The 51766-nt window shown below is 42.7% G+C and overlaps 2 protein-coding genes across 5 annotated transcripts; both read left to right on the forward strand.

The window, feature by feature from the left end:
• The first annotated feature begins 2646 nt into the window (after positions 1 to 2646).
• Positions 2647 to 40457, forward strand: depdc5 (DEP domain containing 5, GATOR1 subcomplex subunit). 4 transcript variants are annotated; one of them, XM_038970300.1, is made up of 42 exons: positions 2647 to 3095; positions 3206 to 3293; positions 3380 to 3426; positions 3584 to 3669; positions 3773 to 3856; positions 3964 to 4013; positions 4136 to 4205; positions 4333 to 4411; positions 4584 to 4645; positions 4991 to 5060; positions 5158 to 5230; positions 5394 to 5497; positions 5607 to 5681; positions 5789 to 5923; positions 7626 to 7687; positions 16115 to 16188; positions 16386 to 16455; positions 16549 to 16585; positions 16684 to 16801; positions 16896 to 17128; positions 17467 to 17667; positions 19015 to 19150; positions 19253 to 19356; positions 19498 to 19557; positions 20942 to 21125; positions 21578 to 21738; positions 21967 to 22087; positions 22197 to 22364; positions 23541 to 23778; positions 23980 to 24113; positions 24240 to 24339; positions 25048 to 25110; positions 31871 to 32001; positions 32127 to 32207; positions 32606 to 32738; positions 32862 to 32970; positions 33345 to 33584; positions 36365 to 36534; positions 37263 to 37434; positions 39187 to 39247; positions 39608 to 39690; positions 39855 to 40457. In XM_038970300.1, exons 1-42 carry the CDS (start codon positions 3041 to 3043, stop codon positions 40151 to 40153), a joined length of 4821 nt encoding a protein of 1606 aa, XP_038826228.1. In that variant the 5' UTR covers positions 2647 to 3040; the 3' UTR covers positions 40154 to 40457. The 4 variants fall into 4 exon arrangements, with proteins under 4 accessions (XP_038826228.1, XP_038826230.1, XP_038826229.1 ...); XM_038970302.1 differs by having other exon boundaries at positions 33345 to 33524; XM_038970301.1 differs by having other exon boundaries at positions 20969 to 21125.
• A 3908-nt stretch (positions 40458 to 44365) lies between these two features.
• On the forward strand, positions 44366 to 47910 carry ywhah (tyrosine 3-monooxygenase/tryptophan 5-monooxygenase activation protein, eta polypeptide). Its single transcript, XM_038970730.1, has 2 exons — positions 44366 to 44821; positions 45842 to 47910. Exons 1-2 carry the CDS (start codon positions 44735 to 44737, stop codon positions 46493 to 46495), a joined length of 741 nt encoding a protein of 246 aa, XP_038826658.1. The 5' UTR covers positions 44366 to 44734; the 3' UTR covers positions 46496 to 47910.
• Positions 47911 to 51766: the final 3856 nt, after the last annotated feature.

The raw sequence follows: 51766 nt of genomic DNA on the forward strand, positions 1-51766 counted from the left end.
ACTACCTGTTCCTGCAAAGATGTTGTGAAGGACTAGATAGTTTTAAATAGTGGAGTAGGGTGGTGGGTGTTCAGTAAGTGTAGGGTAGATGGTAGGGTATTTGTTGATTTCTTTCTTTTTCCCCCATGTTTTTTTCAAGCAATGTATAAGGGAGTTATACTCCAGTCTAGTAGATGGCAGTAATGCAACATTTATTAGATGCCAACCACTCTTAAACGTCATCAAAGAAGAAAGAAGTCTGACAGCTAAATTGGCTAGGGAACTTATCACTCTGTGCAAAAAGTGGATTTAATATCATTCTGAATTTTCTCTGGTTTTTGGAGGACCACCTGCAACTGGACACAGACAGTTATAAAATATTGATAAGTTACACATTTCTTCTAAATTGAGAATGAAGAAAGTATCGCCAAGCACAGGTTACTTCTGTGCAAAGCTGTAATAGCGATATGCAGTGCTCGACTTAGACTAAAATAGGTGCTGGAACTAATTTTGGATGCCGGTAATGTTTACATTTAGGTGCAGGAGCTCCACAATAATCGATTAATCGCGCCCGGGCGCCCATGTAGGCGTGTTTGCACTGGCTGAAAGTTGATTGCATTCGATTTGAAACCGGGCTGCCACCCGAACATGAGCCAGGTGCCGGCGAAGAGAGCCCCCATTGATTTGTTAGTCAGTTTCACTCTCTCCACCCTATGGCATAATATGTAGAATAGCAGGAAATTTCCTGTAAAACTGCTTATTTCCTCTCTGCCCCATGGCAAATGAGTATAATTGCACGAAATTAAACATACAACTTCAAAATGTGCATGAAATTACTTATAAAATTGCTAAATCTTCTCTCCGCCCCATGGCAAAATGTGTGGAATTGCAGCAAAATAGCTTTAAAACAGCAACATCTTCTCCACACCCCATGGCAAAAGTGTAGAATTTACACAACATTTTTTAATCTATCTGGGGGACAACTACGGCCCCTCGTGATGACTTCAGATTATTTGTGGCCTCCACCAACATCAAAGTTGTCCATCCCTGCCCTATGCGGACGTGTTTCCTCCAATGGTTGCTTCCTACAACACTGGGCGGATACGATTATGCCCAACCGCGGGACACCGGTCTATGGCCCATTACGTCAGCGGGCGAAAGCAGGGAGGGAGGAGCGCCCTTCTCAAATCGAACAGTAATATGTGCCTGTCGGCCATTTTGTCAACAAGGCAGCATGGTTTCATCGTCCAGAAAGATACATCTCTTTTCCATAAAATAAATGTTAGAATTGTCTTGACTATTTTTCATTGGGAAGGCAGGTAAAGTGTTTTATCAAAATAAATCCCTTTTGCATGGGAAAACACAGAACCCTAGTAATTACTACACATGCTTAATTACGTAATTTCATGCACATTTTGAAGTTGTATGTTTAATTTCGTGCAATTATACTCATTTGCCATGGGGCAGAGAGGAAATAAGCAGTTTTACAGGAAATTTCCTGCTATTCTACATATTATGCCATAGGGTGGAGAGAGTGAAACTGACTAACAAATCAATGGGGGCTCTAATTCGACCTTGATTACTACAAGTTTAGATAGCTGGCTAATTTACCAATCTATAAATGTTTAGCTGACATGGGCTAATTGAGTGACTATCAGTGACTGACATAAGATAAAATAGAAAAACTGTTGACGCACAACCAAATGTCAAAATAGCATATTGTGTATTCTACTATTCTACCTTGCAACAGTAAATTGGGACCCGACTGAGTCCCATCCCTGGCCAAGGGAGACTAGAGTCACAGAGGAAGTGATAGCGATAACTGGGTCCAAAATCGGTCTTCTCCAGAAAGTGGCGTAACTAGTGGAAACAGTTTTGCACACGAGTATCTGTCCTCACATTGTCTAGAATGGTCTTGCCTCCTCCCTACTGCCTTCCATTGTTGAAGAAACGTATTTTCATTGTTAGAGCGGCCACTATAGTATGTGGTTAATATAAATAATCTGTGCTAAAGTGCACGGGAATGAAAATTAAGCACACCCACAGTGTGTTCGTAAATTCATTCTGGAGTGCCAGAGGGCGCTCAAAGTGCGCTCTGGGCGTTCGTAAATCCAGAGCGTTGTCAGATTGTCCGTTGGTAATTCGGAGCGTTTCGCTCTAGGGGCGTTCAGAGCGCACACTGGACGCTCTGGTCGAGGAGTAGGGTTGATCCGAGCGTTCTGACCCCACAACAGCAGTCAAGCAACCAAGCTAACATTGACTAGCTTGCTAGCTACTTCAAGACACAAATGAGAGAATAATTCACTCTGACCATTTTACTCTCCCGTGCAGAAGTGGTTTAGGCTGTTTCATATTATCCAGAGCGTTGGTGACTGTAACTGTGCTGCTGACAACAATTTAATAACGTTTTTTTGCCGACGTTTACCGACACCGGTCGTATTCAACGGGTGTTGAGCGTTCGTAAATTCATCATTTATTCTAGACTGACACACTCAGACGAGAGTGCTCTGAAACATGGTAGATGGCCAGAGTGAATTTACGAACGCACCCCCAGTAGCCAGTACCACTTGGTACGCGGTCTTGCGAACACCCAATCAGCTAGCGTCAACAACTGACAAGAAACCAATCGTTGAATGACTTTATAATCTGTGGGCGGTTATACTCCATGTTTTGCAGGAAATTGAACCCTCGCTGTGCAGTAAAAACAACAATATACGAAACGTCTAATTTCAATAACGTTTAACCTATTTTTCATATTAATGCGTTGTAAAGGCAAGTCTGAACTTCATCCAACTTTTGTGTGCATTGTCTCACGTTGTGTTTCCAGGTAGATGTAACTTGCTAAAAGCTCACAAGTTAGCTGTAGCAGCTAATGTTAGCCACCATCACGAGACCGTCAAGTCAGTGGTGTCCCATGCGTGGAGCTCTGTTACTAATAGGGTGTTATTTGTGTCTACAAAACTTCTCGTTTCTTCGGGTTGATAGAGTTGGGTGTAACCGAAAGGTTATATAACATGCGTTCTTGGTAACATGCATTCGGTGTGCCTTTAGCTTGTCCATCATGAAGAATAAAACATACAAACTTGTGGTGCACAAGAAAGGCTTTGGAGGCAGTGGTGAGTGAATTCCTTTCAGTGACGGTGTAAAACGGTTCACAGTGTTTTATCATGTGTTGGGTGAAATGAATGCTGTTCTGTCGTTGAGAATAACCCTTCCTTATACACAGATGATGAGCTGGTGGTGAACCCCAAGGTGTTCCCTCAAGTTTCCCTTGGGGACATAATTGAGATTGCACACCCCACAGATGAATACAGGTGAGGATGCATGCCAGGAAGTTATCTTTTGCCTGGGTCTATATATTGGTCCAAAGTTATGATAGATTCTCCTCATTTTCCAACAGCCCTCTCTTGCTGCAAGTGAAGAGTCTCAAAGAAGACCTCCAGAAAGGTAAAGCATGACTCATTTCCTCCAGTTTTAGGGGAAGCCCCTATAGAACCTAGCTAGTGAACTGATCAATATTCCATTTGATTGTAAATTACATGCACAAGGAACGCTCATCAGTAAATCTGTAGCCTAAATACAATGCATTCATCGTCTCCTCCAGAGACAATCAGTGTGGACCAGACGGTGGCGCAAGCCTTCAAACTCCGGGCATACCAGGATGTCATTGTAAACATTGTGGATCCAAAGGTGTTTTTTCTATGAATCATATTTCCAATAGTATTTGATTGAATTACAGTATTCAAGCTGATTTTTAAAGCGAGCTCATGCTGTATATGGATTTCTGTGTTAGGATGTAACTCTGGACCTCGTAGAGCTCACGTTCAAAGACCAATACATTGGAAGGGGAGACATGTGGCGACTGAAAAAGAGTCTGGTGAGAGGGAGTCTGTTTGAATACCTCTGTATATCCTATTGGTGTTTTGTTAAGGTAGTCTACTTCTTGAATCTGTGCCTATTAGAACTTCATTATATTTATCTTAGGTGAGCACCTGTGCTTATGTGACCCAGAAAGTGGAATTTGCAGGGATCAGGTATGCAATACCATTCTTAACACATTAATAATAATAAATATGTTATTTCATGTGTAAATATGTTTTATGTTATTATGTGAGCTTCTGTCCCTTACGTTGTAACCTGTCTCTGTTACCCTCAGAGCCCAGGCCAGTGAGTTATGGGTGAAAGGAGAGAAGGTCACCTGTGGCTACATCAGTGAAGACACCAGGGTAAGCAATGTCACCTTCAAAAGTAACTGTCTATTAAGATATTGCAGGACACTGTATGTAGTTACTAAATATGTTCTCCAGTCTCCCTACGATAGAGTTCCTTTCATATTTGTGGTGTTTAATGCAGGTGGTGTTCAGGTCGACCTCTGCCATGGTGTACATCTTCATCCAGATGAGCTGCGAAATGTGGGACTTTGATATCTACGGTTAGTTTCTCTTCTATCCCAGGTTATCAGGTGTTGGTATTGTTGAGTGTGTGAGATTGAGGCTGTGTTTCTTCTGTCTTGAGGGAGTGGGTGGTTTACTGAGATTGACAAACTACAGGGCTCATTGCTCAATGCCAATGAGGAGGAAAATAAAGTTTTCATTTGTTTTCAGGGGATCTCTACTTTGAGAAAGCAGTCAGTGGTTTTTTGTCTGATCTTTTTGCCAAATGGAAGGTTTGTGACTTACGTTCTCTGTTATACTTGCAATGCATAAACCCATTAATTAAACTTAATGAACACATTTCTAGGCATTAAACCAGGGGTGTGCAACTCCAGTCCTCAAGGGCCTGATTGGTGTCACACTTTTTCTCCATCCCTAGCAAACACGGCTGATTAATCAAATTGCATTTTAAACTGAAGATCATGATTAGGTGACTTTTGGAGTCAGGTGTGTTAGCTGGGGCTGGGGCAAAACTGTGACACCAATCAGGCCCTCGAGGACTGGAATTGCCCACCCCTGCATTAAACAATGCAGTTCTAAAGGTATTTATCCTAGTGAGATTTTTTTGACTTTTTCAGGAGAGGTATTGCAGCCATGAAGTGACAGTGGTGCTTTTCTCACGTACTTTCTACAACGCTAAAACCTTGGGTGAGACTTCTTATTTCTGTTTTCATGAGACATCAGGAATATCACATGCTAGCTATTATTAGATTAAATGTTCTGTTTTTCTTCCCATCTTCTGTAGAGGAGTTTCCTGAGATATTGAGAGGTTCCATCAGACAGGACCACGAGGGCCGTTTCTATGAAGATTTCTACAGGTTTACTGTCTTTCAGCCTCATTGTCTCTTTCAATTCTATTTTCACAATGTCCGTTTTTGTATGTCTACTGATTTCTAGTTGTAGTTACCAGTTGAACTCTTTCCCTCATCTGTCAACTGTCTGACTGACTCAGGGTGTTTCTCTTGTGTTGTGTCTTTGTAGGGTAGTGGCTCAGACTGAGAGACGTGATGAGTGGACCTCTCTACTGGTCACCATCAAGAAGCTCTTCATTCAGTATCCTGTCTTGGTGCGACTAAAAGAAGCGGGTAATGAATCAGACACAACTTTGTACATTTAAAGTTATGAGCAGGGCACTTATGAATGTTACCATATTATTTATGTTTACTTGTGTACATGTGGTTATTTTTGTGATAGTTGGTTTCCCCTCCGGCCATAACTCTACTGCTGCTCAGGGGAATTACCTTGAGGCCATTAACCTGTCTTTCAACGGTGAGTGTGTCATCTGCTCATTATTTTGTGTGATGCTCAGTGTTCATATTGAGCCACATATCATCTTGTCTCCTTATGATTTAAATACGGTCCTGTGCCTTTCACAGTCTTTGACAAGCACTACATAAACCGCAACTTTGACCGCACCGGTCAGATGTCTGTGGTCATCACCCCGGGGGTGGGCGTGTTTGAAGTGGACCGACTGCTCATGATCCTAACCAAGCAGCGCATGATTGACAATGGTAGGTAGTTATAACAACAGTAATGGGATGGACAGTCATATACAGTGCCTTCGGAAAGTATTCAGATCCCTTAACCTTTTCCACACTTTGCTACGTTACAGCCTTATTTTAATCCTCAGCAATCTACACACAATACCCCATAATGACAAAGTGAAAACAGGTTTTGAAATGTTTTGCTAATTTATACAAAGAAGAAAAAAAACACACAAATGTTTTTACATAAGTATTCAGACCCTTTGCTATGCTACTCGAAATTGAGCTCAGGTGCATCCTGTTTCCATTGATCGTCCTCGAGATGTTTCTACAACTTGATTGGAGTCCACCTGTGGTAAATTCAATTGATTGGAAATGTTTTGGGATGGCACACACCTGTCTATATAAGGTTCCACAGTTGACAGTGCATGTCAGAGCAAAAACTAAGCCATGAGGTCGATGGAATTGTCCGTAGAGCTCCTAGACAGTATTGTGTCTAGGCTCAGATTTGGGGAAGGGTACCAAAATATTTCTGCAGCATTGAAGGTCCCCAAGAACACAGTGGCCTCCATCATTCTTAAACCACCAAGACTCTTCCAATAGCTGGCCGCCCGGCTAAACTGCAATCGGAGGAGAAGGGCCTTGGTCAGGGAGGAGACCAAGAACCTGATGGTCATTCTGACAGAGCTCCAGAGTTCTTCTGTGGAGATGGGAGAACCTTCCAGAAGGACAACCATCTCTGCAGCACTCCACCAATCAGGCCTTTATGGTAGAGTGGCCAGACGGAAGCAACTTATCAGTAAAAGGCACATGACAGCCCGCTTGGTGTTTGCCAAAAGGCACCTAAAGACTCTCAGACCATGAGAAACAAGATTCTCTGGTCTGATGAAACCAAGATTCAACTCTTTGGCCTGAATGCCAAGTGTCACGTCTGGAGAAAACCTGGCACCATCCCTACAGTGAAGCATAGTGGCGGCAGCATCAGGCTGTGGGGGTGTTTTTCAGAGGCAGGGACTGGGAGACTAGTCAGGATCGAGGCAAAGATGAATGGAGCAAAGTACAGAGAGATCCTTGATGAAAACCTGCTCCAGAGTGCTCAGGACCTCAGAATGGGCTGAAGGTTCACCTTCCAGCAGGACAATGACCCTAAGCACACAGCCAAGACAATGCAGGAGTGGCTTTGGGACAAGTCTCTGAATGTCATTGAGTGGCCTAGTCAGTGGCTGAACTTGAACCCGATCGAACATCGCTGGAGAGACCTGAAAATATCTGTGCAGTGATGCTCCCCATCCAACCTGACAGAGCTTGAGAGGGTCTGCAGAGAAGAATGGGAGAAACTCCCCAAATACAGGTGTGCCAAGCTTGTAGAGTCATACCCAAGAAGACTCGTTGCTGTAATTGCTGCCAAAGGTGCTTCCATAAAGTACTGAGTAAAGGGTCTGAATACCTATGTAAATGTGATATTTGCGTTTTGGGATTTTTTTATAAATTGCAAAAATGTATAAAAACCTGCTTTTGCTTTGTCAGTATGGAATATTGGGTGTAGATTAATGAGAAAAAAAATGTAACCAATTTTAGAACAAGGCTGTAACCTAACAAAATGTGGAAGCGGTCAAGGGGTCTGAATACTTTCCGAAAGCACTGTACATTGTTGATGCTCATAAATTATTTGCTATTAGAAGGTGATAGGACTAAAGTGATTATTCTGACATTTGTTTTCCTTTGCCAGGTATCGGTGTGGACTTGGTGTGTATGGGAGAGCAGCCACTTCATGCAGTGCCTCTATTTAAGGTAAGACGGACTGAACCCAAATATAAACTCAGAGGTTAGAGTTCTCCATCACTGCGACGATTTCTGTAATATGGATGATGCATGAGGGTTTTAGTAAATAATTGTATTTAAAAAAATGTTAAAATAAAAGCTCCAGCCACACTTGAACATCTAAAACTAGAAAGTTTGGAGAAATGATAATGGACCTATATATTTTCAAATAATTGCCCTTTTTCTGGCCCGCAAATCAATTCTGACAAAGAAATATGTCTTTAAAAAATCTGTGCAACCCTCCCAATGTGGCTCTTGAGCCAAAAAGTTTGCCTGAGATGGACTTAAGTTTCAGTCACGGATACATTTTTTTTTTAAACCCTGGAAATGCCTCAATCGTCATTATGACCAAATTATTTGGACTCAAGTTGATGTGCAGCAGACCTGTTTTAACTGCTTTGTGGAAGGGGAACAAATAGTTACTTTGGCGGTGACTACATCTGTTTGAAAACAGATCATCAAAAATGACTACTTTTTAAAACAATTTAAATACACATCTCAGAAAGTGACTACTTTCAAAAAAAGTAGAAGGCAGTTTTGGGATATTTAGTTTCCTTTCAAAACATAATAGCCATATTTTGTTACTTTTATCATTCTCATTAACACTTAATATTAAACTGTTCTTGTAAAAATCTCATTACTTTTTGAGCAACATTTTATTTGCATACATAATACTTTGGTCAATGCATTTGAATTGCATTGCAATGAGCTGAGTTTTGTAACTACTGTACACAAGGCATGTATAGAGAGATACATGTATATAGAGAAAGGAAGGGATGTTTTTCTAATAACACACATGGTTTGGATGGCTCATAGATATTAATTATTAATATCTATGAGCCATCCAAACCATGTGTGTTATTATATTCAGACGAATTCAACTAACTGTTGTACTTTTCAAATACCTTAAAATATTATTTTGTTTTCTGAGACCTGTATTTGAATATCAAAGAAAATAGCTGCCTTTTAGTTGAAACTGTATATAAATTATATTTGACTACATTTACATTTTTTACATTTTAGTCATTTAGCAGACGCTCTTATCCAGAGCGACTTACAGTAGAGTGCATACATTTCAATACATTTTTTTATATTTTTTTTTTACATATTACATATTACATTTTACATACTGAGACAAGGATATCCCTACCGGCCAAACCCTCCCTAACCCGGACGACGCTATGCCAATTGTGCGTCGCCCCACGGACCTCCCGGTTGCGGCCGGCTGCGACAGAGCCTGGGCGCGAACCCAGCCCAGCCTGGGCGCGAACCCAGAGACTCTGGTGGCGCAGCTAGCACTGCGATGCAGTGCCCTAGACCACTGCGCCACCCGGGAGGCCTACCTTGAGTATTTGAAGAGTTGGTATTTTCAAATAAACTACAAAATTAAACTATTTTGTCTGATGTGCAGATACAGAATGTCTGTTATTGCTACCGTTTCTTTTTTTTTTTTTTTTTTATTTTTTTTTTTTAGGGGTGGATCAGCTTAATATTGCGGAAAGAATGTTGCTTCCAATGTAATTGTCTGCATCATTTCCAATCCCCCATATTTTTTTGGGTAAATATATATATCCATACACGCATGCATACATATATACATACACATACCTATATAGACATACATACTTTTTTAAAGAATATACCTTTATTATTATTCCCCGCAACCCTACCACCGCTCCCCCAATTGGAGTAAACTAATAAACACTTCTGCTTTTACCTTCAATTTATACATCTTATACCTATTTTACAGACACAGACTACTTTATAATAGTTCTCTCTTGTTTGTTCTTAGTCCTTCCTCTATTTCTGTTGTCCATCCAATTTTATTTCCACTTGTAACTGTGCTATTTCACAAAAGCTCCGCACCTATACACATTTCACAGATCCCGTATGCCTTACATTGTTTATCTTGTTATTAGTCCCACCCTTCAGTTCCACTCAACCCTTCCCATCTATCTTCCAACATCATCCATTTCGGATTTTTATTTGCCATATATTTTTCAACTGTGCTGTGATGCTTCACAAAAGATTTGAACCTTCCTATTCTCATAGCTTCTACAGATTGTAAATTAAAAATAAACATTTTTGCTAAAATAATTATTATATTATTGATTGATTGACTATGGCTTTTCAAATCCCCCAGTATTGCTATCTGTAGCGTTAGTTCTAGGCAAATGTTGCAATTCTTCAGCCATTCCTGGACCTGTGACCAAAAACGAGCTACATATGGACAATACCAAAATAAATCATCTAATGACTCTGCCTCCTCACAACAGAATCTGCAGAGCTGGGAAGATTGTATACCCCATATATATAACATTCTATTAGTTGCAAGAATTTTGTACAGTAATTTAAATTGAAAAATTCGAAGTTTTGAATCCGGCGTTGTTTTGCGTATCAATTCATAAACCATGTGCCATGGAATGGGTACATCGAAAATCTCTTCCCAACTATTTTGCAATTTATATGGCACAGCTGTCAGTTTTTTGGTCCTTAAATGAAATTGGTATATGTTTTTATTTATCACACTTTTCTTTAACCATTTATGTTCTTTAATACAGGGCCGACATACAAGTTCCTTACTTTTTTCCCCTTCTACTTGCCTCTTCCATTTTTGTGGTAATGCTGCAATTAATTGGTTGTAATTTTGGGTAGAGCAGACATTTCCATATGTCTGTGTTAGCTGCATGTGTGACAACTCCACCAGTCCTATTTATGATATCATTCACAAAAATTATACCTTTTTTAAACATTTCTTCGATAAATACAGTTTTTTTATCAATTACTATATTTGAATTTAACCACAATATTTGTTGTACTATTTGTTCCGTCCTTTCAGGTGGATTAAACTGAAATTGCAACCAACTTTCTAAGGCTTGTTTAAAAAATAAGGATATTTTGGAGATTATTTCCTTTTCAAACAACCGAAAGTGAGCAGGTGTAATCTGAATAAAGGGAAAAAGGCCCTTCTTGAACATAGGATGAGACATTCGTACCAATTTACTAGAGAACCAGTTTGGATTTAAGTATAACTTTTGTATGACTGATGCCTTTAGTGAGAGGTCTAATGCTTTAATATTTAATAATTTCTGCCCTCCGAATTCATATTCGTTATATAAATAGGCCCTTTTAATTTTATCTGGCTTGCCGTTCCAAATAAAATGGAATATTTTTTGTTCATATAATTTAAAAAGCAGGTCACTAGGTGTAGGCAAAACCATAAGCAAATAGGTAAACTGTGATATGACTAAAGAGTTAATCAGGGTGATTTTTCCACAAATAGACAAGTATTTTCCTTTCCATGGTAGCAAGATCTTATCTATTTTTGCTAACTTTCTATAAAAATTTATTGGAGTGAGATCATTTCTTTCTTTTGGGATTTTTATACCGAGTATGTCCACATCTCCGTCAGACCATTTAATTGGTAAACTACATGGCAATATAAAATGTGTATTTTTTTAGTGATCCAATACGTAATATGGTACATTTATCATAATTTGGTTTTAATCCAGAGAGGATAGCAAAGGTATCTAGATCCTCTATGAGGCCGTGGAGAGACTCTAGTTGTGGTTTTAAAAGAAAACATGAATCATCAGCGTACAATGACACCTTAGTTTTTAAGCCACGGATTTCTAATCCATTAATATTAATGTTTGATCTAATTTTAACAGCTAACATTTCGATGGCAATAATAAATAGATATGCCGATAGTGGACAACCTTGTTTTACTCCTCTAGATAGTTTAAAACTTTCTGAGATGTAGCCATTATTTACTATTTTACACCTAGGGTTACTATACATAATTTTAACCCATTTTATAAGAGATTCCCCAAAATTGAAATATTCTAGGCATTTATATATAAACTCCAGTCGTACTTTATCAAAAGCCTTTTCAAAATCAGCTATGAAAACCAGACCTGGTGTCCCCGATATTTCATAGTGTTCTATTGTTTCCAGTACTTGCCTTATATTATCTCCAATGTATCGTCCATGTAAAAAACCTGTCTGATTAGGATGAATAATATCTGACAAAACTTTTTTTATTCTATGCGCCAAGCATTTTGCTAGGATTTTTGCATCACAACACTGAAGTGTAAGAGGTCTCCAATTTTTTAATTGGACTGGATCTTTATATATACCACTTGGGTCCTGTTTCAGTAATAACGATATCAGACCTTCTTGTTGCGTGTCTGATAATCTACCATTTATATAGGAGTGGTTAAAACAAGCTAATAATGGTCCTTTGAGTATATCAAAAAAAGTTTTGTATACTTCCACTGGTATGCCATCCAGCCCTGGAGTTTTCCCATCCTTAAAGGCCCCAATTGCATCAAGCAGTTCCTCCTCTGTAATTTGGCCTTCACATGAGTCTTTCTGTACAGATGTTAATTTTACATTATTAATAGGAAAAAAATCCATACAATTAGTTTCAGTTAGTGGAGATGGAGGAGCCTGAAACGAAAACATATTCTTAAAGTACTTTACTTCCTCTTTCAAAATATCATTTGGTGAATCATGCGTGACTCCATCATTTGTAACAAGTTTTAATACATTTTTTTTGGTAGCATTTCTATATTGAAGATTGAAAAAGAATTTGGTGCATTTTTCCCCATATTCCATCCAGTTCGCTTTATTTTTATAATATATTACACTGGATCTTTCTTGAATAAGTTCCTCCATTTCTTTTTGTTTTTCCTCTAACTTATTCTGTGCCTCTATGGTACCGTTTTTATTGCTATCTAACTGTACTGTTAGTCCTTCAATTTCCTTTGTTAATATGGACTCTTTTGATCTAAATTCCCTTTGTTTTATAGATGAGTACTGAATTGCATGGCCTCTAAAGGCACACTTAAAAGTGTCCCATACAATAAGGGGATCTGCTGTACCTATGTTATGTCTGAAAAAGTCAGTTATAAAATCTTCTGTCCTAGTTCTAAACAATTTATCATCTAGTAGACTTTGATTAAATTTCCAATATCCTCGCCCACGTGGAAATTCTGTAAGAGAAATATATATGCCAATTATGTGATGATCCGACCGCATTCTGTCCCCTATCAACACTTTTTTAACTTTTGGTGCCAGAGAGAATGGTATAAGAAAGTAGTCAAGACGACTAGCTTGATTCAGCCTCCGCCATGTATATCTCACTAAATCAGGGTATTTAAGTCTCCATATATCCACTAATTCCAATATATCCATGACATTCATGATTTCCTTAAGTGCCTGAGGGTGATAGTTTGTAGTGTGATTTCCTTTCCGGTCTATAGAGGTATTTAAGACCGTATTAAAATCTCCCACTATAATAATAGAGTCTAGTGTTGCTTGTAGAGTTGATAAATTCTTATATATATTTTCAAAGAAGCTTGGATCATCATTATTCGGACCGTATAGGTTAACAAGCCATATTTGTTTATTGTCCAATAACATATTTAAAATAATCCATCTACCTTGAGGATCTGTTTGGACAATTTGCACATTTGGATCAAAATTATTGTTAATTAAAACCATCACCCCTTTTGAATTTCTTTGCCCATGGGAGAAATATATTTTGCCCCCCCAGTTCTTTTTCCACAAAACTTCATCTAAAACTGTTGAATGGGTTTCCTGTAAACAATAGATATTATAATCCTTCTCTTTTAGCCAGGTAAATACTGATCGTCTTTTCTTATTATCTGCTAAGCCATTACAATTGTAACTGGCTATACTTATTTCACCACTTACCATAATGAGACACACCTTTCATTCTTTTAATCAGAATATATTTTTGTAAACGTACTATTAAAAAGTAACATAATGATTGAGTGTCTATATAGTTGTACCATGATATTTGCATTTCTACTAAGTAAACCTCCAATTGGTCCCTACTATTCCACCCGCTAAAAGGCCTCATCTCGAGATGGCTTGTCATCCCAATGCCCGGCAGACCACCCTCGACCCCCTGTATCCCATAGCCCTGAACCGACTGGGATCCATTCTTTGAAAAGAGCATACAGTGCCATTTACCGAATTGAAGAAGATCAATTGCCATATGCATTTCCATTGCCCTCACCTCGATTTGTATTATATATATCTGTGGATCATCCTCTATTGTCCCTAACATCTTTTACTTCTTCCTTCGCAACAGTTGTGGGATACACACATACACCCACACACACTCAGCCCTTACCCCCACACAACCATAAGCTCACTTTCTCAACAATTGCACCATCCCAGAGCCCAACTCAAGATGGGTCATGATTTACAAATGCACTTGCAGTTGCAGCTGCATGAGAAGGCCTGCAAGACCGCACAAAAAATTAGCAAAAATTGAGAGATTTATTTACCATTGTCATATCCTAGATAATGGAGGTCAAATGTACACCTTATTCCTGAAACACCCACAATACGGCCACCCGTCATGACCATGTCCCCACGCATCTCCATGCAGTCCGACTTTGATTTTGTGCCGCCAGGGCCACAATAATATACCCCCTCTCTGAATGTCCGAGTGTGACCCCCTCCCCATGGGTTACTGCAGCTAGTGTTGCCAGCACTGCCACTGCCTGGGTGGGGGCACCCCACCGGAATCCCCACCGGCTAGGTACAAGGTCGTCAAGGTTCTCATTAGCAGCTTTGAGAATTTCCTTGTATATTATGCTCTCCCTTTATGGGGCTTTGGCTTTGCAGGACCAACCCTGCCAAGCAGGCTCAGAATCTTGAGGGGGCAGTGCTGCTCTTGGTCTCTGACCTCATTTTAGCTGCATACAGACCGCTTACAGCGGGCACATAAAACAGTTAGGGACTTCTCCTTAGTATCTGGGTCATTCAGGTGGGTGTCTAGGGTATAGTGCCATGGACCGTACCATTAAAATAGGATAATAAATAATTAGATATAATTTATAAAAAAATAAATAAAAAAATGTAGTTCTCCATGATAGGACAATAAATAAATAAGACGTATAATTCATTATAAAAGTATATCCATCATCTGAACAACATTGAAAGCCCTCTCATACCCGGCTCACAGCAATACATTGGCTCTGGGATATGCAACCATTTCATTACTCACTCACTCAACTTTCCAAACATAACAAATAAAATAAAAAATAAACACAAACCATACCATCCACACATACTGTGCCTTCTGTTTACTTAGTTTTTATCTTCACTATGTTGAATTAGTGCTTGTGTGTTCAATTAGTTATATGTGAAGATTTATAGAAAAGCTATATTTTTTATTGTATTGTTACAATCAGTAACCGGGCTTGAATTGTGTTTATTTCCCTCGTCTATGAGAACTTTGTAATTTTTAAAATAACCATGGAGTAGTCTTTGTGTCTCTGAACAACTGGTTATCAATATATAGTTTATCAACGACGAGAGCTACTCGTTTCGCTTTTAATCTATTTTCTTTGAAAATTGGATACAGAACTTTGCACCGTTCTGCAATTTCCTTCGGAAACTGATCATTCATGCCAATTTTGGTCCCAGCAAGTCTTTTACCCAGGCTTTTAACCATTATTTTATCTTTAAATGAAGCAAATTTGGCAACGATTGGGCGTTCGTACCTCTGCCCTCTCTGTCCGAAGCGGTGAACGCGTTCAAGTTGGATTTTGTCGATAACTTCGCGTGGAATCTGAAGCGCTGTAAGGAGGAACTCTCTAACTATAGATTCAGGAACTTCTCCTTCTTTTTCTTGGATACCTGTAAGTAGCAAATTCTCTCTCATGGATCTAGTTTGTATGTCCAGTAAGGTTTCCTTCAGAACGGTGTTCTCCTTTTTAATTCCATTCATTTCGGTTTCAATCTTATTGACTGTCCCTTTTAGCGCGTGTGTTTGCTTCTCCAATGTCGCAGCTTTTTCATCACTCATCTCTAGGCTTGCCTTCAACTCTTTTATATCCTTACTAACTAATTCAAGTATACCCAGTTTGTCATTTATTGATTTTAACAGATCGGTTTCGACCTTTACCATTCCCGGTGGTGAGAATATTAAATCATCAGTGTCTGTAGAAGAGTCACGTTTTCGTTTTGTAATCGGTTCCCCTGTCTTACTCTCCGTCATGTTTGGTTGTTGCCTGTTTTCGTAATATTTGTCGATAAATGTCTCTAGTTTTAGGATTTGTTTTGTGTTATTGTCCAGATTGAAGGTTATCACTCACCAGATTAAGTAGTGCTAATATTTTAGTCTAATTTAGCAGATATTTCGAATATTATGTTTTATCTTGAGGTGCTCTACATAAATCCCTTCAGTCCGCCATTACCCTTACGTTACCTTTACGTCATACGTCAGCAACATGAACACTTAGTTTTTGGATTGATGTTATTGCTACCGTTTTCTGAGTTATGATTTTCTACAATATGTCACCGTCTTTGTATTGGATGGTTACTGTATGTTTTCCCTGTGATGTTGACAAGCTGCACAACAGGACAGTGCCTGGAGACTCACGACTGGGGGATGACTACAACCTGCCCCACTGGATTAACCACAGGTAAGACCAGACAGACACAGCTTCCGGATAAAGATGGATAGATGGAGGAGAACAGAGGAAGGGTAATATGGGTAAGCGAGGTTCATATATTTCAGGATGGGAGACTGTTGAATATTCCTGGTGAAGAGATGAATGTGTTTTAGAGAAAGGAAGGGATGTTTTTCTAATGTTATCTCTTTCTGTTACCATGACCACAGCTTTTACACATCCAAAAGCCAGAACTCCTGCAGCTGCTTCACTCCTCGCATCAAGCTGGCAGGACGCAAGGTACATATATAGACCTAATCCAGATGCAGCCACTATTTTGAATTTGGCTTACAGCTCACCTGTCATTTATTTTCTCCATCTGTTTGTGTCTAGCTCCATGCAGAAAAATTCAAGAACAACAAAGAGCACAGTAAGAGAGAATGTGTTTATTGATTAAACCCCCCTGCAATGAACTATCATTCTCTTTTCTTCTCTAACAAACTGTGCCTCTTCTTCATTGCCTCTCAGCTCTTGGGGCTCCGAAGGACGAGAACAGCCTTCCCATCCAGGTGGACTACGATGCCCATGATGCACAGGTGTTCAGACTCCCCGGGCCGTCCCGAGCCCAGAGGAGCACCAACTTCAGGTGCCGCTCAAACACAACCACGCATTTATTGCATACTTCCAATAAATAGAGTTAAGAGTAAGGATAGGAGTAACTCGGTGTGACGGTCTTCTAGGGTGGGCCGAGAGAGGGAAGTGAGTGGAAGGAGAAGCTGGGGGTCTGCGGATGTGAGTGGGGTTCTAGGGGGCGGTGTGTCCCCCCCTGTCCGCTCTTGTGGGCCTGACGAGCAGCGGAGCCTGGCCTCTGATGACAGCCTGGGCAGGGTGTCCAACATCCTGCTGATCCCCCGTCTGCCCCCAGCCCAGTACGGAGAGGTCAGCAGCTCCCTGGGCTACACCAGCACCAGAGGTACCAGGAATAAACCCCTTGTATGAGTGATTAGTGTGATGTTTAATTGTGAGGGTGTGGTATCCATTCATGTGCTGAGTAGCCATAAGTGTTTATTTCAACTGTGCTAATGTCTCTGTGTCTGTCTCTGTGTCTGTCTCTGTCTATCTCTCTCTATGTGTCTGTCTGTGTCTCTGTCTCTCTGTGTCTGTCTCTTTCTCTCTGTGTCTGTCTCTGTGTCTGTCTCTTTCTCTCTGTGTCTGTCTCTTTCTCTCTGTGTGTCTGTCTGTCTCTGTCTATCTCTCTCTCTGTGTCTGTCTCTCTGTGTCTGTCTGTGTCTCTGTCTCTCTCTCTCTCAGAGTTGTTGGAGAAGATGATGGAATCTCAGCGGGACTCCAGTGCTCCGGGGAGGTTCACTGTGGGGAGTGCTGAGTCCACCCTCCATGTGCGCCCAGGGGGCTACACCCCTCAGAGGGCCCTCATTAACCCCTTCGCCCCCTCACGCATGCCCATGAAGCTCACCTCCAACCGCAGGCGCTGGATGCACACCTTCCCTGTGGGTGAGGACACAAACACACACACACACCTTCATCCACTTAGAATTAGACACAGACTGAAACCCGCTAGTTTAAACTTTTTCTCTGTCTCAGAATCCGCATCAGCCAATTCAAATCTTTCACGTGGTTCTCGTGATAGAACGCTGAATGTTAGCTTTTCCCTTAAAATAACATGGCACACTTAGCTCTGTTCTGACAACACCAGCTGGGAATGATTGTTTTCTGTAATTCTGCATCGACCAATTACAAATGTTGACATGATATAATTATTTATGTTTTCATAAGAGTGTCGTTAACAGAGGTCAAACGGCAACATCTGCTAATCAAACACGCAAAATTTCAACTGGACGATTAGCTCACAGTGTAGCGAGCCTGGCTCCTGGTAATTTTAGCTGTTTGCGGCAAGTTCGAATCCCGGGTGAGATACAGTATTTTTTTCCTTTGAAATGTAGAATTACATTTATTGTGTGTTGCGAAGGGAAGTGCATCCAACACATTGAAGATTAAGAATACATTTATAAGGAGTTGTATCTTTCTTCAGCCTTGTAGACAAGCTCTGCTAATAATCAAGTGCGTTATTTGAATTGAGCATCGAGGACCAGCAGTGAAATGTTTTGTCCTTAGCAAAAAAGCTTGGATGTGAGGGAGCCTCGAACCCGCGGTTACTGTACCGTGCAAATTCACGGTTTAGCGGCGTATGTCACCTGGCAGTGATTGTAGTGGAGGTACATGACAGCTATTTGACAAGACCATGAGGCTCTTTGACTTTTTTTTTGATGGACGATAAACTCAAATGTTGATCTTTTTCCCGTGAAAGCACATAAATGTTTGTAAAACGGATAAGGAAAAACGTGGGATTTTGTCATTTTAAATGGTTTTTTTTTTTTAAATTCTAACGTTAGTATCTTAGTCAAGGATGTATCATGCAATATTGACACACTACTCTTATGACCGACCAAGTGAAACAAAAGTAATATTTGGAGGTTTAAAATATCTCTGGTGGCCAAGTTAACCTATTTTAAGAAATGCCGTTGAGTTGGTGGATATATATAGTCTAAGATCTTTGATAGGCTGATGTGGAATTTGTTACAGGAAATAATCACTACCACCTGGTCAGGTTAGCATAGGGCTAAATGTGCGAGGTTATGTCATGGGAACAGCTAACATGTAGCATTTTAGCACGTGCAACTACATTGACGATTCTAATTGGCTGATGCACATTTTGAGACAAAAATACAAAATAGAAGTATCAGTGTACCACAAGCACATGGCAGTCATGATGCTACAGGTACAATGCGTACATTCCAGTACAGGACATCTTTCACGTGGAACGTAATTAATGTGTTCCAGGTCCGTCAGGAGAGGCCATCCAGATCCACCACCAGACCAGACAGAACATGGCTGAACTGCAGGGCAGCGAGCAGAGAGACCCCGCCCACACCTCCGCCGAGCTCCTGGAACTGGCCTATCACGAGGCCACTGGCAGGTTAGACACGCCCCAGGGGGAAGGCCATGCCTCTTTTTAATTTATTTTTAATGTAATTATAGTTGTCTATTGATTATTTCCCCCCCTGTGGACTGTGTTCAGACGGACAGCCTCAGAGAGACGACAGGCAGGAGAAAATGGGCTGTACTCCAGCGGAGGGATGGAGGAGTATACTCATGGCAGCCCAGCCAGCAGCAACAGCACTGGTACACACACACGCCAGTGCATCTGACTCACTATATAAGCATTGTATTCATCACACACAAACCCTGCCAACTATCTTTTCTCTTAATGTTATATGGTTGATGGTCACGCGGTTGGTTTTAATGCTGATAATGTCTGTACAGGAACACCGGTAAACCGTGGCTCCTCGTTGGAGGACTTTTCCTCTGGCAGTCCGGATCCAAGTGAGTCTGTGCTGCCCTAAGAAAGAAAACACACTCACTACACAGATACACTTTGACACAGTCACACACATGTCATGTACACAATATCCTATCAGTTTGGTTGTGAACATTGCCTGACAGCCGAACTGATAATTGGAATAAGCCCTCACATGATGAACTGAGAGCTTATTCAGCTGAACCCCTGATTGGCTGAATCCTCCGTTCGGTGTCTGTCTGTGAGGGAGAGACTAGGGTTCATAAAGGGTCACACGTTATTGGGTCACGCACCCCCCCCCCCCCCCCCCCTCTCTAACGTCCTTCTCTCTACCTCTGAGTATCTCTCACTTCCATTCTCTATCTTCCAGCTTCTCTAACTCTTTCTCGGCTTCCTCCATTTTCTCCCTCAGGCTTCACATCTCTCTCCTCAATGTATCTGCTATCTTTTACTCTATCATACATAATACACTTGAGAGCAGAGACTCTAATATTATGTGCTTAATTAGCCTCTTCCAGGTATGTGTGTGTGTGTGTGTGTGACTCCTGACTGTCTGCATGGATGGCCGGTGGCCTAGCGGTTAAGAGCGTTGGACCAGTAACCGAAAGGTTCGAATCCCTGAGCTGACTAGGTGACAAATCTGTCTGTGCCCTTGAGCAAGGCACGTAACCCTAATTGCTCTGGATAAGAGCATCTGCTAAATTACTAAAATGTAAACGCATGAGTTTCTGTCCATTTCTCTGTGGCATGTGTAGTGTGTTTGTTTTGCATGTACTGTGTGTGTGTATATATAACATATATATGTGTGTGTTTGTATGAGCCATATATGCGTGCATGTGTGTGTTGTAATCACACTGCTGATGAGATCACTGCTTATCACATGCTTATCACATCATCACAGATTGCCAGGTCGATTGTCACAGAGCCTCAATCTCCTGCATGTGTTGATCAGAGCTCCACTTCTGTCAGTGACACTGGAATCATCATCAGGTGTAATGAAGGCAATGAGAATAACCCTCTGCTCTTTTTTTCCTTCCCCCTCTTCTCTCTCTCCCTCTCTCTTTCTCTACTTTTTATTTTTGTTTGTTTCTGTCTCGTTGGCTGTTGTTTTTCCCGCGCCACTCTTTTTATCATTCCAACCTGTATCTTTGTTCCACACTTTCCCCTCCTACTTTATCAACCACCTCTGCACACCTTCCTTTCATTCCAAATGTATTTCTCTCTTTTGCTTGTCCTTCTTTTCCTATTTCCTTACCTCTCCTCGTCCACAAAATGCACCCTGTTGGGTGGTATGTGTGTTTGCCACGGGGCACTTGTTTGTGTCTGTCTCTGTGTTGTATGTATGTATGTATGTATGTATGGTATTTTTGTCTGGTTGGCTCCGTGTGTGTGGCGGGGGTTCCCCTGAAGCCCTGCTGCTGTCTGCCCCCCCGACAGTGCCCAGCTTCTGTTGCACGGTGGGGGTAGACTGGAAATCTCTGACCACACCCGCCTGTCTGCCTCTCACCACCGACTACTTCCCTGAATGGCAGACCCTGCAGAACGACTACACTGAGGGCTGCTACGACCTGCTGCCACACACTGATCTGGAGAGGTACAGAACACATGTTTGTTTTACTATCCTTGTGGGAGCCAAACAATTGATTCCCATTCAAAATCCTATTTTCCCTAACCCTAAACCTATCCCCTAACTGTAAGCCTAATTGGAACCCTAAGCCTAAAATAGCCTTTTCCTTGTGGGGACTGGGGAAATGTCCCCACTTGTCCAAATTTTCTACTGGTCAAAACAAGGATAGTAAAACCAAAAATACACACACACACTGTAGAACGACTACACTGAGGGCTGGTACAACATGCTGCCACACACTGACCTGGAGGGGTAGAAAATGTAACACGCAGAGTACACACACACCTCACGTAGTATACAAAATGACTACTGCAACACTGACTGACTGCATGGTCTACTGAGAAATATATAGCAACTAATAAACCAACAGGTACATGCAGCTGTTTCAGATGCTCTCACCCTGTCTCTCTCTGTCTCAGGCGGGATGATGAGGCCCCGGTGATGAGTGCCCCTCAGGTGTTTGAGGAGTTTATCTGTCAGCGGCTGATGCAGGGCTACCAGATCATCGTCCAACCTAACAAAAGGAAACCCCAGCCTGCTGTGGCCCCGCCCCTCAGCAGTAGTCCACTCTACACCAGAGGTGTTCTATACTGTCTCTGTCCGGGCCTGTGGCTCAGCTCTGACACAGTTACCTAATAACACCACAGTCGCAGTTAGCTACTGACTGACACTCTTCACTTAGAGAGGCTAATGAGTCTGTTATACGGCATATTCACTTGCATAATTTAATCATTTGGTAAATTGCAGTAATCTCAGTTTGGACCAAGTGCAGTCATTTACCCTCTGTCTCTCTCTTCCTCCTTCTCAGGGCTGGTCTCTCGGCGCAGGCCAGAAGAGGAGGAGAGTCTGTACTGGCTCAGTATGGGCCGTACCTTCCATAAAGTCTGCCTGAAGGATAAAATCATCACTGTTACCCGCTACCTTCCGAAGTAAGTCTCCAGCCTTACATTACATCCATACTCCCAGCTAAATCATCAGACTGTACTGTTTGCATGTCACTCACCTGTAGAGTGTGTGTGTGGTGTGTGTGTGTGTCAGGTACCCGTATGAGTCGGCCCAGATCCAATACACCTACAGTCTGTGTCCCCCTCACTCTGACGCCCACTTCCTGTCCTGCTGGGTGGAGTTTGGTCACGAGAGACTGGAGGAGTACAAGTGGAACTACCTGGACCAGTACATCTGCTCTGCTGGCTCTGAGGACTTCAGGTACCTATGCTCAGCAAACACACAGTCACATACGGAGCCATGTTCAGCCCCAGGGAAGGCTTTAACACATTAATTTGGACCCCTTTCTGTTGTAAAAGAGTTTGCCATAGCCAACACTGAGTGTACAGAGTCAACTATACTGAACAAAAATATAAATGCAACAATAAGGTAATCAGTCAATTGAAATAAATGTATTAGGCCCTAATCTATGGATTTCACATGACTGGGCAGGGGTGCAGCCATGTGTGGGCCTGGGAGGGCATAGGTCCACCCACTTAGGAGCCAGGCTCACCCACTGGGTTACAGACAGAAATACTCCTCAGTTTTATCAGCTGTCCGGGTGGCTGGTCTCAGACGATACCGCAGGTTATGAAACTGGATGTGGAGGTCCTGGGGTGGTGTGGTTACACGTGGTCTGCGGTTGTGAGGCTGGTTTGACGTACTGCCAAATTCTCAAACGACGTTGGAGGCAGCTTATGGTAGAGAAATTAACATTAAATTCTCTGACAACAGCTCTGGTGGACATTCCTGCAGTCAGCATGCCAATTGCACTCTCCCTCAACTTAAGTCATCTGTGGAATTGTGTGTGACAAAACTGCACATTTTAGAGTGGCGTTTTAATGTCCCCAGCACAAGGTGCACCTGTGTAATGATCATGCTGTTTAATCATATTCTTGATATGCCATGCCTGTCAGGTGGATGGATTATCTTGGCAAAGGACAAATGCTCATTAACAGGAATGTAAACTAATTTGTGCATAACATTTGAGAGAGCTAAGATTTTAGTGTGTATGGAACATTTCTGGGATGTTTTATTTCACCTCGTGAAACATGCAACCAACACGAGTGGCGCAGCAGTCAAAGGCACTGCATCTTAGTCCTTGAGGTGTCACTACAGACACCCTGGTTCGATTCCAGGCTGTATCACATCCGGCCGTGATTGGGAGTCCCATAGGGCGGTGCACAATTGGCCCAGCGTCGTCCGGGTTTGCCCGGAGTAGGCCGTCATTGTAAATAAGAATTTGTTCTTAACTGACTTGCCTAGTTACCTAAAGGTTAAATGTAAAAATAAATAAAAAAAATAAAAAAGTGTACGTGTTGCATTTATATTTTTGTTCAGTATGTATGTATGTCACACTTCCAAATAACTCTTATTTCTACCGGTCGTGTGCCATAGTTTGATAGACTCTCTGAAGTTCTGGCGGACCCGCTTCCTGCTGCTGCCGGCCGGAGGGGCTAGACGTGTGGCGGACGGGGAGGGGCACTGGGACGTTTACGGGGAGGGAGTGGGCACAGTGGCGGGCAGAGAGGGCATGACGGGCACCGGGGACTGGGCCCTGCTAGATGGCTTCATCCGCTTCCTGGAGGGACTCAACCGCATCCGCAGACGCCACCGCTCTGACAGGATCATCAGGGTAACACCCTAAAACACTGTCTTACTCATTTCAAAACACACAAAAAACTCAAAAGATGTGATTGAGCAGTCTTGCAAACCCAGCTAAGAGAGAAACTGACTGCCAGGAACAATGATCCTATGCCAATGTTGTTGTCTTGAGCTGTTTTAAGCTGTTTTAAGCTTCCTGTCGTACTGTCTTCCCCTCTCATTCTGTCTGTAGAAAGGACCAGCAATGAAGGGTTTGCAGGTGACTGGTCCTCTCTCTGCCTACCCTCCGGAGCCTGTAGCACCCCCTCTGGGCAAGAAAGGCACCTCCGCTTTATCAGCTCTCCTGGAGTTGGAGCAGAACCAAAAGTGAGTGTAGTTGTCCTGTCTGTGTGCTTTCAATGGAACCTTGTGTGTTTCCAAATTATTAGAAGCACAGGGTATCTGACATTGAATGTACCGGTCTCACAATGATGATGCATTTCCTGTCTGCAGGACTCTAGAGGAGCAGCAACAACAGGGGAAACTCTCAGCTGCCACCAGTGAGTCTTCCACTGTCACCATGACCACTACATATGTGGACAGCCCTCGCAAGGTGGGTGTCTTTGTGTGGTTTTGGGAAGGAACACAATGATCAAGGGCTTTCTGTCTTGGGTAAAAGGGAGCTCAATTTCCGGCCTGGGTAAAAGGGAGCTCAATTTCCGGCCTGGGTAAAAGGGAGCTCAATTTCCGGCCTGGGTAAAAGGGAGCTCAATTTCCGGCCTGGGTAAAAGGGAGCTCAATTTCCGGCCTGGGTAAAAGGGAGCTCAATTTCCGGCCTGGGTAAAAGGGAGCTCAATTTCCGGCCTGGGTAAAAGGGAGCTCAAATTCCGGCCTGGGTAAAAGGGAGCTCAAATTCTGTCTTGGGTTAAAGGGAGCTCAATTTCTGTCTTGGGTTAAAGGGAGCTCAATTTCCGGCCTGGGTAAAAGGGAGCTCAATTTCCGGCCTGGGTAAAAGGGAGCTCAATTTCCGTCCTGGGTAAAATGGAGCTCAAATTCTGTCTTGGGTAAAAAGGAGCTCAATTTCTGTCTTGGGTTAAAGGGAGCTCAATTGGAGCGTTTTGGTTGGGGGCATTTTTTGTTGGTGTGTATGGAATGTTGGTTTGCCGTTTTATAGGGGTTTATCTTTGCTTCCTTATTATGGGGTTTCGCTTTGCTTTTGTTTCCTTCTCTCCTTCCCCAACTTTCTCTCCTTCCCTTCTTTTCCTGTTGATGGACTTTGGGTTTTTCGTCCTGTGGTGTATCCCTCTTCCTATGCTAACAGGATGCTGCCTTCATTTTGGATTTTATACGTAGCCCTCGTTCCTCCTACATCTATCACACACAGGTTAGTAACTAGGGGCACTGGATGCCGCTGCATCTGTTAGAGTAGAAGTGTGTGTGTTGTCCTGTTTCAAGTTTTAATGTCACATGCACAAGTACAGTGAAATGCCTTTCTTGCAAACTCAAAACCCAACTTTGCAATAATCAATAACAATGTAAAACTTGAAAAAAGAAACACGAGAAATAAGAATAAGCGATATGAAATACACAAAGTAGTAAGCCTACTATATACAGTACCAGTCAAAAGTTTGGACACACCTACTCATTCAAGGGTTTTTCTTTTCTTTTACTATTTTCTACATTGTAGAATAATAGTGAAGACATCAAAACTATGAAATAACACATATGGAATCATGTAGTAACCAAAAAGGTGTTAAACCAAAATATATTTTCCTCAAAGTAGCCACCCTTTGCATTGATGACAACTTTGCATTGATCACGCTTGGCATTCTCTCAACTAGCCTCACCTGGAATGCTTTTTAAGGAGTTCCCACATATGCTGAGCACTTGTTGGCAGCTTTGCCTTCACTCCGCGGTCCAAGTCATCCCAAACCATCTCAATTGGGTTGAGGTTGGGTGATTGTGAAGGCCAGGTCATCTGATGCAGCACTTCATCACTCTCCTTCTTGGTGAAATAGCCCTTACACAGCCTGGAGGTGTGTTGGGTCATTGTCCTGTTGAAAAACAAATGATAGTCCCACTAAGTGCAAACCAGATAGGATGGTGTATCGCTAAAGAATGCTGTTGTAGCCATTCTTGCTAAGTTTGCCTTGAATTCGAAATAAATCAGACGGTGTCACCAACAAAGCACCCCCACACCATACCTCCTCCTTCACGGTGGGAACCACGTATGCGGAGATCACCCGTTCACTCTACTCTGCGTCTCACAAAGACACGGCGGTTGGAACCAAAAATCTCAAATTTGGACTCATCAGACCAAAGGACAGATTTCCACCAGTCTAATGTCCATTGCTCGTGTTTCTTGGCCCAAGATAGTATTTTTTTAAATTATTGGTGTCCTTTAGTAGTGTTTATTTATTTGTTTTTTGCAGAAATTCGATCATGAAGGCCTGATTCACGCAGTCTCCTCTGAACAGTTGATGTTGCGATGTGTCTGTTACTTGAACTCTGAAGCATTTATTTGGGCTGCAGTCTGAGGGTGCAGTTATTCTAATGAATTTATCCTCTGCAGCAGAGGTAACTCTGGGTCTTCCTTTCCTGTGGCGGTCCTCATGAGAGCCAGTTTCATCATGGCGCTTGATGGTTTTAGCGACTGCACTTGAAGAAAGTTTCAACGTTTTTAATTTTGCGGATTGACTGACCTTCATGTCTTGATGTAACGATGGAGCTGGTTGAGAGAATGGCAAGAGTGTGCAAAGCTGGAATCAAGGCAAAGGTTGGCTACTTTGAATAATCTCAAATGTAAAAAATATATATAGATTTGTTTAACCCTTTTTTGGTTACTACATGATTCCAAATGTGTTATTTCATAGTTTTGATGCCTCCACTATTATTCTACAATGTAGAAAATATTTTTTTTAAATATGAAAAACCCTGGAATGAGTAGGTGAGTCCAAACCTTTGACTGGTACTGTACATTAAATATTAAAAAGTCCAATACCATATTTACAGTGCATTCGGAAAGTATTCAGACCCCTTGTCTTTTTATACATTTTAAGTTACAGCCTTATTCTGAAATGGATTAAATTGTTTATTTTCCCCCATCAATTAACACGTAATAGCCCATAATGACAAAGCAAAAACCATTTTTTTTTTTTTTATGTTTGCAAATTGGGGAAAAAAATACATTTACTTTAGTATTCAGACCCTTTACTCAGTACTTTGTTGAAGCAACTTTGGCAGCGATTACAGCCTTGAGTCTTCTTGGGTATGAAGCTACAAGCTTGGCACACCTGTATTTGGGGAGTTTCTCCCATTCTTCTCTGCAGATCCTCTCAAGCTCTGTCAGGTTGGATGGGGAGTGTCGCTGCACAGCTATTTTCAGGGGTCTCGAGAGATGTTCGATCGGGTTCAAGTCCGGGCTCTGACTAGGCCAATCAATGACATTCAGAGGCTTGTCCCGAAGCCACTCCTGTGTTGTCTTGGATGTGTGCTTAGGGTCGTCGTCCTGTTGGAAGGTGAACCTTCGCCCCAGTCTGAGGTCCTGAGCGCTCTGGAGCAGGTTTTCATCAAATCAAATGTTATGTCACCTGTGCCAAATACAATAGGTGTAGACCTTACAGTGGAATGCTTACTTACAAGCCCTTAACCAACAATGCAGTTCAAGAAATAAGAGTTAAGAAAATATTTTATAAATAAACTAAAGTAAAAATAAATAAAAAATCTAAAATTAACATAAGATATTTACATAACATTAACGAGGCTATATACAGGAGGTACCGGTACCAAGTCAATGTGCGGGGGTACAGGTTAGTCGAAGTAATTTGTAAAGTTATTATGTATAGATAATAAACAGCGAGTAGCAGCAGTGTAAAAACAAGGGGGGTGGTCGGTCAATGTAAGTAGTCAGGGTGGCCTTTTGATGAATTGTTCAGCAGTCTTATGGCTTGGGGGTAGAAGCTGTTAAGGAGCTTTTTGGTCTTAGACTTGGCGCTCCGGTACCACTTGCCGTGCGGTAGCAGAGAAAACAGTCTATGACTTGGGTGACTGGAGTCTCTGACAATTTTATGGGCTTTCCTCTGACGCCGCCTATTAAATAAACTCAGGGGGGAAAAAACGTCCTCTCACTGTCAAATGCGTTTATTTTCAGCAAACTTAACGTGTAAATATTTGTATGAACATAAGATTCAACAACTGAGACATAAACTGAACAAGTTCCACAGACATGTGACTAACAGAAATGGAATAATGTGTCCCTGAACAAAGGGGGGGGGGGGTCAAAATCATAAGTAACAGTCAGTATCTGGTGTGGCCACCAGTTGCATTAAGTACTGCAGTGCATCTCCTCCTCATGGACTGCACCAGATTTGCCAGTTCTTGCTGTGAGATGTTACCCCACTCTTCTACCAAGGCACCTGCAATTTTCTGGACATTTCTGGGGGGAATGGCCCTAGCCCTCACCCTCCGATACAACAGTTCCCAGATGTGCTCAATGGGATTGAGATCTGGGCTCTTCGCTGGCCATGGCAGAACACTGACATTCCTGTCTTGCAGGAAATCACACACAGAATGAGCAGTATAGCTGGTGGCATTGTCATGCTGGAGGGTCATGTCAGGATGAGCCTGCAGGAAGGGTACCACATGAGGGAGGAGGATGTCTTCGGTCAGCTGTCCGTCCTGTCTCCCTGTAACTCCTGTCACTTAGGCGTCTCACAGTACGGACATTGCAGTTTATTGCCCTGGCCACGTCTGCAGTCCTCATGCCTCCTTGCAGCATGGATAAGGCACGTTCACCCAGATGAGCAGGGACCCTGGGCATCTTTCTTTTGGTGTTTTTCAGAGTCAGTAGAAAGGCCTCTTTTAGTGTCCCAAGTTTTCATAACTATGACCTTAATTGCGTACCGTCTGTAAGCTGTTAGTGTCTTAGCGACCGTTCCACAGGTGCATGTTCATTAATTGTTTATGGTTCATTGAACAAGCATGGGAAACAGTGTTTAAACCCTTTACAATGAAGATCGTGAAGTTATTTGGATTTTTATGAATTATCTTTGAAAGACAGGGTCCTTTTTTTGCTGAGTTTAGGTCCTGGATGGCAGGAAGCTTGGCCCCAGTGATGTACTGGGCCATACGCAATGCCCTCTGTAGCTCCTTACGGTCAGATGTCGAGCAGTTGCCTTACCAGGCGGTGATGCTCTCTGGTGCAGCTGTTTCAGTCTCCTGAGGGGGAAAGGTGTTGTCGTGCCCTCTTCACAACTGTCTTGGTGTGTTTGGACCATGATAGTTCGTCGGTGATGTAGACACCAAGGAACTTGAAACTCTCAACCCGCTCCACTTCAGCCCCGTTAATGTTAATATGGGCCTGTTCGGTCCTCCTTTTCCTGTAGTCCACAATCAGCTTCTTTGTCTTGCTCACATTGAGGGAGAGGTTGTTGTCCTGGCACCACACTGCCAGGTCTCTGACCTCCTCCCTATAGGCTGTCTCATCGTTGTCGGTGATCAAGCCTTCCATTGTGTTGTCAGCAAACTTAATGATGGTGTTGGAGTTATGGGTAAACATGGAGTACAGGAGGGGACTAAGCACGCACCCTTGAGGGGCCTCGTGTTGAGGATAAGCGTAGCAAATGTGTTGTTGCCTACCCTTACCACCTGGGGGCGACCCATCAGGAAGTCCAAGATCCAGTTGCAGAGGGAGGTGTTCAGTCCCAGGTTTCTTAGCTTAGGGATGAGCTTTGGTGGCACTATGGTGTTGAAAGCTGAGCTGTAGTCAATGAACAGCATTCTCACATAGGTGTTCTTTTTGCCAAGGTGGGAAAGAGCAGTGTGGATTGCGATTGAGATTGCGTCATCTGTGGATCTGTTGGAGCGCTACGGGAATTTGAGTGGGTCTAGTGTTTCTGGCATGATTATGTTGATGTGAGCCATGACCAGCCTTTCAAAGCACTTCATGGCTACCGACGTGAGTGCTACGGGGCGGTAATCATTTAGGCAGGTTACCTTTGCTTTCTCTGGCACAGGGACTATGGTGGTCTGTTTGAAACATGTAGGTATTACAGACTCGGTTAGGGAGAGGTTGAAAATGTCAGTGAAGATACTTGCCAATTGGTTCGCGCATGCTTTGAGTATACGTCCTGGTAATCCGTCTGGCCCCGCAGCTTTGTGAATGTTGAAAGGTCTAGCTCACATCGGCTACGGAGAGCGTGTTCATATAGTCGTCTGGAATAGCTGGTGCTCTCATGCATGCTTCAGTGTTACTTGCCTCTTTGCGATCAAAAAAGGCATTTAGCTTGTCTGGTAGACTCACTTCACTGGGCAGCTCGCGGCTAGGTTTCCCTTTGTAGTCCATAATAGTTTTCAAGCCCTGCCACATCTGACGAGCGTCAGATCCGGTGTAGTAGGATTCAATCTTAATCCTGTATTGACGCTTTGCCTGTTTGATGGTTCATCTGAGGGCATAGCGGGATTTCTTATAAGCATCCGGATTAGTGTCCCGCTCCTTGAAAGCGGCAGCTTTAGCGGCAGGATGATGCCTGTAATCAAGGATCTCTCTGTACTTTGCTCCTTTCATCTTTGCCTCGATCCTGACTAGTCTCCCAGTCCCTGCCGCTGAAAAAGATCCCCACAGCATGATGCTGCCACCATCATGCTTCACCGTAGGGACGGTGACAGGTTTCCTCCAGATGTGATGCTTGGCATTCAGGCCAAAGAGTTGAATCTTGGTTTCATCAGACCAGATAATCTTGTTTCTCATGGTCTGAGAGTCCTTCAGGTGTGTTTTGGTAAACTCCAAGCGGGCTATCATGTGCCTTTTACTGAGAAGTGGCTTCCGTCTGGCCACTCTACCATAAAGGCCTGATTGGTGGACTGCTGCAGAGATGGTTGTCCTTCTGGAAGGTTCTCCCATCTCCACAGAGGAACTCTGGAGCTCTGTTAGTGACCATCGGGTTCTTGGTCACCTCCCTGACGAAGGCCCTTCTCCCCCGATTGCTCAGTTTGGCTGGGCGGCCAGCTTTAGGTAGAGTCTTAGTGGTTCCAAACTTCTTCCATTTAAGAATGATGGAGGCCACTGTGTTCTTGGGGACTTTCAATTTTGCAGAATGTTTTGGTACCCTTCCCCAGATCTGTGCCTCGACACAATCCTGTCTCAGAGCTCTATGGACAATTCCTTCCACCTCATCGCTTGGTTTTTGCTCTGGCATGCACTGTCAACTGTGGGAGCTTATATAGACAGGTGTGTGTGTGTGTCTTTCCAAATAATGTCCAATCAATTGAATTTACCACAGGTGGACTCCATCTCAAGGATGTTCAATGGAAACAGGATGCACCTGAGCTCAATTTTGAGTCTCATAGCAAAGGGTCTGAATACGTAGGTAAATAACGTATTTCTGTGTTTTGTTTTTAATACATTTGCAAAAATTTCTAAAATCCTGTTTTTGCTTTGTCATTATGGGTTATTGTTTGTAGATTGATGAGGGAAACAAATATTTCATAAATTTTTAAATAAGGCCGTAACGTAAACAAAATGTGAAATAATTAAAGTAACCTGAATACTTTCCGAATGCACTGGACATGTGCAGTGATACTGGAGTGATGAAGGTAGATATGTATTGGGGTAAGGGGACTAGGCATCAGGATAATAGATAAACAGAGTAGCAGCAGCAGACATGTGAGTGGGTGTGCGGGTTTGTAGAGTCAGTATAAATGTATGTGCATATTATGTGTGTGTGAGCAAATGATGGAGTGGGTGTGCGGGTGTGTGTGTTGGAATGACAGTGTGTAACTTTATGTAGGGCCCTGTGAGTTTGCACATACATAGGTCAATAAAGATACAAGGTGAACTCAGTCCGTGTAGCTATTTTGTTAACTTGCATCCTGCACTGTCCTTCTGGCATGAAATCTGCATGTCTGCATGTGTCTACCATAGACACATCGTTGTTGTTTGTGAAGAGACCACACATTACACTAGTACCTGGCAGATTTAAGCTAAGTCAACCAAGGTAATGTATCCCAGATCCGAGTTATCCTCTTCAGTATCTAACTAGCATGAGACCAGAGGTGATTGATATGTAATGAAATAAATAGAAGGCAGCAGAGTGACTGCCTGAGATTGTTTGACTTCATTCTAACCTTTGGTGATTGGCCTGTAGGTTTCTACAGATCCTCCTGAAGGAGGGGCCACAGACAAAGGTGGTCAGGTAGTGGCTGGGGTGGTGGCGACCGGTGGGGCTGCAGCCCAGGCAACAGGGGATACAGGACCCAGCTTAGCCACAGAAACCAGGTGAGGAAAGAAATACCGTTTTTCAGATGTGAAGTGTTCAAAATCATGTTTCTAATTGGAAAGTGTTATGTTAACGATGATGACATTAGTCATAGTTAACCAGACTTATGTCTGTGAGTTTACAGTGGACAGTCTGGTACTGGAGCCTTATGTTTGTCCTCATCCTCCACCCTGATGGAAATACTAGAGGCCATCAAACACCCCACGTAAGAGTGTGTGTGTGTGTGAGTGTGTGTGTGTGTGTGTGTGTGTGTGTGTGTGTGTGTGTGTGTGTGTGTGTGTGTGTGTGTGTGTGTGTGTGTGTGTGTGTGTCTGCGCGTGTACAAGGATAGTAAAACCAGGAAAATTCTGACAAGTGGGGACATTTCGCCGGTCCCCATAAGAAAAAAAACTTTTTGGGGGCTTAGAATTAAGGTTAGGATAGGGGAAATACGATTTTGAGTGGAAATCAATTGTTTTGTCCCCACAAGGATGGTAAAACAAGTGTGTGTTGGCGTGCACCACAACACATACCTCAAGTGTTTTAGGTGTGGTTTGTTGTTGTCCCTGCAGTTAGATGGGTGTGTTTGAGCTCCTGTTCTGTCCTGTTATGTGATATATATAGAACAGGTGTGCAGCTTCTACCTGAGCAGAAGGGCCTGCCCCCTAACTGCTTCATCAGTGCTGAGATCGTCCATTGGCTGGTCAACAACGTAGAGGGTGTGGCCACACAAGGCATGGCTGTCGACATCATGCAGGTAGGTATATGTTTATCTGGTTTTGTTAAAGCATGTGCCGGATACACACACTGTATGTAGTGAAGCCAGCATTTGTGTGTTTGTGTTTTTAACAGTATTGCTGTGTCCCCTGTGTTTCTGTAGAAGATGCTGGATGAGGGCCTGGTTACCCATGCATCGGGGGATGCCATGAGGACCTTTGTCTATGGCTTCTACTTCTACAGGATAGTGGCAGAGAAAGACGGCGAGCGAGGTTCGAGAGACACTTAGTCTGCACAAAGCTAATCTGAAAACGTATCATTTTAAAAACGTTGGTTTGCTCTCCTAGGACAAGGTAGTCCTCCATGCTGCCCACCAGACATGGGGTCAGTTCCATTTCAATTCCAGTCAATTCAGGAAGTGTCCTGAAATTCCAATTCTCTTTGCTTTTCAATGCAGCAAATTTGGAATTTGGTTTACTTTCTGAATTGTAATAGAATTGACCCCAACCCTGCCTGCTCCACACACTGACTTCTTTCCAGTCATTGATTCTCAGTCATGCCGATATTGATTGTTCTCATTTCGAGAACAACTAACCAGACTCAATAATAACCATACATCTATCTCTCCATCTCTACTGTACTCCAGGCCCTACATCCCAGCTGCCCCCTCCTGTGGTACAGGGCTGGTCAACGGCAGCCCTGGAGGACTTTGCCCTGTTTCAGAGGAAGTGGTTTGAGGTGGCTTTCGTCCTGGAGGAGCGTCGACCTTGTGACCTCCCGGCCTTCCTTCTGCCCTGGCTGCCCAGCCGGCCCGCCTCCTATGCAAGTAGGCACAGCTCCTTCAGCCGCAGCTTTGGAGGACGCAGCCAGGCCGCAGCACTGCTAGGTACACACAGGCTGCTCCTCCCCCAGAGCTGAGCCTCAGCCCACCCACCTCAACCCCACCCCAAAATGGGCATGACCCCCCCCCCCCCATCAGAATGAGCATGCCTCCCCCGTCCCTTCCAGTCAGACACATACCCTGGAACAGGCCCTCAGGGGTTTGGGGAGGGAGCGTCCCATAGCAGGTGTCACACAGAGCCACCAGACAAGATTCCTGCATGCCTCTGTATGCAAATATGAAGTGGTGCTAACTTGGCCATTAGATTGGGAGATGGTTGGTTGAGATCCGGTTAGACATTTTTCCATTAACTTGGTTTGTATTGTTGACAATAAGTTCCCAAAAATCATTAGTAACTTGTTAAAAGCTGATCTCTAACCATTCCATAACTGAGGAGCTACTATTCTATTTGATTGAGGCATTCAGGGAACTTACAAACATCCATCAAAACCATCAAACTCTCGCTAATTTATTCTTAGGTTTGAATAATTGGCCTATGATTCATTATATACTAACGACAATTTGACTCTTGAAGTACTTTCCATGACTTGAATTTCTCACCATCACAACGTTGCTCTCACACCATTGAATCAATGACTTGCCATCTGAACTAATATTTATCCTGGTGACATTGTTCCTTCTGTGTGACACAAGGCATTGGACCTCAGTACCCATCCCCCATACGAGCAACAACAGGGCTGCATGTGATTGCTGGTGATCTATCTACTCCAGCTTGCAGAGCTTGGGTTGGTGGCACACTTAAACCTCTTCCCATTCTCATCCCAACCCCCTCGGCCTCCAATTGGAGCTTGAATTGGCATGTCAGTATGTAAAGTACAGTACATATTACATCTAATGGTAGTACTCGTGCCACTGTTGACTGATTTGAAAACAACTCCATCCAATCATATCGCTGATGGATGTGATTTGCATCTACTTCTTCCAATTAGAGAACTAGTTGGTGTGGTAGTGTTTAGTGCATGCTGTGGTAGCAGTGGCTGTGTACAGTAGTGCAGTGGTGTGCAGTGCACTGTCCTCTTTGCTTTCTCTCTCTATACTGTTTAATGCATTTCCACTATAAAATGTTGTGAGAATGTTAATGTGTTTAGGGATTCTTGACCAATCCTTCTTTCTCTGTCTCACTGATTTTTCTTACTGTGATTTGATGCTGTTTATGCTGCCACTTTTACAGCAATTTAGAGGCAATCTGTAGTTGCTACATGCATTTTGGGATTTATAAAGTAGGGAAAGGGGGATATCTAGTCAGCTGCACAACTGAATGCATTCAACTGAAATGTGTCTTCCGCATTTAACTCAACTGCTCTGAATCAGAGAGGGGGGGCTGCCTTAATCGACATCCATGTCATCGGCTCCCGGGGAACAGTGGGTTAACTGCCTTGCTCAGGTGCAGAACGACATATTTTTTTACCTTGTCATCTCGGGGATTCGATCCAGCAAGCTTTCGTAATGATATATACCCATTTATTCTGGAAGAATATAATTTCTAAATGACTCGTGCTTAGTTCAACTGTCATACCCCATGAGAACCCAAAATATAAGCTTGTTTTACTCTGTTTGTAAACATTGTAAATGTGAGCAAACACTGTATAGCCTCAAAACATGGTTAAAACTATCATTTGTATATCTTGGATGATCAATCCTTGCATCCATAGCTCTATCTATTCATTTGAGAGTGGTTACATTTCTCCAGGCCCATCCCTCAGCTTTTTCCAAAGCAGGGTGACCCCTTTGTAATTGTTTCAACTAAGGATTGCCCCTTTTAAATTACTGATGCGTTTGGAATTGATTTCTGGTTTATATAAACCAGTTTATTGCCATGAAAATGTCTAACACTGGGAGAGAAACACCTCCAACTGTAGGCTATGCCCCCATCTGCTCAGAAAACAGATATGGTCATTATACCCAACATTGCTGAAAACATAAATGCAAAACTTTTCTCCCATAAAATCTGGTTTATTTGGACACATTTCTGTGAGATTATGAGTTCTGAATCATAATTCTGTACCTTAAAATATAGTAATTTATACATAAACTCAATGGTTCCTCCAGGAAATCACAATGACACAAATCTAGCTGTAGAAAGAATGTATTGAATGCATATGTTTGTCATGATGACCATGTTTGTGTTGTCTCCAGTGATTAACAGTGTACTGGTCATTTAAAACCTATAGGCCTATTTTTTTTAAATAACACACTAACCTTTTCAGAATTAAATAATCATATGGACAAACAAATCAGGATTTCTAAAGAATTGTGATGTAATTTGGAGTAGCATTCTAAATGTATGCATCATTAGCACATAGTCAGTACAGAACAGGTTCGGGGTCAATTCCATTTCAATTTCAGTCAATTCAGAAGGTAAAACAAATTTCAAATTGTCCTAACTGAAAGGTGTTGAAGAGAAATTTATTTGGAATTTCAGTGTACTTCCTGAATTGACATGGAATTGACCCCAACCCTGGAGAGAAATTCTGAGCATAAGAGGTATTTCCAGGCAAGAGAGGATGCTATGGTGGAATATTGTGGCTTCACTGACTTTCGTTATTAACTTACTAACATTCTTCGTGAAGTTTCTAACTCCATCACAAACATTTGTGCCGTATACTCCAACAACTCTCACCCTCTTAATCTCATAATATCCATGTAAATGTCCTCTTCCTGCCTGTCCATCTCTACAACCATCTCTCCCTTTGGGCCTGATCTCTGGGCCTGTCCCTCTACTCCCTTGCTCTCTCGCTCCCCTCCCTCCTTGTCTCTCTCCTCAGCTGCCACTGTACCAGAGCAGAAGACAGTCACCTTGGATGTGGACGTTAACAATCGTAGCGACCGCACCGAGTGGTGCAGCTGCTATTACCATGGCAACTTCTCCCTCAACGCTGCCTTCGAGGTCAAGCTGCACTGGATGGCCGTCACTGCAGCTGTTCTCTTTGAGATGGTAAGACAAAGACAGACAGAGGGGGAATGTCCATTGCATCACTAGAGACACTCTCAGGGCTTCAAACTGTGACCAAAACGCTCGCATTTGCGACCCTTTGACTTGACAATGTTTTATTGGTCGCTAGGGAGCCAGTGAATTTTTGGTTCACAATGTGCTTTTATAAACATTTATTCTAACAGCAATGGGTATGCAAACCAGGTATTCAAAAGGTTTGGTCCGAAGTCTTGGTTGAATGTTTGCAATGCGCAGTTCATTCATCATGCTTTGTTTGAATTTACATTTCTAAATGCTTCCCCAAAAAACGGCCCAATTTAATTGGTGCGACCAAATCATGTGCTAGTGCCATCGACTGAAAACGTTGGTAATGCCACCAGTGCAAAAAGTTAGTCTAGCACTCTACACATTAAGACTAAGATTAAGATTTCCTGTCAGAATGATTTAATGTAAGATCTTTTTAAGACCTACTGACATATTTCTTGATGTTTCTTGATGTTGCCACAGATATGTAGTAAACGGCTGAATTAAATATTTCAGGATGTCATACAAGGCATGCCAGCTGATAATTAAACCATTAGGGCTCAAAACAGCTCACTAATTCCCGACATCACAACACTACACATCACATTATGCTTGCTTGGACGAGAGAGTTTGACAACAAGACCCATGTTTATCTTGATTCTCCACCATGTTTATCTTGACTCTCCACCATACTCCCATCTCGACAGGTCCAAGGCTGGCACAGAAAGGCTGCCTCCTGTGGGTTCCTGTTGGTGCCCGTCCTGGAGGTGCCCTTTGCCCTACCCTCCTACCTATATGGTGACCCGCTGCGGGCCCAGCTCTTCATCCCTCTCCACGTCCACCGTCTGCTGAGGGACAGCAGCGACAACCTGTTTGAGGGTGAGGAAACACTAGGAGCTTTTTACACCACTGTCATTGTACAGTCGTTGCAAAAAGTTTTGAGAATGACACAAATATTAATTTTCACAAAGTCTGCTGCCTCAGTTTGTATGATGGAAATTTGCATATACTCCAGAATGTTATGAAGAGTGATCAGATGAATTGCAATTAATTGCAAAGTCCCTCTTTGCCATGCAAATGAACTGAATCCCCCAAAAACATTTCCACTGCATTTCAGCCCTGTCACAAAAGGACCAGCTGACATCATGTCAGTGATTCTCTCGTTAACACAGGTGTGAGTGTTGACAAGGACAAGGCTGGAGATCACTCTGTCATGCTGATTGAGTTCGAATAATAGACTGGAAGCTTCAAAAGGAGGGTGGTGCTTGGAATCATTGTTCTTCTTCTGTCATCCATGATTACCTGCAAGGAAACATGTGCCGTCATCATTGCTTTGCACAAAAAGGGCTTCACAGGCAAGGATATTGCTGCCAGTAAGACTGCACCTAAATCAACCATTTATCGGATCATCAAGAACTTCAAGGAGAGCGGTTCAATTGTTGTGAAGAAGGCTTCAGGGCGCCCAAGAAAGTCCAGCAAGCGCCAAAACCGTCTCCTAAAGTTGATTCAGCTGCGGGATTGGGGTACCACCAGTACAGAGCTTGCTCAGGAATGGCAGCAGGCAGGAGTGAGTGCATCTGCATGCACAGTGAGGCGAATACTGTTTGAGGATGGCCTGGTGTCAAGAAGGATAGCAAAAGAAGCCACTTCTCTCCAGGAAAAACATCAGGGACAGACTGATATTCTGCAAAAGGTACAGGGATTGGACTGCTGAGGACTGGGGTAAAGTCATTTTCTCTGAATCCCCTTTCCGATTGTTTGGGGCATCTGGAAAAAAGCTTGTCCGGAGAAGACAAGGTGAGCGCTACCATCAGTCCTGTGTCAAGCCAACAGTAAAGCATCCTGAGACCATTCATGTGTGGGGTTGCTTCTCAGCCAAGGGAGTGGGCTCACTTACAATTTTGCCGAAGAACACAGCCATGAATATAGAATGGTACCAACACATCCTCCGAGAGCAACTTCTCCCAACCATCCAGGAACAGTTTGGTATGAACAATACCTTTTCCAGCATGATGGAGCACCTTGCCATAAGGCAAGTGATAACTAAGTGGCTCGGGGAACAAAACATCGATATTTTGGGTCCATGGCCAGGAAACTCCCCAGACCTGAATCCCATTGAGAACTTGTGGTCAATCCTCAAGAGGCGGGTGGACAAACAAAACCCCACAAATTCTGACAAACTCCAAGCATTGATTTTGCAAGAATGGTTTGCCTTCAGTCAGGATGTGGCCCAGAAGTTAATTGACAGCATGCCAGGGCGGATTGCAGAGGTCTTGAAAAAGAAGGGTCAACACTGCAAATATTGACTCTTTGCATCAACTTCATGTAATTGTCAATAAAAGCCTTTGACACTTATGAAATGCTTGTAATTATACTTCAGTATTCCATAGTAACATCTGACAAAATATCTAAAGACACTGAAGCAGCAAACTTTGAAATGTAATATTTGTGTCATTCTCAAAACTTTTGGTCACGACTGTCTACAATTTGTCTCCATCATTTTATAGAGCACCTGTCTTTAACATAGATTGTAAGTAAACGCACAGGGGCATAAGCATAAACAACTTATTGGGTGTTGCTTTGGGTGTTCATGCTTGTCAATATTATTCCCCTGTGATAATTGTTTGACAGGGTTTGAACCAGAGACGTATTGGGATAGAATGCAGCTCTTTCAGGAGGCCATACTATACCGGTAGGTGATTCTCTATACATAGTTTAGAGGCCAGCAGGTAGCTTAGCGGTTAGAGCGTTGGGCTAGTAACCGAAAGGTTGCATGTTCGAATACCCGAGCCGACAAGGTGAAATCTGTCGACGTGCCCTTGCGCAAGCCTCTTAATCCTAATTTGCTCCAGGTGCGACGCACTACTACGGCTGACCCTGTAAAACTACACATTTCACTCCACCTATCTGGTCTGTGACAGTGACACTTTTTTGTTGTTCTCTGTAAACATGGGATGGAGATATCTATAAATAAAACTCTGAGGCACTATATGTGCTGCAAAGGGCTTTAGGTATTTATCCAAAGATTCTCTCACTTACCTCTCTCGCTCAGATTCGGTTTTGTCCAAGACAAGTTTTCTGCCTCTGCTTTCAACTTCCCGTCAGAGAACAAACCCCAATACATCCATGTAACAGGTAGGCACATATTAACACAAAGATGAGCATAATTTCTAATTCTGTCACACATATTTTTTCAATATGCCCTTTGATATTGCTAACACCCTCCCTCACAGTACTGTTCTCCTGCCCCTCTTTCTCTCTTTTTGTACTCCCTGCTCCCCTTCTACCTCCCTCTCTAGGCACAGTGTTCCTCCAGCTGCCCTACTCCAAGAGGAAGTACTCTAGCGGGCAGCAGCGGAGGAGGAGGAATTCAACAGCATCAGCCAGTCAGGGCCTGTTTGGCTCGGAAGAGCTGGTGGGTTACTACTGGGCCTACAATACCATGCTGACCAAGGCTTGGAGGACGGGTGTGCTTGGGGATGAGAAGCTGGCTGACCGCCTGCTCAGAGACTTCACTGACTTCTGCGCCAACAAAGACAAGAGGCTGGTGAACTTTTGGGACAGCTGCCAGGAGAAAATGAACGCTAGTGCTCCATGAAGATGAGATGGAGAGGTGAAACTGGGAGAGACAGACAAATCTATTGAAATGGGAATGCATTGGCTGCAATGTTGAGGTTTTTGTGAAGAATTCTCCTCAACAACACCTTGTATAAGTGTGCTATGTCCCATCTGTGGCAGGACTTGTGCTTTGCATCTAGGTCAAGGTGGCAGGTCAAGTGCTATGACAGTTAATATGAAGACTATGCATGAGGAGCAGAGACTCTGCTTCCTCTGGTCCTGTTACTAAGCTGCTACTTTTTCTTCACATCAAGTGAATAATAAAATAACTCATCTGAACCTGGTCTCTACATCAAATCACATTTTATTGGTCACATACACATATTTAGCAGATGTTATTGACTAAAATACAGTAGAATAGAATACAGTATTGACATATGAGTAAAGCAGTATGTAAACTTTATTTAAACATTATTAAAGTGACTAGTGTTCCATTATTAAAGTGGCCGGTAATTCCAAGTCTGTACAGTTGAAGTCGGAAGTTTACATACACTTAGGTTGGAGTCATTAAAACTCGTTTTTCAACCACTGCACAAATGTCTTGTTAACAAACTATAGTTTTGGCAAGTCGGTTAGGACATCTACTTTGTGCATGAGACAAGTAATTTTCCCAAAAATTATTTACAGACAGATTATTTCACTTATAATTCACTGTATCACAATTCCAGTGGGTCAGAAGTTTACATACACTGAGTTGACTGCCTTTAAACAGCTTGGAAAATTCCCGAAAAAGATGTCATGGCTTTAGAAGCTTCTGATAGGTTAATTGACATAATTTGAGGCAATTGGATGTGTACCTGTGGATGTATTTCAAGGCCTACCTTCAAACTCAGGCAATTTGAGGCAATTTCCAAACGACTGAAGGTACCACATTCATCTGTACAAACAATAGTACGCAAGCATAAACACCATGGGACCACACAGCCGTCATACCGCTCAGGAAGTAGATGCGTTCTGTCTCCTAGAGATGAACGTACTTTGGTGTGAAAAGTGCAAATCAATCCCAGAACAACAGCAAAGGACCTTGTGAAGATGCTGGAGGAAACCGGTACAAAAGTATTGTTATCCACAGTAAAACGAGACCTATATTGACAGGCCGCTCAGCAAGGAAGAAGTCACTGCTCCAAAACCGCCATAAAAAAGCAAGACTACGGTTTGCAACTGCACATGGGGACAAAGATCGTACTTTTTGGAGAAATGTCCTCTGGTCTGATGAAACTGTTTGGCCATAATGACCATCGTAATGTTTGGAGGAAAAAGGGGGAAGCTTGCAAGCCGAAGAACACCATCCCAACCGTGAAGCACGGTGGTGGCAGCATCATGTTGTGGGGGTGCTTTGCTGCAGGAGGGACTGGTGCACTTCGCAAAATAGATGGCATCATGAGGTAGGAAAATTATGTGGATATATTGAAGCAGTATCTCAAGACATCAGTCAGGAAGTTAAAGCTTGGTCGCAAATGGGTCTTCCAAATGGACAATGACCCCAAGCATACTTCATAAGGTTGTGGCAAAATGGCTGAAGGACAACAAAGTCAAGGTTTTGGAGTGGCCATCACAAAGCCCTGACCTCAATCATATAGAAAATTTGTGGGCAGAACTGAAAAAGCGTGTGTGAGCAAGGAGGCCAACAAACCTGACTCAGTTACACCAGCTCTGTCAGGAGGAATGGGCCAAAATTCACCCAACTTATTGTGGGAAGCTTGTGAAAGGCTACCTGAAAAGTTTGACCCAAGTTAAACAATTTAAAGGCAACGCTACCAGATACACTCAATTAGTATGTAAACTTCTGACCCACTGGGAATGTGATGAAAGATATAAAAGCTTAAATAAATCACTCTACTTTTATTCTGACATTTTACGTTCTTAAAATAAAGTGCTGATCCTAACTGACCTTAGACAGGGAATCTTTACTAGGATTAAATGTCAAGAATTGTGAAATACAGAGTTTAAATGTATTTGGTTAAGGTGTATGTAAATTTCCGACTTCAACTGTATATAGGACAGCAGCCTTTAATGTGCAGGGTTGCGTAACCGGGTGGAAGCCGGCTATGATGGCTATTTAACGGTCTGATGGCCTTGAGATAGAAGCTGTTTTTCAGTCTCGGTCCTAGCTTTGATGCAGCTGTACTGACCTCGCCTTCTGGATGATAGTGGGGTGAACAGGCCGTGGCTGATGTCCTTGATGATCTTTTTGGCCTTCCTGTGACATCTGGTGCTGTAGGTGTCCTGGAGGGCAGGTAGTTTGCGCCCGGTGATGCATTGGGCAGATTGCACCGCCCTCTGGAGAGCCCTGCGGTTGCGGACGGTGCAGTTGCCATACCAGGCGGTGATACAGCCCGGCAGGATGCTCTCAATTGTGCATGATGTGTTTACGAGTGCAACTGTGAAATTTAAAACTTTGAGGAGTATTCATTTGTTGCAGAAATGAATACAAAATAAATATCAAGAGGTTGTTATGGGGTTTGTTCAGGATGTTTTATTGCATGGAGATAATGTAATGCTAGTTTCCCTTCTCAGTGACTGGTAGCCGATGTTGGGGAAGCTACTCTGAAAATATAGTTTACCAAGTTACCAATTACTTCACACTGGAAGACGTTAAGATACACTAAAGCTACCATTAAGAAAAATATAGCTTGTTTAACTAAAGTTACTTTGTAAAAGTTTAGGAGACCATTTTCCCTAATCCTTGTCCTAACCTTAACCTAAATTCTCCTAACTTGCTACGAACTAACTGACATTTTTAGGGAATGTCAGTTAGCTACACCGCTACATGGCAAAAAAGTAATAAACACTACCTAGATTTGAATTTAGTTCAACTACCACCAAGCTACTGCAGTCTGTAAATTGTACATAGGCCCGCCTACTGGGGAGCCAGGCCCAACCAGTCAGAATTACTTTTTCCCCACAAAAGGGGGGGGGGGGGGAAAGGGCTTTATTTCAGACTCCTCTGTTTCATCAGCTGTCCGGGTGGCTGGTGTCAGATGATCCCACAGGTGAAAAAGCCAGATGTGGAGGTTCTGGGCTGGCGTGGTTACACGTGGTCTGTGGTTGTGAGGCCGGTTGGACGTACTGACAAATTCTCTAAAACGACTGCTTATGGTAGAGAAATTAACATTATGTTTTCTGGCAGCAGCTCAGGTGGACATTCCTGCAGTCAGCATGCCAATTGCAAAAATGTAGACATCTGTACATTATAGAGTGGCCTTTTATTGCACCCAGCACAAGGTGCACCTGTGTAATGTTTCATCTTTTAACTAGGCAAGTCAGTTAAGAATAAATTCTTATTTACAATGACGGCCAAACCCGGACAACGTTGGGCCAATTGTGCACCGCCCTATGGGACTCCCAATCATGGCCGGATGTGATACAGCCTGGAATCAAACCAGGGTCTGTAGGGATGCCTCTAGCACTGAGATGCAGTGTCTTAAACCGCTGCGCCACTCAGGAGCCCATGATCTTGCTGTTTAATCTGCTTCTTGATATGCCATACCTGTCTGGTAGGTAGATTATCTTGGCAAATGAGAAATCCTCACTAACGGATGTAACAAATTTGTGCACAACATTTGGGAGAAATACGTTTTTTGTGTGTATCTAAAATGTCTGCAATCTTTTTATTTCAGCTCATGAAACATAGGACCAACACTTTACCTGTTGCATTTATATTTTAGTTACATTTAGCTCACGACTCCCCAACACTGCTGGTAGCTAGATGTTCTGCTACATTCTTGGAATAATATCACATCCCTGATAATATACAGAAGTGTGTCATACACTCCTCCTACCCAGTTACAGGGAAGAGATGATGCAACGCTGGAATGGGGAGTGATTTCCTTTTAGGGATGAGGGGAGGGAACACTTGTCAGCAACACAGAGGTCTTCTGCACCTTTCAGTATCATGTTTTGTACATTACAGCGGTTGGCATAAATGCTATCATGGCTTTGGGACTGGGTAGACGTAAGGGAAGGCACTGCTTATGTCCTATATGTTCACATCTCCATCCTACTATGCTGGAACCATTACTTGTATGCCATATGTGAGGTCACGCTAGCTGCAACCCTACACGCACGCGCTCTCAGTTGCTGCAACCGATGCAGTACGTTGCACTGCGCAGGTGCACGCCTGCAGCGTACGTTTCTATTTTTAGAAAGTGACGTCATCTTGAAATATCAGCAGCAGCCTTCACCCCCCCGCCCCGGATAGACAGGACTCTTGGAGCAGCACTCCATGTCGATAGCAGTGGGAGGCCGCAGTAGCTAGTTAGCCACCGGGTGTTGAGATAGAGTCGGTTAGGGGTTGGAGCGAGGACTTGGAGGGGAGTCACTGATTATCTTAATTCTAATTTGCGCCTCGGCAGCATTAAAAAGCGTATTGTTTCACCATTGTTTAGCTAGTATTGTAAGTGGGTTTTTAGAGATAATCCGCAGTGACATTTGATGTGCTGTGTGTAGTGTAGGACGTCATCGGGAAAATACACATTGCTTTCGAATACACCTAGCTATCGTCAATAGCCTCCCGTATCTTGGAACTGACTGCCCGACCCTCGGCACATCAACAGCGACAATGGCAGATAGAGAGCAACTGATCCAGAGAGCCCGTATGGCTGAGCAGGCGGAGCGGTATGATGACATGGCCTCAGCGATGAAACAGGTAGACATAATTTTGCATAATGAGCAATGCAGCTCACTTGGAAGAATGGCCAAATGTGACAGTAATTCATATCAGTTTGTAACAAAGGTCATCTATTACATTATTCACTAGTCAGACAATGTAGCCTCTTGCTAACTAGCTAACTAACTATAGTAACTGGGATTATAGTCTTAATCTAAGAAATAATTTCCAGAATTCTGTGCAATATCATAAATCAATGTGAAACCTGGTGCACACAGTACCAAGGTTGGCTATTTCGCTTCTGTTGCTATGTTATTTAGCCATATATTTTTTTAGAAGTGAATGTGGTAGCTGAAGAGCTAGCTGAGCTAACAATGAAACTGGTGGTGGTCTGGTTTCGTGGCTACGGCTGGTCTACGATGCAGTAGTAGCAGCACTAGCCTAGAGGCTGAACAGGGACACACGTTGGGTGCGTTCGTTCACTACAGCACTTTGGGCCGATTGAATAAACCTAGATATTCCAAGCTTGAAAGCTGGTCTTACCTTTCCTGTAATAGACTAATATACAGAATAGTCGTCAAATTTATGCCAGACAGGGGTACAATTTCTTAAATTACGAACAAATATGATGGAAGTTTATAAACGACCAGATTTTGCTCTTTTACAAACGCACCCACAAACCTGTCTGCAAGGGTGGAAATGGCTGCAGTTTGATGTATCGATGATGATGGATACATATTCTGCTTATGATTTAAATGTAGCCTGTTTCTCAAAAGGCATAAGACAAGCACCTTTATATAAAAAAGAGCGTTTAATATTCACAGTTAAGAATCAAGCACAGCTTCAGCCACAAATACAGCACAGTCTAGGCTTTCTCCAGCTAGGCATGCATGCACCCTGCAACGTCACACCTTTGTCATTGGTAAATTTCTAGAGTTTTTCTTCAGGATAGGAATGTTAGGTCAATGGTACATTTGTTCAATTTCTGGAAGGTTTATGATATGGTAGCATTTTCACATCCTGACACCATTCTTTGCAACACTTCTATGTCCTCACCAGGTGACTGAGCTGAGTGAGCCTCTGAGTAACGACGACCGCAACCTGCTCTCCGTGGCCTACAAGAACGTGGTGGGGGCCCGGCGGTCCTCCTGGCGCGTCACCTCCAGCATCGAGCAGAGGGCCATGGCCGATGGCAACGACAAGAAGCTGGAGCTGGTGAAGGCCTACCGGGAGACCATCGAGAAGGAGCTGGAGACAGTCTGCCAGGACGTGCTCAACCTGCTCGACCAGTTCCTCATCAAGAGCTGTGGAGAAGACCAGCTGGAGAGTAAGGTGTTCTACCTGAAGATGAAGGGCGACTACTACCGCTACCTGGCCGAGGTGGCCACGGCCGAGAAGAAGACCTCCGCCGTGGAGTCCTCCGAGGGAGCCTACAAGGAGGCCTACGAGATCAGCAAGAGCATGGCGGCCACCCACCCCATCCGCCTAGGTCTGGCCCTCAACTTCTCTGTGTTCTACTACGAGATCCAAAACGCCCCCGAGGAGGCCTGCAAGCTGGCCAAGGAGGCCTTTGATGAGGCCATCGGACACCTGGACAATCTGAACGAGGACTCCTATAAGGACTCCACCCTCATCATGCAGCTGCTGCGGGACAACCTGACCCTGTGGACCAGCGACCAGCAGGACAGCGAGGGGGGAGAGGCCCAACCCTGAGACCACCTCCTCCTAACCCCTGATAGTCTTTAGCTAGAGTTAGCCACTCCCCTTCCCACTGCGCCCCCCCCCCCCCCCCCATGCTTTACTAGTTTCAGATCTTTTGTTCTCTAATCTCTTCCTCATCGCTTCCCTCTTTGTCTCTTTGTGCCATTATCATGCTCAATTAAGGCCTCATCAGGAATAATCTGTTCTCTAGTGGCCTGTCATTTTTGTCCTACATTCTCACCTCTTCCCTTGCTGCATTCACCCTCTCATACTGTCCTCCTCAACTCTCTCCCTCTTTTCTGTCCTCCAAGCCTTTCTGTCCCTGGCCCACTTCCTGTGCGCTAGGTGGTATTTTTTCTGCTTCGATCCATTCCATCCCCTCCCTTCCATAGTTGCTGATAATTAACTGACTAGTTGGTATTCAAGTGACATTTCCACAGGATGTTCTCGTGAGGACAATTTAGTATCGATCATGAGTGGATGTCTGTAATTCTAATTAGGGAAAATGTATTTCATTACGTTACACAGCATAGTGGAAATGTTACTATTGACCAGAAGGTGGTTGTAATCTCCTCCTTGACTTGAACCCTTTCTATGCCCCCCTGTCACTGTAAGATGTCTGTCTGTTGTTCCTCCTCTCGATTTCCTGTCTGTTGCCCTTTCCACTCTGCCCTCTGATCTCTGTGTGCACTGCTAGCCCCTGTGAATGTGTGTGCCAGCAATCATACCATTTTGAAATGTCCACCTTTTTGAAGGTTGATGGGACAGTGTCTGGAGTTTTCAGTTGTGCAAGTACATTTGTTTATTATTATGAATAATGTATGGTCATTAAAACATTACCTACCCTGGGAACTTGTGGGTTTATACCCTGTTCTGTGTGAATGCTTGGATGAACAGCATGCTCGTGCGCATCAGTCGTCATGAGTGAATCTGTGGCCCTGCGGTCATGAGCTATTTGGTCATGATGTTTCCTGTTGTACGTTTAGTTTCTCATTACGATTATCTCTGTATTACACACACACACATTTAGTTCACTGTGTAGGATTGTATTGTGTTTTTTGTGAGACTGTTCTCATTGTATTCCTCCCCCTGATGGACAAAGTCAGAATGGTGTCTTGGTGCAGTCTACATTTCCAATGAATTAGCTGCACACTTCTGTTGGAGTGAAATGTACAGTAGGTGTAATATGACTCATTTTAGTTTTCTGTTGCAAAAGTTTTGATTCTATATGCCCAATTGAACACCCTGGCTTGTTTTACCACTTTTTATTTTTTTTCCTTCCTGGCTCTTTGTTGTGCGGCATTTTACCATGTTAAGCTCCAGACTCGATACTTACCTGGTGGTTGTTTCTGGTACTTTTACCCTCCCGACTACAGGGTCCATAATAACGTAACAGCCCCATTAAAGGGATTTTTTTGTTGTTGCAATCTTTCGACTTTATCATTGATTTATAGGTCTATGCTGAGACTGGTATTACAAACATCCCACTACAAGGAATACAAGGATGAAAGAAGTAGAAAATAATCATGATCCAAAACCAATCAAAGTTCTATCAATTAAATTGTCAGTCTTTTATATTGGTACAGGCTTATCTTGATCATCTCAGGGAGGAGTGAGGTTGGGCATAGTTCAGGCTTTGAAATTGCTGAGATAAAAGCTCAGGGTCAGGGAAGATGCATCAGGTGATGATGATATAGGTTGGGGAGTAACATGTAATCTGTTACATGTAAGGGATTACAAAATGGGTAACTGTAATCCATTACGTTACCAGCAAAAATATTGTAATCAGATTGCACAACTGAGCAAGAGGACAAGTACATTAGTTAGTTACTAGTAGTAGTTACTAGTACAAACTAGTACACTAGTTTGAGAAACAAGATGCCTCACAAGTCCTCAACTGGTAGCTTCATTAAATAGTACCCTCAAAACACCAATCTCAACGTCAACAGTGAAGAGGCGCCTCCGGGATGCTGGCCTTCTAGGCAGAGTTCCTCTGTCCAGTGTCTGTGTTCAATTTGCCCATCTTAATATTTGCTTTTTATTGGCCAGTCTGAGATATGGCTTTTTCAGCTGTGCTAACATAATTGCAAAAGGGTTTTCTAATGCTCAATAAGCCTTTTAAAATGATCAACTTGGATTAGCTAACACAACGTGCCATTGGAACACAGGAGTGATGGTTGCTGATAATGGGCCTATGTAGATATTCCATAAAAAATCTGCTGTTTCCAGCTACAATAGTCATTTACAACGTTAACAATGTCTACACTGTATTTCTGATAAATTTGATGTTATTTTAATGGACAAAAAATTTGCTATTCTTTAAAAAATTAGGACATTTCTAAGTGACCCCAAACTTTTGAACAGTAGTGTATATCTAATTTATAACATTGTTAAAACAAACATTTTGAAATCATGGGTCCTTGCATCTATAGCTCTGTCTATTAATCTCAGAGTGGCTACATTTCTCCTGGCCCATCCCTCAGCTTTTTACCAAAGCAGAGGCGGAGCGACCATTTTGTTATTGTTTCATCTTTGGATTTGCCCTTTAAACAGCTGCATATTATCAAGATATCAAATAGGCATTAACAAAAAGGTAAACAATAGGCCTATAGCAAATGCTGCATATGGCATACCTTTTTCACATGTTAATAGCACTTTTCAGTAGTGCTTAAAGCATGCCATTCCATGAGCGCAGCATTTATTTTTCAACTCGAATCAATGAGTCCAATCAGTTCACCATGACAACAAAATCATAATCAACAGAGTAGGGCTGGCTAATAAGTCCTTAGTCTTGGGGTATACTCAGGTAAAACAACTTGGCTAATCTATATATACCATATTTCCAAGTCCTATTCTTGAAGAAGGGGTATAACATTTATTGGAATGACTGGAATTCTGATAGACTGGTTTTTAATGTAAAGATATAATTTGTATTATTATATGTAGTAAAAAGCGATGGGTTTGAAGAAGCCTACATAACCAACCCATAAAGTGAAGTTGTATGTCCATATATGGCCAGCTATGTAAACTTTAACGTTTATTTATCCTGCAATAGATGTTCAATTGCCTCTTAAGGGAAAAGTCATCTAAAAATAACTGAATGTAATCAGATTACGTTACTGAGTTTGGGTAATCCAAAAGTTACATTACTGATTACAATTTTGGACAGGTAACTAGTAACTAACGGATTACATTGAAAAAGTAATCTACCCAACCCTTGGAGCAGTACAAGGGTAAGATCATACAGTGACATTGTAAATGTTATATACCTGTAGAGACTAATGGCTGATGTAAATGTATGTGAACAAGATTGTTCGTAGCTGTGATGAGAGAGATTAATAAAATTTTATGGATAGCCCCTTATCACACGCACACTCAAGTCTTCACCAGCAACCTGAAGAGGAATGGAGGGGCAGAGTAATCATTAACCCACTATCTGTGTGTGTTTACTCTGTGAGTGAGGTAGTTTTGTGAAGAAAGCACCTTTTTGATTGACTGTTACCTTGATTCAGAATTTGTTTCCTTGTGGAAATAAATCATAATATTGACAGAAGAGTTCATGGACTGGGCTTACAATCAACAGCCATGTCCATTAACACACATTTAATGCTAGTATTACTATATTTCCCCATTAAACATGTCCTATTATAGCCAATAAATCCTTCCTAATGGTTGTGTTCTATCAAAAACCCAACATATTGTTTTTCCTGTATGCTCTTTGGTGTGCTCTTTCTCCCAGGAGTCCACAATTCACCTGCTGCCACAGCACTTTCACAGTTGATGTATCTACCTACAGTAGTCACCTACTTTCAGAGTTATATCAATCAGCCGTTTCCATTAGGACTAGGGTTAGTGTAATTCTGAAAGTGGAGTGGCTTACAAGTTGTCTTTTATAGGATTTTGTTTTTCTTCTAAGTATTTGCGGTTTAGTTGATCATTAAAGCGTCAATCAGCAGTAGAAACAATAACAAAGCTACTGCCTGCCACTGTTTTGGTAAAAAGCTGAGGGATGGGTTTGGAGAAATGCAACCATTCTCAAATTCCTAGACAGAGCTAAGAATGCAAGGACTGACCAACCATGATATCAAAATGATTGTTTTTATGCTATATTGTGTTTATTTACAAACATTGGAGTAAAACAAGCTTATATTTGGGGTTCTGATAGAGTACAACAGTTGAACTAAGCTCATGAGGCATAAGTTACTGTACATTCTTCAAGAATCAATGGGTACATATAATTAATTTATAAGTCCAAAAATGGATGTAGCAACTGTTGATTTCCCCTTCAATGACCCCTTGTTTGCCATAAAGCACATTCTTTGCATTGTCTCAAACACACTATTAACCAACACACCAGTGGCGGTCGGTGCCGTTTAAGATGAGGGACAACAATCTTTTTTCATGAGCTTGGCCTTATTTCTACTACAGCACATTGGATGACTGTCATTCATATACAATTAACCCAGCTCAATGTAACATCGATAGATTTAGACTACTACATGATAGTCGAATTTTACCTATACACATCATGAGCTTGCTACAACCTAGCCTATGAATGAAAGCTTACAATGTAGGAGCACAGGTCGAGAGAAATTTGAGTCATCAAGGTGACAGACATTGACACATTCAACACTGCCTTGCACACTCTTGTTGCCTCTAGCTGATCTAGGGTGTAATCATTTGTCCAACAGTTGCAAACAAGATTTTTCTATAGGACAAATTCAGGTAAGTTTCTCATATTTTGTTCCTTTTGCTTCCGTTTAAGAAATGTTTTTACAACAGAATCGGCGGAATGAATACACCCCTGATCACACCCAGAGTTCACTTTCATTGCAGCCACATACAAACAGCATGATCCTTTTGATCATTGTAGAATTACTTCTCGCATCTACACACTCCCCTCTTCTCACCTTTTCCCTGCGCTTGTGGACTTCAGTGCACAACACATCAGCTGTCTGTGACCAGATGAAAAAACCTTTCCAAACCAAACCTTCATATCATAACCACTAACCGTTACACATATCCTACATCGTTGTCACCATATTAAATAATGTCATGGTCAACATAGCTACTAGAACTAAGGTGTTAGTAAACCCGCTACAATCATGCATTACAGTGTACAGTCAGCAAGGAGTTAAGCAGTTACACCGGCGGGCAATAAATTAATAAAACCAAAAGCTTACCTTGACTTCGAAGAGTTCCAGTGTTGGATAGCAATAGCCAGCTAGCTAACATAGCCAGCGAGCTAACCCTGTTTGAGCAGGGTGTTTGAGTAGGCTAAAC

Source organism: Salvelinus namaycush, chromosome 31 (assembly GCF_016432855.1).
Source record: "Salvelinus namaycush isolate Seneca chromosome 31, SaNama_1.0, whole genome shotgun sequence".
Classification (NCBI taxonomy): Eukaryota; Metazoa; Chordata; class Actinopteri; order Salmoniformes; family Salmonidae; genus Salvelinus; species Salvelinus namaycush.

Coding starts and splice junctions, on each gene's coding strand:
- depdc5 (XM_038970300.1), top strand. CDS start 3,041: ATGAAGAATAAAACATACAAACTTGTGGTGCACAAGAAAGGCTTTGGA. Junction 19,558..20,941: donor CTCTGGCAGTCCGGATCCAA/GTGAGTCTGTGC, acceptor GTTCCCCTGAAG/CCCTGCTGCTGTCTGCCCCC. Junction 32,002..32,126: donor AGCTTAGCCACAGAAACCAG/GTGAGGAAAGAA, acceptor GTGAGTTTACAG/TGGACAGTCTGGTACTGGAG.
- ywhah (XM_038970730.1), top strand. CDS start 44,735: ATGGCAGATAGAGAGCAACTGATCCAGAGAGCCCGTATGGCTGAGCAG. Junction 44,822..45,841: donor TGGCCTCAGCGATGAAACAG/GTAGACATAATT, acceptor TGTCCTCACCAG/GTGACTGAGCTGAGTGAGCC.